Below are 72,089 nucleotides of genomic sequence, written 5' to 3'. Positions count from 1 at the left end.
TTGAGCTCTAGGCCAAAAGTTATGACCTCGACAAGTTGGAGTAATTAAATGCCTAATTTTTTAATAGTTATAGTTTAATATTGTTGTTTTTATTATAGCCACATACACAGTTAGAATTCTTGGCTATGGTGACTTTTGATATTCCATCATTGTATATATTCTTTCATTTTCAAATAATATGATGGTTTTTGGTTTGCATACAACTCTTTTCGAGTTTTTGTAAGTTTTCCATAAATTGAACATTGATATTGCAGGTATTTGATTCTCACTAGATATTGTGTTTTAGCCCATTTCTTAAAATTAGATCATCTATTTTTTGTTGATTTATTTATTTGAATTTACTATTAACATTTAAAGTTGTTATTTTATGAGAGATTGTGTTATAATAACAAATAAAAATTCAAACTGAGTTTTCATACCTAGACTCACAAACATAAAGGTGGCACAATCTTAAAATCATTTTCTAATACAACTTTAAAATCTAAGTTTTCCACATCAAGGCATTTTCTAAATACTTCTGGACAACTCAATTTTTTGCTCTCGTCACTACATAACCAAAGTTACTAGCACCCATTCTTGATAAACTCCTTCAAAGAAATTTCCCTTTGAGTACATTTTTCCTTGATTACAAAAGCAATGCATAATGTCATTAAAATCACACTTTTTCCACCTGATATAGTGTAACGATACATTAAAAATGATTAAACAGAACAAGAGAACCACAAAAATTCATAAACTACAAAAAACATATTTATAAACTACAAGGCATTATAATATTTGAAAAAAAAGGGCATTAACAATTCACTCACTCTCATTTTGGCCAGTAATAAAATTAACCCATTCACTGAACTCTATCTACAAGCTACTGTGGCACATGAAATTCTCCATGCAAATCCTCAAGATAGTAGCGGCACCTTCCCTTTAGCTGATGCTTACCAAAAATTCTTCAAGTATGTCCTCCATCACAAGCCAACGTGCATCAAAAATGAAATGAATACAAAAATGTTCCAAATATAAGGGTTTGGGCTTAGGTTTTCAATGCATAAAAGCCCAAACACCCTATTTCAAAAAATACAATAAAGCAATTTAGAGTTTCAAGAATAAAAAGAGAAAGAAATGAATATGAACTAAATGCATAGACTTTTCCCTTACATTTGGTTGTAGTATTATTGAAAACTAGCTAAATTTTCATTGTTTTATTGATTTTGTTCAGCTCGACTCATTGTTGTTTTTTTCAAAGGCATTGTGACAGTAGCGATGTCCAATGTTCTAAGTCATGGCAGGAATTGGACACTGATTGTGAAAAAGACTTTTACTCCAATTTGAGTAATATCATTAATTTAAGTTGTTTGTCAAAGATTATAAATTGTTAAGGGAAAGTACTTCTTACACAATACTACAATAATATAAAACAATAATCAGCTATGAAGGTTAAAATTATAAGTAATTAGACGGACATTACCCTAAAAAAGAGGGGAAAAACTTTATATATATTAAAATTATAAGTTTTTGTAAAATTTCTTGCAAACTCTACCCATTTTTCCTTGTCTACAATATTCTTGTGGAGGATCTTTGAGGTAATTGACTTAGTACATGTTGAGTGAGTTTTATTGTTTTATTATTTGGATTCTAGAATATGTATGTAGTTGGATCAATTTTTCTATTGTGCTAAGATGTAATAAGCACCTTTAAAAAAATCTCTAAATATACATGTTTAGAAGGAAATATAAAGAGATACCTATTTAGCAGGAAAAGAAACAAACATTTGCATAGCCCTTGAAGAAAATCACAAAGCTAGGGCACAACAACAAAATTGTAGAGCAAGGGCACAACACGAAAATGAAATCGCAGAGCAAGGGTACAACATGGCAAAAAAATCATAGAGCAAGGGCACAACAACGAAATTGTAGAGCAAGGGCACAAAAACTCAACCAAAAAGATCACAAGGGCATGGCAACAAAATTGCAAAGAAAAGGCATGACAATGAAATGTAGAGATCACAACAACGAAATGCACTAATCACAAGGGCATGATGATGTTCAAAGCTCTAGCTCCACCCTCATTCAAAACTCTCCACCTTTCATGTGCAACTCTCCACAATCAAAACAAATGGCAAATGATTTATGTCATGTTTTTTTGGTTTATACTCACACAAGCGTCACAATTATGACGCTAACATTTGTATTGTGATGATGTCGAGGATAATTGTAAAAAAAAATGAAAATCACCACAAATTACACCATTGTTGCAAATTGTCATACAATTTGACCCCAAATGTTATAGTGAATAAACGTTTCATGAGAAATACCTTGTTTGAAGCAGAGGCATTTTCATATAGTTTTGCTAGTGTTTGTATCAACTATTATGTCATCTTTTCTTTTGTAAGGTTAAATTTCATTGATTATGCCAGGCATAATATAATACTTCCAAGTTCCTTCCTATCCAAAATTTCTCACTCCTCATCTGTCAAAGTTCCCTGTTTCTTGGATTTTCCTTCTAATAGCCATCATAAATCTTTCTGATAAAGATAGTCCTCTATTTGCATTTTCCATACTTGAAAGTTCTACCTAATAAACTTCTCAACCTTTAGCTTACTCTCATTTTCCATCGCTCCCACTCAATTGTGAAACTTTCCTATAGAGGATAACTGAAAAAAAACCTCACTTTGATACCACTTGTTAGGAATAACCTTGAATAGAAATAATAGTTACATGCAAATATAACCAATATCAAAAATTAATAAATCACATAGAACATAACACAAGACATAGAGATTTAACGTGCTTCACCCAATCCTTGGGCTATGTTCACCAAATAGCGAGTCCAATATTTATATTATCCAGTAATTGCAATGTGATTACAATATGTAATCCCTTACAACTCAATACCACCACAAGAAGCAATTTTCACACCGCAGCTTATGAAATCCCTAACCCTAAGCCATTTTATATAAGTATTTTTGTCGCTTTAGGGTTAAAATTAGTTACAACATGTTGGCCCAAAAATGCTGATAAAGTAGCCCAAAAAAATAATTGTGACTACTTATATAGTAGCAAGTCCCACAAAACCACTAAGTGGTATTACATAAATCATGTGCTAACCAACCCATTGACCCCACACTCAATATTAGACATTTAATTCTTTTCCCAAATATTATCACAATGTTACAATACAACTCATCAAGTATATCCCATGGGAATCTCTACATGTTGCATGTCTATCTAGGTGCCCCTAAACCCTCGCTTCAGGCCTAATTAAGGAATTATGGAGTATGTACAATACTTCCCAGATCAGTCACCACAAACTATTAGTAGTCAAAGATACAAAATTAGCTCAAGGAAGAAATTTAACAAAGAGAAAAGATATCGATGAGGCTGAGTTGAGAGAATCTATAAAGAATCAAAGGAGAAAACTCATAATTTCAAAGGTTGATGATGATGAAGAAAGAACTAAGTCAGAGTACACAAATCAGTTTAGGGTTGCAGTACACAAGAAACCCTAGACAATTGGTGAGGTATGTAAAACCATTAGGGGAAGTGCAAGCTTATCTAGATTTCATTTTATAAAGTTTGACAAATTGAGCAAGGTTGATAAGAATAAAGCAAAAGAAGCATTAGTTGACATGATGACAAACTTTGAGTATATTGCATTAGAGATAGGAAATATGATAGCTAATGATATATATGGAAGAATGGATGAAAAATGGAAGTTTGTACTAATGACAGCAAGACAAATAAGGGAAGAAACACTTGCTCAAGTGATGTCAGAATTGAATAAGAAAAAATTTCAAAAGCTATGAAAGACTACAATGATAGATTTGATCCGAAGAGGAGAGCTTTCCAATTTTTGAAGAGAAAAATAGAAAATGGTGTAGAGGAAAGAAAGGTGATATGGAAGAAGATATATGATTAATTTATGACAATGATAAAAAATACAAGGAAGAAAAAGGTGAGGTTGAACATGTTGAATTAAACAACAAAGAAGATATATATGAAGACACTCAACAACTTGTGGACACAATTCATAACATGGTTAAACAAAGTGAAGGGTAGACATAAATAGTGGTGATAATGAACCAAAAATGAGCCCAAATTGGAATATGTTGAATGAGGAGAATGTTTTAATTGAGCCAGAGAGAAAGAGTGAGAGTCATATGCAGCGTGAGACAATACATATGTCAGCTTGTGAGGAATTGATGGATACAAATCATGTGACCGTGTTAGTTAAAAACTATCCTAAGGTTGGTGCACAAGAGTCCACTCAACAATTAGAATGCACACTTGTTAATTCTAATATTTCTATTAGTCAAGACCAAGTACAAGGTGAAGGAAATGATGATCATGCCGAGAAATAGAGTCTTTCAGCCAATGAAGGAGAAAATACACTAGTGCCTAAATAGAAAAATGATGCCACAAATGATAAAAACGATGTAAATAATGAAGGTGAAAAGGAAATGCATCAAGACCTCAGACTAAGGGAATTAAGGAGGTTGGACAATTGAGTTCCAGTAGTGAACTCATTATTGATGCAAACAAGGAGAAGAATCTTGAGTTTGTACATAAAATTTATGGTACAAAAGAGAATAATATTATTGATATTGAGGAGGCAAGAAACAATATGGAGCACAAATGAGCCAAGGAGACATCTAGACTAGTCTTAGAAATAAAAACTCAAGGTCTATAGCAGACAATGCTAAGCTCGAGCACCCCAAAATCCAAAGGAAAAAGATTGAAGAAGAAGATGAAGCAGACCCCACAAGGCATACAAGGTAAACCTATTACACATGATTAAAAAAGAATTGATTTCTAATTGGGACACAAAAAATTTAACTTATGATCATATAAAAATACTAAGTGATTTGCTAGTGAGAAAACCAAAGAGGAGTTAAGAAGAGAGCATCAACAAAAATAAGTATTTCATGAAATCAAAGTTTTTTTTTTGAAACTATTGATATAGAAGATTTGAATGAACATGTTCCTATCATTGAACAATTGATTTAAAAAATGTGGAGAAGTTAAATGACCCATATATAGATACAAGGGAAAACTTAATGTAGAGATCAAAAATAAATTTGAGAACTAGGTGATGGAGAAAGTTGCAACACAAATTGTAGTCAAACATATTAAGCTTTCTACTCTTGTAAATGATTTGGAAAAGTTAGTTCTGAATGTAAATACATTGTTTATGAAGTTATGTTAGGTCCCAATGTTTACAAAGAAGATAAGAGAACAAATGGACAAGATTGATGCTGACTTACAATAGAGTGGTAATACACTAACCTTGGATGTAAGTTCAAGTCTAGTACATTTTTCAAAGTTAAGGATTTTGCAAGGTAAATAGTTTGAAGATGCAAGAGGAATGTAAAAGAAGAGGAGATCACAACCATACAGGATTTGTTGATACCTCATTTGGAGGTAATGCAAAGACATTTGCAGACTACCAAATATCTCATAAAGAGCAATTATAATTTGTATATTGTAGACAATATGGTGAGTTTAGCTGCCTGATTGAAGATTGAAAGACATGTTCTTGGGACACTCAAGACAAATTGGGATAATACAATGCCACTCATTTTGAGGGTACATCAATCATTCTTTATCGAGTTTGGTATAGTCATCGGTCCCTAGCTTAATGTTACTATGAGGCGAGTGTGACAAAAACAAGGGGGAAATATTGTATAGAGAAACAAATGAGAGAAATTTTGATATGTTCTTATATACTGAGAAATAGAGAAATGTATATAGTTAGCAAGATAAGGAATGAAGCACACCCTAAGGGGGAGTTACACGTTTAAAATTTTGTTATGTGTGCATATTCTATCATGATAAGTGTTTTTTTCACTAATGCTAAAGGGGGAATTCTTGACCCTAGAGGCTATTGTCTATTAGTGCAAAACAATTAGTCATTTACTAGGTAGTGTTGGTTAGCCACAACTATGACTGAGCCACTATATAGGCCAAGCTACAAAGTGAAGAAGTAAACAAGTTTTCTTTGTGCCAAGGCAGATGTAGTTTTTGAGTGCACATAAGTGTTGTCGAGCGATCCAGTTGTTCCCAAGAAGTTTTGAGGGAAACACACAAGTCAAGTTATCTAGAAGGAAGGAATAATGAATACTAAGTTCTACATAAGGCGAGAAAAGTAGAGATAAACAATTTATGTTGATTTAAGTTCATGCCAAGGGACAACATGAAGAATAAGCAAAGTTGAGTGTCAGAAGCTATGTGTGTCAAGTTATATAGTTTTGTAGTTATGTTTGGAATGTCACTAAATCCTATGTAAACCATTTTTTTGCTGAGTTGGAAACATTTTTCTATGTTCTAGGAGAGAATAAAGTTTTGGAAAATACAATTGAAATAATTTTTATGTTGTCATTGATGTCAAATCTATTAGTGAGATAGTTTTATATCTAATATAAGTGTCATATCTATCTGATTGATGAAGAGGATTTGAGAAGCTTCTCATAACAAACGCACCTAGAGGAGAGGTTGAGTTATGAAAAGGAAACTACAAATGGACATTTGATTAGTTGGACTTTGACAAGATAAAGTAATTGTTTAAATCATGTTCCAAGAGGAGAAGGCAATAATGTTGAAGTCTTGAAAGTGTGAACAAAGATAGATCAAATGTATGTCATGCCCAAACTACGAGGGAAAAAACACACAATTTTTTTAATTTTTTTTTTAATATATATATAATGAGGTTCTCAAAAGGGTTAAGAGTTTGATTCGCAAGAATGCATCTACTATGTTCATATTAAATTTATAAACATGAGAGAAGATACATTGATACAGTTAATTTGTCGTTATTAAATTTGTAACAACAATTAGTTCATTATCACATTAAAATTTCAACAATATATTAAAATCATCTGAAGAACACTATAGATTAGTCTTAAATTTAACTATGAAGAACGAATCACATTATCCTAGTAGTCTAACTAATCTCGTTATGCTTACGACCATAATGATTAACTTTCTTAACATCTAAACTACATTTACATTTAAACTTAAAATTTTCTCTAACATCCTTATAGCAAGCCAATTTTATTATTCTATCATTTACACTTAGAATTGACGCTTAGAACTAATTCAAATAAATCTATAAGTAAATCTAATCTTTATTTGAAACTATATTAAAACTAGATAACTTAAACTATCTTAATTTAAAACAAAACTACTTAGAACATTAACTAGCTAACCCATGCTCATTACAACTAAATTTAATTCAATTAAATTAATACTAATCTAACTAAACTTCAATTAAAAACAATATCTTAAGCTAACTTGATAATAAATTAACTAAGCAACAAACTAAACTACAATTAATAAATTTAACTAAGAACAAAATAACTAAAACAAATACTGACTATCCCTATACTAACCTAAAATCTATCACCAACTAATTTAACTTAATCACAACTACTAAAAGTACTAACCTAACATGAAAATCCACTATCTAACACTAACATACTAACTTTTACTAAACATTCCCACCATACTAGCTAATCCCCACACCCCCTAACCTAGGCTAAGTGGCCGATCCCCAATGCGTGGGACCCTTCCCTGTGCACTAGCCAAAGTCTGCATTGCGCAGGCTTTGGTCCCCTCCTCGTCCCTGATGCGCGTCCTTCCATCATGGAGGTAGGCACAGACATGGGGAACTGGAGCAACGTCTAGGAGGAATTTTATATATATATATATATATAGAGGAAACCTTCTTGCTCCCCCTTCATGACATGATGTGTCATAAATGTGATGTGTGCGCTTTGCTGTCGGTTGGGTGGAATGTCATGCCTAGCCAAGAGGTGGGGTGAAATAAAATGATGGGAGGATGGGATAAGGAGATTTAGTGGGTGAGGCTTAGATTTAGCTTGAGTTAAAATTTAAAATGGACATAAAGTCCTATGCTAGCACCATGCCTTATAATTTCTAGGTAATTAATGCAAAAGTAATTTGGTTGGGGAATGTCAGTGAAATGTTCCTTTTAATATTATAATTTCAATGCATTCAACTCATATTCAATTTAAAGATTTAATATTAATTTAAGTTGCAGTCTATAAGAATGATACTGAGAATATTCTCGATGACTTGGTGAATTAAAATTTTCTTCCCATACATTTTCCAGAGAGGTTTTTCACTCCTGGAGTTGCACATTTGTATTTGGAAGTCAATAATTTTGATTAAGTAATTCCATGATATGAATTTATGGAAAAGGAACAACATAGGAATTTATCAATTCTATTGTCACATTGATTTCCTATCAACAAGCATATTAACAAAGGCACATAAGGATATCATTTCTTTTGACTTTCATCTCATAATTTATGTTGCTATCTATTTATCATACATCAAGATGCATGTTCTATCTATTTTGTATTCAATGAAATACCAAAATCTCTTAATCAAATTGATTTTTGATCTAAATGAACTTAACAAGGAATATGATCCTATATTCAGAATTTCAAAAGGTGATGGGTAGTTCTTAATCAAATTTAATTGTGTTTCTAATGGAACTTAACAATGAAAGAGATAACTTGGTGTTCTCAAGAAGGATTATTATTTCATGTCAATATTTCGAACATCGAATTGAAAACTCAACCCATCAATTGCCTTTCATTACCATGACTGAAAAACTTGCAAATTTTATAATTCAAGACATCATCTATCATCCTATTTTCTCACTTACATAACCCAAAGTTGAAATCACAAGAAGACATTGCAAGGTAGATTTCATAATCTCTTTTTTTTTCTTCTATATTATGCATCCTGGTTCAAGGCTCCATCGGGAAAGAACCAGTAAGAAAACCCGATGTCTTTGCCACTACATCAATTTCGATTACAATTTACATAATATTACAATTCATTGAATTTCCTTCAAGGATCCCATAAAAGAACTTTTATCAAAAAGCTTTATTTCGTCAAGGGTAACATGGAAGATACAAGAAACAATCATGGAGATAACAACACAAGGAAGTAATCAAAATGAACATACATTCCCACCCAGTTGCAAAATAGGTCCAACAATGAACCAATATAGGGGAAAAGTGGATTTTCTCAATAGGAGAAGTCTATCACCATACCTTCACTTAGCCCTTTCGGGGCTAAAAATTCAAGAATTTCCATTCTTTCACAAGGCCCTTTCGAGGCTATATCCACAAGGATTTTCATTCTTTACCACATTCAAGAATTCTCAATAACAACAAGGTATGGGATGACAAGTAGGGGCCCATACACCCTACCCTTTCTCCCTCCTCTCTCCATGAGAGGAGACTCTACACTATTGAGGTCCAATTGATGCCCTTTCCCCAAGCATGGCCACTTCTTCCCTATCCAAGGGTGAGTGTTGCCAAATACATTCCCATGGAAATCTTTCAAAAACAATCAACACTCCAAAAAAAACATATGAATATCATCCAAAAAGGAACAAGATAAAATCCTTCCCAATACCACCCTCAACACACAAGCAAGGAATGTATATCTACACAATGTCTCCCACATGATTCAACAAGATTCAAAACATGAACACACACAAGGAACACACACAAAGAACCATTCATGGAGTGAAGAACTCCTACCTTCATAAAAGAGTTATGGCAATGGTGGTTTGAGAAGAGCTTCCCTTTTCCTTCTTCAATCTTCAAGGCTTCCTCCAAACTAGAGGATTGGGTGACTCCCCTAAAAACTCCCCCAAAAGGCCTCTAAGTATGGTCCCTAACTCCACTAAGATTCCAGTAACTCAAGATGGAGGTTGGTTTTACTAACCCAAGTAAGGAACAACCCATTTTCGAAATCAGCCTATAATAGGGTTTTTAAGAGACCCTAAGAGTCAACCTAGGTGGCTAAAGGGTTGGAAAAGTACCCCCACCCATACCCTTACCCATAGGGGTACTTAAATTTAATGCTTCTAAGCCTTTAAAGGCTTATTAGGATTAATTAAAATTTAGTAGAATAGTAAGATCAAATTACAACCTTTAAAGAAATTACAATATAAGATTAGCACAACATTAACAAGAAATTTAACTCCGTTTCTTCCATTGGGTTATCTTGGCTGATTTTCTTGCACACTCATTGCACACATCAGTAGGTCCAAAAATCATGTGCATAATGTGAATAACATGCTAAAATAAATTATATATAATTTAAAACATCCACTTCTTAATAAATAGTTTCTTTATCTAATTCTACTCATATTTCTAGCCTTTCGACTTGCATACCCAAATGTGTTAGCGTTGCATACATTTTCTTTCATCATTATACATATTTATAAGCATTAAATGGAAAAATCAAATAACTAAAGTAAGCATCACACATCGCAAAATATCATAACAATGTTCAGTGTATCCAATAATGTTCTGACATGTCAGCATAAATATCAAAATAACAATGTATCATCGGTGCTAGGATGGGTCGGGGTGAGGCCTCATAATGTACAAGCTTGATCGAGTAACAAAGTAGAAGACTAAAGAATTTTGATGTCTATGTCGAGTGATGCTAGTTTCAACCAAGCCACGTAAGTGCTGAGAAAAGTTAGTGTTGATTGAACATCAGCGTTGATTGAGTGATAGTGTATGTATCGAGAAAGAAGTTTTATAGCGACTGAGTAATCCAATGATGACCGAGTTTTAGAACATAGTGTTGGCCAAGGAATAACATTTTAATTATTTATGAGGAATCATAATTTCCAGTCTACTAAGTTGATTTCTTGGGATATGGAAAGCATGTTGAAATAAGGATCAACAAATTGGATCATTTAAATCCAAGAGAGGATTAGGTAAATGACCTAAGAGATGGATTCCAAGAGAAGTTTCTAGAAAAGAAGAGATAAATATAATGTCAATCAGATTCATTAAATTTGATGGATCGAATCGTAAAGCCTAAGATGTATGTTAGTGTTTAAATGGAAAAAGATCATAACTATTTAAGGAGGTACAAAGGCAAAAAATTTGTGTATGCAGAGAGGCTATGAGTGTGTGGAGGAGTTCTAGAGATTTGGAGTTGTTACTGATGTTATTGACTGGCGAATATAAGCAGAAGGTTGAGTTGAGTTGCGAAGAAGTGAAGGGTGATTACTTGAAGGGTTGCCAAGTGAATCAGAGATTGAGATGACAATGGAGGACAAACAAGAAGTTTTATAGCGACTGAGTAATCCAGTGATGACCAAGTGTCATAACACAATGTTGGCCGAGGAACAACATTTTAATTGTTTGTCAGGAATCATAATTTCCATCTAACTAAGTTGATTTCTTGAGATATGGAAAGCATGTTGAAGATAAGGATTGACAAGTTGGATCATTTTATTCTAGGAGAGGATTAGGTAAATGACCTAAGAGATTAATTCCAAGAGAAGTTTCTAGAAAAGAAGAGATAAAAAAAATGGCAATCAAATTCATTGAATTTGATGGATTGAATTGTAAAGCCTAAGATCTACGGTTGTGTTTAAGAGGAAAGAGATCATAATTACCTATTTAAGGAGGTACATATGCAAACTTTCTATGTATGTAGAGAGGCTATGTGCTTGTGAAGAAGTTCTAGAGATTTGGAGTTGTTATTGATGTTATTGATTGGTGAATCTAAGCAGAAGGCTAAATTGAGTTAAGAAGAAGTAAAGGGTGATTGCTTGAAGGGTTTCCAAGACAATCAGAGATTGAGATGACAATGGAAGCCAGATAGTGGATCAATACATGAGAGCTGAACAAAGATCTATACATGCAAAGTGAGTTGTACTTAATACATCAAACGTGTTGTTACTTTCTAAACATTGTGAACAATTCCTTTAATCAAGGTTGACCTAACATTCATAATGACTTAACATTCTATGTAAATCCTCTAACATGGTGACATTCTAATGGAATTTTCTAAAGTCCTCCAACAAGGTCACTCCTAATAGAGTGACATTCTAATGGAATTTTCTAAAGTCCTTTAAGAAGGTCACTCTTAATAGGGTGATTAAATCCTTTTAACAAGGTCACATTTAACAGTGTGTAGTGTAACCTTTAACATGGTTGACTCCTAACATGGCTCACTTCAGAAGAGTGAAAATTGGTGACATGTTGGTGGTTTTTCCCAAATTGGGTTTCCACATTAAATCTTATGTCAAACTTGTGTGGATGTTATTATGATGTTGTATCGTCTTAAAATGGAAGAACTTCCATGTTAAGAGTGGTTATCCCTTTGATTAAGTGGTATGGGTCATGTCAAGCACCTTGAATAGGTCTTTGCATGGATATGGTTGTTTTCCCACTGTTCTGCTTCTTTCTCTCTATTTCTAGCCTATTTCTGATAACTTTCTCTGTGAAATTGAGGAATTTAACTTTCTAGGTCAAGGATGACCTTTTAGTTCAAGGTCGACCTCGATCTTGACCTAGGTCATGGACGACGTTGACCCTGACCTAGGCAGGGTCAACCTCATCCTTGACCCCAAGTCCAATTTTCAAGTTCCAAGAGTTTCAAGATATTAGGCTTCTAAAAGTTTCATTTTCCCACTTCCGAGTCAATTGTTTCAGGTTTTGGAACGGTACACTCTTAAATTACATTTAATCTAGGTCCATTTCTAGGAGTAAAGGTTAATTGGGATTTAATTCTCCAATGTTGGCCTTCTCTAGAATTGTGCCCTAGATCTCCATATAAGGAAGCCTTCTTCCCTCATTTTGACATCTATCTATTATCTACTTTTATGAGAGCATCCACTTTCTATGAATAATTATCTTGCGCATCCATTATTCTATGAAGTGAAGATCTACTATCTATCAAGCATTCAAGTGTTCAAGCATCCAATTCATCGAGGAGGTTCATTGTTAGCTTTTAAAAGATTCAATCTCTATGGAGCCCTCTTGTTGAAGATTTCTCCATCCAAATTTATCCAAGCCTTTTTCTATGCAAAGATCCATTCAAGATTGGTGTTGAAGATCTAATGTCATTGATTTGAGACATCCTACATACATTTCTACATTCATTTAGAGTATCCGTACTTATGGATTCAAGGATTCAAATCCTCCACAAGGATTTCAATATAAGCAAGGTGAATAGTTCCATTTACTTTGTTTATTTATATTGTAATTTCAATTAAATTTCAAGGTTGACTCCAAACTGGGGTTTGACCAAGGAAAACCCCCCATCCAAACAACAAAACCCTTTTTCTTGCAAATATAAGTATAGGACAACAAATTAAAGTGCAGATATGGATACCCTTTTTCACCGAACTTGCGAGATCTAAAAACAATTTTTTTGTTAGAGTTGTGCAGGTCAAGGTCAACTTTTCAGGGTACAATTGTGCCCTCTATCTAGGTCAAGGTCAACCTACATTCAAAAGGACAAAAGTTTTCTAGGTTTTCTCCATCTTGACATTTCCATTCTGGAACAAGTTGCAAAATTCTTCGAAGCTCTACATAGACATTAGAAATCAACATTTTCCAGATTTTCCCTATTTTGAGGTTGGTATTTGTCTTCTATTCATTTCATATTTCAAGTACATACTTTTCCATACCAAAGATTATAGAATCTCCTCCTTTCTCCCTATTCTCCATTGCTTGATCCATTTGTGCATTGATCACTTGGTTAATTAATTTGGATCATTCCTTTTGGGAATTTGTGTTGAGGATAGGTCTTATTTTCTCCCTATATATTCAACTGCTTTATAGAATAATGTTTACATTATGCAAGTCTTTTATTTTAGAATAGTGGACAACTAGCTAATGTTACTGAAAGTTTATAGTAGAGATCAAGAAATAGAATGATAAGATGTGAAGTTGTTTAAGTAGTTGTTTGTTCAATTGGTACATCTAGACCTTAGATAACTGATTCACCAACCCTCCCGCCCTCTTAGTTATTCTAAATATTCCAACATTAAAGAGACAATTACGCTTGTGATTATGCATCATTAATCCCTATGTGCTATGATCAACCAATCAAAAAAATTAAAAAAAGACTAATTGACAAAAAGGATGAATCCTAATAATTGATCAAGGCCTAGAAGCTTTGTGAGATGGTTATAAAAGAAGGGTTTCAAGTTAGAAAATATTATTGCAAGCGAGAGGAATACTTGTATACGAAGTTGAAGGTGAATCAAAGGTTGAAAGACTAAGGCGACTGAGAAATGAAGAGAGGAGATATTGCATATCAATTACATTGAAGTAATTACATATTGGAAAGAGAAGATCTGTCATCAACAATCAAGTGAAATTGAAGGGTCATGGTTTTTAATTACATTCTAACTAGTGTATTAGGTGAATCTTTTAATAGAGTGGTCCTAATAGGCCTATTGTAAATCTCCTAACATAGTGCTCACTTTATTGTGACATATAAATCATTTAATCAAGGTAGAATCAATAGTCTTGTAAACTTTTAACAAAGTAGACCCCTCACATGGTAGATCATCAGAAGTGATCAAAATTGTAGCCCTAACATGCACACTTTATTGCTACGGTAGTGAAGATTTTGTGGGTGCCATCCCCACTGCAATTTTACCTTCTCATTGGATTATTTTTGCATTACCAAATATTGTGTTATGTGTTGATTACATGTTTATGTGTGATATTCATGTTATTAGATGCTAGATTTGATGTTACATATTGTTATATGATGGTGCATGGTTAAGGTTAAGGTTGAGATATGTGGTGAATTAAGTTTGAACATGGTTTATGTTTGAAGTGGTAAAAGTTTTGGAAATCCTAATTCACCCCCTCTCAGTATCTCACTTTTCCATTAGATTTCTTACAACTTCATCTCATTTTGCATTTCAGATCTGCTTTGGCAACCCTTCAAGCAATCGCTGCCAACTCTTCACTTTTCCTCAGCTACTCTATTCTTCATAGGTTCTTAACAAATTCCCCATTCAACAACAACATAAAACATCTCATATGCCCCCTAAATAGGTAGCTTTAAGCTTTTGTCGCTTACACATAACCATAGATCTTAGGGTTTGATCATATCTATTGAATTTGTCCATCATTTTATCCTTCTACCCCTTCCTTGAAACATTTGGAAACTTCTCATTAAATCATTTCCACATAACAAACTCAATTCATGCATTAAATACCCTAACTCATCAATCTTTATCATTTATGTGTTTTGATTGATTCGTAAATTCAACTATGTCGGCCTCAAATCTTGATTCTTTCACAAACTGTTAACTTGCTAACACTCAGTCATCACTATGTTCTTTAGCTCGATCATCTCTCCATAGCTCGATCTCTATTGTTATGTCTCTCTCAGTCTTCTTTGCGCTCGGTCACTACTGTCACTTGACTGATACTGTTCTACTCGATTGTTTCTTAAGTTTCTTAATCTTCTGATTCAATTTCTTCATTGATCTTGTAAAACTATTACTTAGTCAAGCTTAGTGTTTTACTCTCCTTCTTGTTCAATCAACTTAAAGCTGAAAGGATTTTGCTTTTGTTAATTAGCAAAACCCCAATAAGGCCTCTGGTCAGTCTACCTCTACTGGTGGGAATTATTGAGGTAAGGAGGGTAGACTCTCATTTTGTTTGAGAAAGACCTAGGACCCTTGTTATGTTGTTGCACCAGATTCTAAGGTGTTAGCTGTCAGGTTGGGGGTTTCAATGACCATTTGTTGAAAGGCCATATGTTTATGTAGGAGCCATTGTAGTTGTGGTTAGCATGAGGCACAAAGGAACTTCCATGACGACAATTGGAGGCCATCAAATTACGTAGCTAAAAGAGTTTTTTTTTATGTATTACTAATTTAATTTAATATAGTTGATATATTAAAAGAAGCAAAAAATAAAATAAAATAAAGTACTAGTAAATTAAAAATATGACAATCAATTTTTTCCTAAAATAAAAAAAACAATCAAATCTTAATATAAAAAATGATATGACCGTCAAATTCCACGCCACCTCTCAAGATCAAATTTAATGTAAAACGGAAAAATCAACAATAATCAAAAGTCAAAAAAATCCCTCGTGTCAAAGATCAAAGCAAATGATTTCAAATATAAAGCTAGGTCGGCAGGTAAGTGATAATTTTGACGCTTTTTCTCTTCACCTCAAGACTCCTATTTTAGCTCTACTTTTTCGTTGGAGCCATTCTGCCGCCTCAGGATACTGTTGGCAGCTAAAATTTTATATATATTTTTCAGAGAATGCAAGTTTTCGGAAGGTACGTTATGGATTTTATTTATTATTTTGTGATATGTGTGAATTTAGTATGGCTTCGCATCTAAAGGCAACTCTTATTTGAATGTTCTCTCAGATTAAGATTTTTTCCAAAATCTTCCAGATTTTAATCTTGTTAATCATAAATTTCAAAGAACACTATTATTGATCTTGGAAAATTGCCAACCCTAAATCGTCAAACCTCAAACTAGAAAATCTTCGACATAACCAGATGTATGGCGTAAGTTCCAACAGTTGACGTGGTGTTTTTAGGATATGTGCTACCTTTTCTGTAAATCTAAACAGAAAATCTGTAGGGATTGAACAAATGCATTGCAATGAAGGTGCAGACCTATATAATTTTCCATGGAGAATATTGCTGCTGAGAAACATATCTGGAACTGAGATTTTAAGGACTACTGCTTGTGAAACTAAAAAGGTAAAGGTGATTTTAGGGCTTTACTGAGGAGACACCTCTTGTCAAAGACAATGATTTTTTTCATTTACTTAGACGTTTTTCAAACATTGGCACTCTTCATTTTTTTGCCTGCTGACAAAGCTCAATGGTAAACTTGAATTTTGGCCTCGTGAGTAATCTCAGAGGTAAACCTTAATTTTGGGCTTGTGAACAATCTCAGGGTGAGCTTGAGTTTTGGCCACGTAACCAAGGTTAGCGGTGAACTTGAACTTTCCGATCTGCTTATGGCCTAAATGGTTGCACTCCCAGAATAAAAACTTTTGTTGCCTCTCAGACCAAAAAAGCTCCCTGGATAGTAAATTTGGTGCCACCAAGTTCCAGCTTTCATTCTTTAGTGTCAGTGAAAAAGCTTTAGTAAAGAAAATTGCCTCTCATAAAATTAATGGAAATAATGTATTCTTCTGTTTCCTGGTCTAGTGTGTCATATGTGTGATGGGCTATATCTTACAGGAAAACTGGGAGCATCTCTTTCCCTGCATTGAAATGGACTCCTACTGCATAGACTTATTGCAGGTTATGAATCAAACATCAAATACCCTTGTTGTAATGTTGCTGTACCCATCTCTCATGAGAATGAATGGAACACTTAGCAATACTCATGAAACATGGGCCAATGAGTTTGACTCATAAAACTACACTGTTGAATCCTGATAGTAATATCATAATTTGACTTGCTGTGGAAAATGTCTCCTACTTATCAATTGAATATCCTACGTATAGGTGGCTAATCTGTAACTTTGGGACTGTTAGCTGGTGTTGAACCCCAATTTTGAGCTTGGAATTTCAGTTTTCCTAACAATTCTCCTCTGATCAATATTGAAAAGTGCTTTGCGAAGTCATGTTTTATGAAGGCAATGTTCAGATTAATTGTCATAACAGCGAACCAAAGGACTCATGTGCCAAAGTGCAAGATCAAGCAAATAGTTTCAAATGGTACGAAGTGTTGTTTTTGAAACACTTTGTACCTGTTAAACTAATTACAAGTGGTTCAAAAGTTCAGTGGGTCTGCTTCAAACCAAGTTGCAAAAGACTTCAGAACTATGCGGGACCCATTCTGGAGGCTCAGTTTTAATGATTCAGAAGTTCAGAGGTTCACCTTGTCAAGTTTGTAATGCAGTTCAGTGCTTCAAGGATTCAGGTTTATATTGATTCCATCATTGATTAAGGTCTTGAAGTTCATATGTTCAGAGGTGCACACCAATGTTCAGTTCCCAGGTTCACATGGTTCGAGGTTCAGATTTTGAGTTCAAGTTCAAAGTTCGAGTTTGCAGATCCAAAAGTCAAGCTGCAGATGTCCACCATTGTCAGGTTTGAAATATCGGTTTCAGAAGAGATGCAGATTCAGAAGTTCAAGTCAACCGTTCAGGAAATTCAAAAAGTGCAGTTTCAATTTCAAAGAGTAATCCATGAACTCATAGAATGTCAAACTCACCAGTTTCATTTTTCTGCCTCTTGATTGGTCTTATGAAAGAAAACTCACAAATTAGTCTCACCAATGGAGATTCTATTATCTTCCAAGGGGGAGTTATAAGGTTCATAAGTGATAGATGACAGACTGGGCCTCATAAATATTTCCAAATATCTCCAAAGGCTTTGAGTCAGTGTGCTAATCAGATGCTTACACCATCACAAAGATTTTTGAAATCACCCAAATGATGACAAACTCTGTCATTCCCAACAAAATCAAAATGGAAGCATATAGGGATGAACAGATAGGATGATGTGGAGCAGTTATGTGTGATGGTAAAATTCCCGTGCCCCTACGGCTAGATGAAGATCCTTTCATTCTCTTAGAATGTAATCTGATGAACAACGTTTGAAGACCAATTCTTGAAAGCTCTGATGTCATCCAAATGTTCTTAACATCATACAATTACATCATGGATGTAACCCGATCCTTATTAACATATTTATCTTGCCTTATCTCACATGTGGGATTTGTGATCTTTCCATTACCATCAGTAATCATAGTCCCATGATTCAAAAGGATTAGGCACATACCACGCCCGCTAAGTGATCCATAAGGTCATCGGTAGAAATCTGCTTTGCGGAGTTGATACAAGACAATGGTGCAATCAATACCATTAGATAATCTGCATTGGGTTTTGATTTCGAATCCCCACATCAAGGTTATGAATGGAGGAGCACTTCATAATGGTTGGTAGATTCAAGAGCAAATAGAGCAACAACAAAAACCGCTCTGTGGTACTAGCCAAACACGCTTAATGATCTTGTTGCAGAATTGTAAAGTGCAGATAAATTGAAATGTGGAAGTCTGGACAATGCATGCCAAGTGTTCGACTTAAGGCCAAGCACCGCATACACAAGCATTGCACGAGGACCCGTGTGCAAGTTATGGATCAAATTGTCTCTTGATATGGCCTTGATCTTAACATCAATAGCCACTGCATCATTGGGAAAAGTTCGTTTCCAGGTGGTAAGCAAGAAGTATGTTCACAATTTCAGATGGAAACTATCTCGATAGGTGGCTAATTTTACAAATAGAGCAACATTCTCTTGGCATGGAGGATGAAACACCAACGGCTCATATTATCATCATCGGGTGTTCATTGACCGGGCAGGGACTGTTTGACGGAATGCCTGATAGGTTAAAGGTTAATTCCCTGCACTCTGTGAATTCATTCTGAGTCCAAATGAGCAAACATTGTCACGTGAAGGTGCCAAGAGTGCATGTGAACTGTTTGATGGAATGCTCAACTGTGGTTTTCTCCAATCAGTAAAATGATGGACTGAATACCGAAGATGAATCCCAATTCATTCTTATTGAACCATCAACATCAGATGTGAGTAGGCCACATTGATTCAGATGAGTCCATGCGCCCAAGAAATTGAAGATGTTGAATTTAACTTCATATACATCAGGTTCCCGTACATGATGCAGTCAACCGTCCTTTGAGGATGAAAAGAACATATATGAGCACACATGGATCATTGTCAATTGTTTCTCAGGTAGAGGCGATGGCATAAACAAGAAATTTGTTTTCTATTGACAAGTGCCCTTTTGGAAATACTCAAACAAGGATTTGGGAGGCAAACATGTTACAAATAATATGTATAGTGTTCTTTCTCCAAAAGACACTTGTCAATTAGTTATTCCGCCTGTCCAAATTGTCATTTTATTACTAAAAGTTGGCTTTAGTGTTTATTAAAATTGAAGTCTTATAGCACTAAAGGGGAAAATCTTGAAAAGACAATAAAGAATCAGTTATTCAAACTGAAGGTGATTATCGGGAAACGAAAGGATAGATGTCCAACTGAAAGCAGGAGGAAGGGGTTCTTTTTTGGAAAGAGGCAGACTGTGTGCTGCATATGAGAGGAAATGTAGAATGTATGGGGATGAGCAGTTTTTTATTGTGATCGGAGCTGATAGTTTTAATTTAGATGTCTTTTTTGGTTCTCTGCAAGTATTTTGAATGTTCAGCAGTGTAACTTGTTCAAATGAATTTTGGATGAATGAAAAGCTCCATATCTTATTCGAAGGTTGCATACTTAGAATCCTTTTCTGTGGTTTATATTTGAATCAAGATTGGATTATGGGGTCATCTTGTATTGCTGTGTCTGTATATTGGGCAGATTTCTTGTTCGTTTAGTCGTTTCTTGACCTTTCTGAAAGCATATGCGGGTGGAGGGACTGTGTGTTTCCATTGTCGTATATGCGGGTTCCTTTTCATTTATGTTATAGTTATTTGCCCCCTATCTAGGAATAGTGAGGGTAGCCTTCGTTTTCAGGTTAAAAGCATTTCTTAATCTCATTCTTTGTATATCTAATCGGGGAGCTGTACCCTGTAAAATTCAGAGGGCACTTGCACAATTCAATGGCAAAGCGACCCAACTGTTGGTAGCTTTTTGTGTCTTCATTGTTGGGCAATAAGGGTTATTTTAGAAGTTTTGTGTGAAGATGAATCTGTTTACCAACAGGGACGTTAAAGCTGAAATTTTAGGGGGAATGGAGTTTTTCCTTAAACAATTAGAATCTCTTATATTGCAGGTCCTTTCTATCTTGTTTCATAGCATTCTATATTGGTTACGGAGAATGTCTTCATTAAAAATGTCAACCCTAAGAACAAGTAACTCTAATCCGTTCCTGCTTAAATAGGAGCAAGAGTTTTTAACTAAAAGTCTTCTTTGTGACGTGAATCATTTTGTACTTGACAGTTGACTTTTTAAAGTGGCTCAACAATATAAATGACGTCCTACCCTGTACATTTTATGTACTGTGATTTCTTCTCAAGTGAGGCTCATTGTGGGCCTCATCTCAACTTTGAATTCTTGGAAAGTGATTCCATGACTTGGCTTTGACTTTTCAGGCATTGCATCTTTAGATCTATTCTCCACTGCTTATTTTTGTTCTATCTTAGTTTCTATCTCTTTAGAAGATGCATTAGGTACTTCCACTGTGTTATTTTTTGGAACATGTACACAATTCAGTCTCGTCAAATTTATGGCCACAAGTGGACAGTCCTATCTACATTAGTCTGATTTAAATTATGCTATATTCCTTCTCTTTTTGTCATTTTATTTATATTAAGCTTGCCTTGGTCTGATATGTCAGTATTTTATTTGCAAACAGGTTGTGATGGCGAAAGTAGACATGCAAATTGAAGGAAATGAGGAATTGATCTTTTTGAAGGAGAGGGCCCAGAAGCTAATAGAGCGCATTGAGGATAGGTGTGCTGTTCAAGACGAGCTTGTCTATGCACTCGATAATCTTGTACCTAATCTTGCAAGTAATTTGGACCTTTCTCTAAAGGTAATTTCTGCCTTTAAGGGAGAAGATCAAAATAAGAGGGTGCGGCCACGTAAGCGCCATCATGTAGGTTCTGGCTCACATTCAAGAGATTCATCTAGTGCTAAAGCTTTATTTACAGTTGGAGGTCCCTCTCATTCTGATGACAGGAATGGTTTCTCAAGAATGGATCTTGTGAGTGGTAGTGATGAAGCAGATATTAGATCTCGTCTGCTTAGGTTGGATGATAAAATTGATGGTGAGAAGGGAGGAGATTCATTCAGAGAAGGAGGCAATGAGGGCAATGCTTTGCATCCTAGAGCTCTTAATTTTGTTAAAGTCATGGTTGCTGCAATTTTACTTGAGCGCACACCATTTGTGCCCCTTGATTCTGCTGCAATCCTCAGGAAATTGGAAAATGGATATTGCACTCCTGCTGAGAAAAATACCCTGATTGAACTGGGGGGAGAATTTGGGGCTATTGCAGCCGTGGAAAAGGCTTTAAAAGCATTCGCAGATGAAAATATAGGAGTAGAGTTGGAAGATTTTGCAGTTAGTGGTAGAAATAGGATAATGATATTGGGAGTTGACCAAAACCGACTGGCGAAAGAATTCCCTGAAGCACCACAGCTTCTAAATACTAAAAGTATTGATATTGCGAATAGCATGGGTATTGTTCCAGCACCTGGAACTTCTGGAGGAATGGATATAGGAAGAGTACAGCCTGGTATGAGTCCAGGTATTCCAAGGCCAGATATGTGGCCGGGATCCGGGGAACCTCACCCACAAGGTGTTCCTGGCATGCCAGTTGCAGGACCGCCAATGTTTCCAGGGGGCAATCCTATGTCAATGATGGGGCCAAGAGGTGGACCTAGACCGATGGGTATGATGGGATTGCCTGGGCCTGCTGGAATGCCTGTACAAGGGATGGGATTTAGTGGTCTTCCTCCTATTCAGAAGCCACACATGGCACAATCACCTGGTTTAGCCCCTCCCTCTTCATCAAAACAGAGGACAGAGGAAGATGACTTGAAGGATATCGAAGCATTGCTTAAGAAGAAGTCATTCAGGGAGATGCAAAAATCAAAAACTGGGGAAGAACTTTATGATCTTATTCATCGTCCAACTGCAAGAGAAACTGCCCTTGCTGCGAAGGTCAGCTTCTCTTTTTCCTTGTACCAGTAAATAAAAGAGAAGCTAGATGTAAACCTTGACATTGTATTGTTGCATTTTCAAGATTTTCTTTCTGGTTTGATACATTTGCTCATTACTTCATACTGTCTTTGTACATCTGGGCCTTTTGTTTTACAGTTCAAATCAAAAGGAGGCACACAGCTGAAGGAGTACTGTAAGGCTTTAACAAAGGAAGACTGTAGAAGACAAAGATGCTCCATTATTGCATGTGAGAAGGTTGTTTATAGGTACACTTATCCATATATTGGAATCTTGTATCACTTGTGCACATGAGAGGCTTGTCTAATGTATGCATTTTGCCTTGTTTCCATAGGTTCACTTCAGGCGGATTATTGCCTTACACACTGATATTAGTTTGGGCGATTGCTCATTTCTGGACACTTGTCGACACATGAAAGTAAGAGATTTTGTTTTGTTAATTTGATTATTATCTCTATTGTAGATACAGTGACATAATTTTGACTATTTAGATCTTTGACACCTCTTTACATAATTGTAGACATGCAAGTATGTGCACTATGAGCTGGATCCAACTCCAGATGCTGGTATTATGATGGGTATTACTAGTATTCAATCACAAAAACCATTACGTGCAGAATATTGTTCAGAAGTTGAACTTGGGGAACCACAGTGGATCAACTGTGATATACGCAATTTCAGAATGGATATTCTGGGCCAGTTTGGAGTTATTATGGCGGATCCACCATGGGATATTCACATGGAGTTACCATATGGTACTATGGCTGATGATGAGATGAGAAATTTGAATGTGCCTAGCTTGCAGACTGATGGTCTTATTTTCCTCTGGGTCACTGGACGCGCAATGGAACTTGGACGAGATTGGTATGTCTCTTTCTTCTGTTAACTGAAAACCATATGTTCATGCATGCTAGTTCATGTGAATTGGTTGTTTTGGGTCCTGAAATTTTAAGAAAAAGAGAACAATTAGAAGCATGTATGCTATCACAGTTCATTTCTTTGTTTGAAAGGTCTAAATGGTTTGATCCTCTATTTTGATATTGATGATCTAGTCTTGAGCTATGGGGTTATCGTCGGGTTGAAGAGATCATTTGGGTAAAGACGAATCAACTTCAGAGAATCATTAGAACAGGAAGAACTGGCCACTGGTTGAATCATAGTAAAGAACATTGTCTTGTTGGTATCAAGGGAAATCCAGAAGTGAACCGTAATATTGACACAGATGTTATTGTTTCAGAGGTTCGCGAAACAAGCCGAAAGCCAGATGAGGTAATTACTAATACTTGCACCTACTGGGGTTCAAGATGTAGGTTGATAGGAAAGTAAAGGTAAAATTCATATATATTTTTATTTTTAACATTATAGAATTAATTATTCAAGAATACAAATGTTTATAAAATCATTTTGGAGCAAAAGCTGTGTATTAAATTATTGAAAACATCATACTTCTGTCACATCTGCAATAGCTTCTAATATGCATGTCACAAACTTCAATTTATGTAGAGATGATATATTTATTCTAAAATTAGTCTTCTACATTGTTTTGTTACAAGAAGTGAATACTACAATGGTACCATGGTAGAAACAGAAAGAATTGCATGAATAAATTCACGTTACAAAAGTTTTTTTTTTCAAGTATACTTTGAATTTGCTTGTCTAGAGGCTTTTCTCACTATTGGACTGTAATGCCCCCTTTTTGGAATTGTCCTAATTTTTTTCCTAGAATTACAAATTCTATTAAAATAAGATTTGTAAGATGGTCAGAGATATATCTTTACCATCTAAACTGCCTGTTAACCAGGTAAATCCTGAGTTAGGTCCTGCAATCACCAAATAAGGGACAAGTGCATATATTTATGTAAACTGATTATATTGTCAATGTGATGTAATCCATCTTAAACTTTACAAATAAAAAGACACATACAATCCTAGTCCAGAGATTATGTAGCAATATATGATGCATATGAAAGAAGCCCACTTATAGCATTAAACATCCATACGGACTATCCCTCACAAATAGTGCCCTTGTATGATGTAACCCATGCTCATTCCACCACAGGCCTTATCTAGTGCTTTTGTATGATGTAGCCTATGCCCTTTTCACCGCAGGCCTTACCTAGTGCCTTTGTATGATGTAGCATGGTACATTCCACTGCAGGACCCACCCATGTTGTGAGGTAATAATAACATCATGTTCTAAGTCACACAGTCTCACATGACTAGTTCTTGCAGACTGACGAAACATTTGAATATATTTGTGAGGCCTTGTTAAGGTGACCTTTTTTTTTGTATGACATAATTATAGTCCTAGAATCAGTTTGTAATTAGTAATATAGTATGATAAATTGTATATTTCAGGAGATACTTGTATATTTCATATTAATAAATTTGTATCAGATAGTATGACGTATTTGTCTGGATGTTTTAGTAATATCCAGACATATACAATCAGAAGTCCACATAAAATGGCATATACACAAATCAGAAACACATTAGTTTAGTGCTATACAGGCATATGTGTTTGTGTTTGTATCAAATGACATCTTTTTAATTCAACTGTGGTTCAGAAGTTAATTGTCTCCCTTTCTCTATCTGATTGATTCTTTTATAGAATTCTGACTTTTCCTTGTTGGCTATACCTCTGTCAACGTCCTCTGCTTATAACTCAAGATTTTATTGGCTATTGGATACCTTTACTGTGCAGAGCCCTCTTCTCTTATTTGGCAATTTCATATCTATTACTGTTGCTAGCTGGACAGGAGTCTGGTATGCTTCCCTGCTTTTCTATTTTCCTTGCGACCTGCTGTTCATTTGATGCACTGAACTGAAGGATGGCTGATTGTGTAAACTATCAATTGCTGACTTTATATTGAAAATTCTGATTGTATGCCCTTCCTGTCTGACATTTTCATCCTACTTCTATCTGCACGTGGGGAAAAGAAAGTGACCCCTTCCTTCAAAGATTGTATCTTTGATTATTGTCTCATGAGCCGTGTTTAAGCTTTTGTTTAGGCATTTGATATAGTTATGATATTGCCATCAGGATTCAACTGTATAGTTTTTGAGTCAGATTTGTCTATGCATGTTTCTTGTGTCGTGGTTCACAAGTGTCAAGAACCCATCTCTCATGAGAATGAATGGAACACTTGGCCCTCGTTCCATCTAGGTGATGCTCACAGAGGTGAAGCACTGAGACTTCCCAGGAGGTCACCTATCCCAGTAGTACTCCATCCAAAAGGTGCAGTATATGTGTTGAAATGAAATCTACATATGATTTTTGACTAAGCAGCTGAAGAAGACAAGCAAGAAGCTCGAGCAGACAGCCAGGCAGCTTAAGCACAATTAAGTAACCAAGCAGCTCAATCAAACAACTAAGCAGCTCAAGCAGACAACTAGGCAACTCATCTTAAAATTTAATAATTTGAATAATCCTCTGAGATTTATATGACCTTGATTATTGACGTTTGTCATCAATGACAACGTACTTAACAAGATCTTTATCCTTCAATCCAAATGATCAATCTCTTTTCATCAATTTCTGTCAGTTTAGGAATCACAGTCCACTACACACATGAAATGATAGGCATTTCTTGAATTCTGTTTCTTGTTGCTGCTTTGTATTAGATGACAAGTTTCATTTTGTTGTTCTATATTGCATAGCCTTTGCTTTAAAGATTTTGAGACAAGTCATTGACAAAAAGAATTCAGTTAAGTGGCTTTTTTAATGTATGTGAAAAACAATTGGGGGTTTTGATAATGTTAAGTCAGATCCTTTGATGTATACTAGTATACACCTTTTGCATGTCTCTCCATGATGTAACCAGAACCTTTCCCAAATGGAAACTTCACTGGGTGACCTGAATCTCCTTTTGACTAGCATTGTGAACTTGAATTTTTTACATCCCACTTTTTGTGAGGATTGTACTGGGCCTTGATTAAGAGTGACTAAAAGGAGCTTATAGTGTGATAATATTTTGTGATTTTTATTACGTATCCATTTATTTGGATGTATTGATGTTTGACATTTATAATCTCTGACAGTTACAAATATATGCAAATTACCATACACGAGTGATGCTTTTATTTTAGCATATTTCCGTTAAGATTTGACCTTTGGTATTTCACATTGAAAGAGTTGAATGTTCCTTCGAACATAATGGTGTGCCTGTAATGATCTAGTTGTCACTTGAGCCTCTACTGTTTTCTGAATATCCATGGGGGAGCATATAGTCGGCATAGATACCTATTGTTGTGTTTGATAAATATTGGTTATGGTCACTTGAGCCTCTATTGTTTTTTGAATATCCATGGTGAAGCATGTAGTCGACATAAAATGCCTATTGTTGTGTTTGATAAATATTGGTTATGGTCACTTGAGCCTCTATTATTTTCTGAATATCCATGGTGGAGCATGTAGTCAGCATCAAATGCCTATTGTTGTGTTTGATAAATATTGGTTATCTGTCAGTGTATTAATTGTCATTGGTTGTTACTCTCAGGTGGTTGTGTCAGTTATGTTCCTCTTGGCAACCATCGGGTCCTTTAAAATGTTGTGTCCGCCAAGGAAGGGGGTATGGTATTGTTGGGTAAATTGTAACCCTTGGCCAAACATTTCAGATCTTCTTCTTTGTAATAAGTCATGAGCAATTAAAGAAATAACTTTAGGATATAGTTGGCTCGTGTATCTGGAAAACACTATCATCTGTATTTATGTATGTAATTTACCAGGTATAGCAGTAAACACAACATAGCCACTATTAATATTTACTATAATCCTAGGTGCTGACAAGGTTGGCTGTTACTCCTAGTTGATATATCATCTATTTTAGTTAAGCACTTTTGTGACTTAGCACACCTGATGACACACAAAACTGCAAAAACCATTGTATTTGAGATCTTTTTAGGTTGAAATTTCCTTCGCACAATATTACGTACATCTTTATCATTTTTTTGTTCGATGCTTCATTATGGGGCCAACATACTTCATGGATTGCTTCAAGCCTTCATATACCAAGGAAACAATCATCACTGCCGTTGCAAATGAGATATAGTTGGTTATTTCTTGTCCTGGTCACTGAAATAGCTTTACAACTGTTACATAATTTGACAGAGCTAGAAGTTTAATGTTATTGATGAAAATAAATTTTATTCTTATACTTAGAGTCTTCAAGGTTCTGCTAATGGTGTCTTTTTTGGCAGATGTATCCAATGCTAGAAAGAATAAGTCCTCGTACTCGAAAGCTTGAGCTGTTTGCACGGATGCATAACACTCATGCAGGGTATGTTACTCTGCCAAGATTTCATACATCACTATATTTTGAAGTGCCGTTTTTTTGTTTTGTAAATGGTAATTATGGATCACTGTTTTTTCCGTGTTTCTGTTTTTATTACGTTTGAACCATTTTAACCCGTCTAATTGTATTATTAAATCTGTGGGGATTAGGTGGATGTCCCTTGGTAATCAATTGAATGGTGTGAGGTTAGTTGATGAAGGATTGAGAGCAAGATTTAAAGCCGCATATCCTGATGTGGACGTGCAACCTCTATCTCCTCCGAGGGCTGCTGTCTCTGATGGAGAGGCAAGTGCCCAAACAAAGAACCGGTTTACTGATGCAAAGGTTGCACCAGAAGACATGCCTATGGCAAGTGTGGAAAATTATGCATCCGAGGAAAAACTTGTAGCTAAAGATATTGAAATGACAACTTGAAAATATTTAACTACCCTAGGATTGACAAGAATTATCTTCAGGAAGAAACATGATATCTCCACTTCATATTCGTGAATTGAGAATGCTTCGGGGTACTTCTCTTCTAGTGGCGAGGGGCACATGGAACACTACAATTGTGGTTCCTTTCCACAGATCTAGAACCTAATGCCACACTGAGGAAAGGTTTGCCGTGGTGGCTAGCGAATGACTACTTACAATTTAGAAATAATGGTGACTGGAAATTGTATCTGTTATATTAATATCATTAACTTCTTCAAATAAACTGTTGACAGACGTAAATATCTGTGAATCAACGCAGTAGGTCCAAAAAGGTCGTGAAACCTACATCATATGATATGCACATCAAGATAAATTAAAATTTGGATTTTGTACTGTTTTAAATAAATGGTGATGGTTGATAAACATTGTTTATTAGGGGGTACAGAAAATGAATATACTTTTGAAATAATAAAACATTAAATATACTTGGGCACTAAAAAGGAGGTGCAATGGTTATGGTTATGTCACTAGAGATATACAATTGACATTTTATTGAATCATAGAGACAATGAAATAGTAAGATTGAAGATGTTCATGTTTTATTTTCAGTTTAAAATGCATATTAAGTAACATTTGCACAACACTTAACTGTGCCATCTTCCCTTTTTTCTCTTTTTTTTCAGTTTTCTGGTTCTTTTCTCCATCCTTCCACTTCATCGCACATTCTCTATCCATTTCCTAGATGGTGGACCCATTGAGGATGCTCTCACAAAAAGAGGGAAAAGTGGTGGAGAATTATGCAAGGAAATCTGAACCATTTTCTTCCGTTGCAAGTGGCATTTTGAACAATTATAGGGTTAGATTTAGTATAATGTATGCATTTAATGCAACAGTGAGAACGGGGTGCTTTCCCTTCAAGGTATGAGAGACTTTGTTTCATGCATTGTGGCTGATCATCCTATTTTGCAACTAAATTTGAACAAATTGTCGGTTGCAAAATATCCACCCAACAAGTGTAACAACATTATTTTAATCCATCATTTTAAAATTTATACACATTTTTAAAAATTTATATGTTAAATAATTTTGATAAAATGATGATTTAACATTATACATGTAATATTCAAATATATATCTTTTATTCTTTTTTTTATTTTTTACTATTACTAAATCGAACATATAATAGCCAACAAAATTATTACTAAGTTACTTTAATGCTTTAGTTATTAGAATGTCTCTTCACCTTACATATGTGATTGCTTAACACTTCCCTTGGTCCAAGTTTAAGGAAAATAAAAAATTAATATATGTTTCATCCTAATATATCTTTTATTCTTTTTTTTATTTTTTACTATTACTAAATCGAACATATAATAGCCAACAAAATTATTACTAAGTTACTTTAATGCTTTAGTTATTAGAATGTCTCTTCACCTTACATATGTGATTGCTTAACACTTCCCTTGGTCCAAGTTTAAGGAAAATAAAAAATTAATATATGTTTCCTCTAATTAGGATGAACAAGAAGAAAAATAACTATATTATGCAAAATTAAAATAACCTAAATTTTTATTTACTATTGACATGTTGTGTGCATCCATCAAGCACACATCAAGCATGCCAACTCCTTTTCCACTTTGATATTTTATACTCAAGGAAGTTTAATTTTTTTTCTCTTCTCACATATGTGATATCTTGTTATAAAATGTTATAAAGTGGCATAGATTGTTCACGAAGAACAAAATGGAAGAACTTTGATGAAAGAGGATAAATATGTTCATTTTATAACTCTTAATATCAAGTGTCTTTTGTAAACACTTAGGGCCCATTTGTTTGTCGGCATAGGAATAGAAAACTAGAATATAATGGAAATGTGGAATGGGAATGGAAAAGAGCAATCTCATTCTTGTTTGGTTAACTTGGTATTTGATTGAGAATATGTTACTCCCTTGTTTGGTTAACCTGGTATTTGATTGAGAATATGTTACTCTCTTGTTTGGTTGTACAAAAATGGAATTAGAGTAAGGTTAACTTTTGTATTTTTAAAAATATTTCTTTTGAATTTTTTTGTTTTAATTTATTATTTTTTAGTTAATTTTTTCAATAATGGTAAAAAGGTTAATTTATTTTCATTTTTATTTTACTCATTGAAGTTAATGAGAAATATAATTTATTTCATTTTTTTTAAACAAATAGATATAATAAAAAAAAGTTTTTAAAAAATAAAATGTTAGAAAAAAAATTATTAATAAATTATTAATTTTTAAATTTTAAAAAAAATTTAACAAAAAAAAAATTGAAAAAAAAAATCAGATTGGGAATAGGAATGGCCCATTTCAATAACAACTATTTTTTGGAATAGACATATGCTCATTTTAGAGACAAAATTGGAATATGTTTGCTTATTCCCTAGTCTAATTTGGGATACCAAATAGAGAATACATTTCTTATTCCAATTTTTCTATTCCTATTCCAGCAAACAAACGGGCCCTTAACTATGACCTTCTCTTCCCTAAAATAAACCACAAGCACCATCTCTCTTCCCACCCTGTGACGTGCTCCACACATCCCTCACATCACCACATGGCATAGATTTACATTTGTCACTTGTTCTTTAATTCAAATGTAATTCACGATTTAAATGGTTAGGCATTGCGAAAAATCTTTTTTTCGCTTTGTTAGAGTTTCATGCAATCTTTGAGTTTCCTTGCGTATGGCTTTCTATCTAATCTTTCCTTCTATGTTTTCCATCTGTCAAATCACATTTACTGCGAGAGTTTTTAAGCTAGTTTATAATGGCCTCGGTCAGTGGTGACCCAGTTGTTGATACTGTTGTTCATGTTGCTGCTTCAGAAAGTCATGGTGCCTCCATTGAACAAACGTCCTCACAAGTTTGTCCTGAAGGTTTTTCACGTGGTAATCCTAATATTATCCTTCCTTTGCAAGAATTTGAAGTTGCCTGTGATTGGTTAAAACAACATACCTTAATAGGGTATTTTGTGGGTAGGACTCTTCCTAAAGCTATGCTCTGAGAATGGGTTAACAAGAGCTGGACTCCTCATGGAGTTCGCCTTGACACTGTGCAAAACCTTACCGAAGTGTTTTTTTTAAATTTCGCTTTACCAACTTGTCATAGGCAGACGTGGTTTTTAGCAATGGTCCTTGGTTTGTGTATTCTTCCTTGCTTGTTTTTCAAAGATGGTCAAAAAATTTCACTATCTCTGATGACAAAAAGCTTAGGGTTCCTGTGTGGGTAGAGTTACCGAGTTTACCCTTGCCATGTTGGTCTTTTATTGAGTCCATTACCAATACTCTTGGCAAAGTTATTACAAAGGAACATGAAATTTTTTTCAATGCTCATCCTTAAAAACATGTTTACATTGAGGTTGATCTCTCCAAGGATCTCAAGGATTTTGTGGAGATACAAATTGGTTCCCAAATCTTCTCTCAGAAGATGCTTTATTTGAACCTGTCTAACAACTGTTATAGGTGCCAGTCAGTGGAACATAAGATTAGGGATTTCCCTTTGGCTGTGCCTAGGGTTAAACCCCTGCCTAAAGAGGTTCCTGTCAAACCAGCAGAAGGGAAGCAAAAAGAAGAATGGACTACTATTGGGCACTAGGGCAAGGCTCCCTTGGCTCCTAAACAATCATATGCGACTGTCGTTTCGGTTCCTCCTATCTTAACAGGAGCGCAAACCCTAGCCATTGTAGGGATGCAAGCAATTTTTTTGGAACCAAACTTTGGTTCACAAGGGATTAAGGCGGCCACCAGGGCTAACACCTCAGTTGTGATTTGCACCTCTCTTGTTGCTTCTTCCATAGTGACTCAAAATGTGCAGCATTCTGACAGTCCTCCCGGACATGTTGAGAAACCAGAGGATTTTCCTTCTGGCTTTAACCCAGTTTCAACTTTCTTGTAGAATAGCTACTCCTCTCTCGAGGACAAGGAAGATATGGAAGAATTTTCATGAAATTTTTTTATCATGGAATATGCAAGGTCTTACAAACCTCTCCAGAAAGTACTATGTCAAGGATACCCGTCATAGACTTGGTAATTTATATTTTTTCTGTATGCAAGAAGTTAAAATCTCTGGTTTCATGTTGTTATCTGCATGTTGTGTCATTTGGCCGGATGGCATTATGTTTTCCTCTCATCATGATTCTGGCAAAAGTGGTGTAGTTACTCTTCTGTCACCTCATTTTCATTCTGCTATTATTTCGCACGGTTCTGACCCCATGCACAAAATCATTGGGCTTTTACTTTCTATTAACAATCATTCTTTTGGAGTCATTAATGTTTATGCTCCCAATGATGCTATGGAAAGATCTCAATTGTGGGGCTGGCTGGCTAACAACTTGCCTCCAGCTACTTGGGTTATGTGTGGTGACTTCAATATGGTTGATCTAGCCTTTGACAAAGATGGCATTTTGCCTTTTCGCTAGACAGCTAGGGAAAGGGAAGCCTGGTACTACATGCGTAATAAATTGGGCCTTTTTTATCTCAATACTAACCACCACCAACATAGTGGGGTTTGGCACACTTGGTCCAACTTTCGAGTTGGCTCTGGTCGCATTTTAAAATGTCTCAATCGTGTCATGATTACTACACAATCTTTTTTCTCCTTTTCTTAGGATCAAGATTTACCTGTCATTCCCTTGCCAGATGTGACGTTATCAGATCACTATCCCATTTATTTTGCTATCTTGTGGCACACAGCTGTCCAACGAGTTGTTAGGACTCAATTTTTCCTCAACACGTCAGTGTTGATGCATGCTTCCACTATTGCTCATATCTTGGGTGTCTGAAATTTGGAACCACATCTGCATTCCCAGATAGGGTGTATTTAGTGGTGGAATGATGCCATTACTAATACCACTTGCTTTTTGCACATCTATAGGTGACAGTTGGCAGTTTTCAGAAGGTGGTCTTATGAATCCACTACCACTGCTCTCAAGAAAGCTTTTGAGGCTCTCACCCTTAACCCTTTTGATGTTCATTTGTAAATTCAACTTGCCAAACTGCGCCATGAAAAACAAGTTGCAGATAATTATGCTACTTGAGGGGCACAAATCAAAGCTCGCCTCTGTTGGTTGGAGGTTGGTGATAAAGCTTCGAAGGAATTCTTTCAGGCTCTTTAAGCCCGTCATACCAATTTTGGGATTAAAAAAATCAAACAAAACACTTCTGTTCTCTCCAGTCTCCCTGACATCCTGAAAGCTTTTGTTCATCAATATGAAAACGTGTTTTCTTTGCAAGGAAATTCAGTTGCTAGGAAGAAGCCCTCAAAAAGTGTATTTATGTTACTCCAAAGCGCCTAGCAGTTGAGCAATGTTCTTTCTATGAGCAACTTATTACCCTCCAAGACCTTAAAGAGGCGGTTTTCTCCATGGCTGATGACAAGTCCCCTGGGTGTGATGGGTTTCCTTGTGAATTTTACAAACACCTCTGTGAGTATATTGGTCCCGATCTACACAAAGTTTATCTTGAAGCCTATCATTCTAAAAGCCTAGGAGCTATTATCAACAAATGAAACATCAAATTCATACCTAAAGTTGGAGATCCTGAGGATATTTGTAATTTGCGGCCCATTACCCTTCTTAATGTGTCTTACAAGATTATTGCTAAGGCAATTTCTATTAAAATTTGCCATGTCTTTCTTTTAATTGTGCAGCCCGAGCAAACTGGCTTTATCAAATCCATATATATTCTTGACAACACCATTGCTGCCTGGGAAGGTATGGATTGGGCTCGCAAGTCCAATCAACCGTCTGTTTATTTGAAAATAGATTTTACTGAAGCCTATGACCAGATTGAATGGCCTTTCATTTTGGCTATGCTCCAGGCTCTTGGTTTTGGTCCCAATTTTCTACAGTCTGTGGTGATGCTCTTTGGAGATGCTAATGCTTGCATTACTATCAATAACTCCCAATCTAATGCCTTTGGGCTTTTTCGTTCCACTAGGCAGGGTTGCCCTCTAGCTCCGGCATTATATGTTCTTGCTGCTGACAGATTTGGCTACTTGCTAGCCGGCTCTGTGTCTTAAAGTTTGGTTCGTGGCATTTCTTTACCAGAATCCTCTTCTCAGTTGGTCAATGGTCATTTTGTTGATGGTTTTTTTCTCACTCTTTTGGAGGATGAAGAAAACATCAATAATACCTTGAATTGCCTTGACACTTATTGTCAAGCCTCTGGCTCTGCTATTCAATGGCATAAAATGCTCTTTTATCGCCAGTCTTTTTTGCCAGCTCCACCTTGGCTTAACCAGTTTGAATGGAAATGGGTCACACACGGGGAGACTTTCCACTTTTTAGGCATTCCTTTTGCTTTTCAAGCATCGCCAGTGGATCTATGGAATGTTGTGCTTGCCAAGATTACAAAGAAGTTGGACTATTGGCTTACGAAACCGCTCTCTCTTGCAAGAAAATTTTAGATTTTCTCTAAAGTTCTTGCAGCTACGCATGTCTATTATTCTTCTTGTTGGGCTCCTTCAAAAGTCTCTTATAAAAAATTAGAGCAATTGCTCCATGATTTTTTTTGGCTTCTAGTTCTGACCATCATGGCTTTTACAGAGTTGCTTGGAATTTTTGTTGTCTCCCCAAAGAGTCTAGAGGCCTTGGCCTTCTCTCCACACAAAAGCAAGGCCTTGCTTTGTGTGCCAAATGGATTATTCATGCCATCACTGTAGATGAAGCTTGGAAGATTTTGGTTCGGCATTGCATTTCCTCTGAGTTTCCTGTTAACAGACCTACATGGAAGGGGATTGGCTTTCAAACTCTTCTCATCATGTGAGAACCTATGCACATACAGGGCTCTTTTGTTATCAAGAGCATATGGAAAGCTTGGGAAGCTGTTAAGCCCTGGCTTCACTGGTTTGGTGATGAGTTCTGTGATGGGCTCTCTTTGAACCAAACAGAACATTTTGTGGTCTCCTCTATTTTCCATCTAGGGTATTCCCCTAGGCAAGACTCAAGGTGCTAATGTTTTTCATTTTTTCAAACGAGGCATCCCTAAAGATATTTTCTCTAGGGTGTCCATGAGTCTCAGATTTTGGGAAGATATGCAAGTCCAGTACCGTCTTGCCTGTTCAGATAGACAGACTTTTGACTTGTTGCTTTTTGCAATTCCAGGCCACTTAATTCATAAAGTGGGTATCCAATTTGTTCGACCTTGGTGGACTGACTAGAAGTGGTATCCTGTTGCTCCTTTCACCAGCTACAACCCAAGTTTGGGATATAGATGGCTTTCTCCCCATCTTCCTATGGTGGATACGCTCAATTAGAGATGGCATTCAAATCTTCCCTTTCTCAATGGAGAAAGCACTTTGACACTATTTGGAGTGCCATTACAAAACCCAAGATTGCTTATTTTGCTTGGTGCCTAGCTTTTCAAGGTCTTCCCCTTGGGCCTCAACTTAAGCATATTGGAGTTTCAGATCCTAGGTGTCCATTTTGTGGCTAGCTAGAGTCTTTCCTACATATTTTCTGGTTTTGTAGACATGCTCAAAATTATTGGCACTAGATTCATGATTTTTTTAAGCCATTTTGGCCTGAACCCTTTTCTTGGTATATGGCTATTTTGGGTGATTCCCCCAAGATCCCTAGAAAATTTATCTAGATGTGGCATACCTTCAAGATGGAGATTTTGTTCACTCTGTGGAAAGATAGAAATATTGTTCTTTTCACTCACAGTTTTCTTGTTGCAAATATTGCTATGTACACTAAAGCGTGCATTTGTAATAATGTAATCATGTAGATTCAAGTGCAAGCAAACAAGGTGGCCGTGGAGGTGGCCAACCTTCAAGAGCTTCTCAATCACTAGGGCAATGCCCCTTGTATTGTGCCAAAGTACCTCCAGATACCTCGGTTGATACCACACCGCCCAGAGGCCGCCGCTAGGGGCACAATTCTTCAAGCTACTGCTTGCACAGGCCGCGTTCGCAGGCTTATTGCCACTGCTCTCGTAGCGATGGCAATGGTGGTTGGCAGCACCACTCGGTTTCCTCGCCTTGTGGTGGCACAGGTTGGTCCCCAACTCCTCCTCCTGATCCTTAGCGTGTGGTTTCTAGAAAGTGGCTTTTTTTCCTGGAATTGGCCATCTCACCTCCGCGGCCTAATACAAAGGATGTTGACCAGGTCCCTGATGATGCTATTGACGGCTGAACTGTTCCCAGCCCAATTTCCAATCCCAAGGATGACTGGGGATTTCATGATCGGGATGAACCGCCCCCATCAGCTGGCACTGCTTTAGCTGCCTGAGGGTTGCTTCTTATATGTTTTCTTTTTTTATGAATAGTTGTTGATTCCAACTTCGGCTGTGTGAACTCTCACGGGGTGATCTTGTATCCCTCAACCCTCTTTTGTGAATTGTAATCTTAGTATATTATTTATTAATAGAAATGGACTATTCATTAAAAAAAATGTAATTCATGTATTTATAAATAGCGAAAAAATTTAAACACACAGTGACTAATAACTTTATGCATCATATCAAACCCAGTAATGTTCTTTACTAGGCAAAGCACCCACTTAGGAGGTCTCTACATATCCCTCCCATGTTTGCATATCTTACCATGCCTCATCTACCATCAAATCTAAATTTTAGTTGCCAAGGAAAAATAGTGCCACAATGTTGGGGGAAAAAACTTGCATTTAAACAAGCACAAAACATGTTCATTTTTATATGAAGGCACAATAATTGGCACACTTCTCAATCCATTCGTTGCAAAAAAAGAAGTTAAAATGTCTATAACGCCTTCCAAATACTCTATCCACTTTCTCTACAAGGTGTGCCTAGATCTGCATGCACAATTTTCACATCTGAGCGCCCCCCGCTTTTATCTCATTGAAAACGTTTGAAAGCTCTACTAATAGGCTACGCAACAGAACAGTTTGAATTTTCTGTAAGGCACAAGTAACTCCTTTTGTCATCGCATCTATAATTTTTCCACTGTATGATGAACAAATGAGTGTGTGGGATGTGGGAAAATTTATAGGAGGAATTTATAAAAGAGAACTGAGTTCAATGTTGAAATTGAAAGACCTTGTTTGTGTAGATTAAAAAGGAACTAAGTTCAATCCTAGAATTGAAAGACCTTGTTTGTGTAATCAACATTGATAACAAACTGTAGACACCTAAAAACCTTTAGAAAATAAAGTATTTTTATTTTTTGAAAAATTCCTGATGACATCATCATTTATTAATTAATTAATTATTTAATTAATTTATTTATTTTTATGCCATTAAATCCCTTTATCTTAATTTAAAATATTTAATTAAGGAATCCCTCCCAAAAATGTTTAAATCTTATTTAAACATTATTTCCTTATTTATTAATCATTTAATTAATAAATTGACCAAAAAACCCAAAATAAATAAAAAAATTATTTTTTGCCCAAAACTTGGCCAATTTCCTTAAGACCACTAACCTCTTCCAAAATCTTCTAATCCTTCTTTAATTTTGATTAAAGGCTAATCCCATCATTTCCTACCCCTAATCCCAACTCAAAATATTTAATTAAGATTAAATATTAATCCTCATGTTTATTAAAAAAGTTTTAATAAATATCTCCTCAACCCAAACCCTTGAAATAAATAAAACTTTATTTATTTCCTAAAAATCTAATTTATCCTCATCCTAAGAAGTTCTAGACTCTTCTAGAAAGTCTTCATCCTCATCCTAGGAAATTCTAGACTATTCTAGAAAGTCTTTATCCTCATCCAAAGTCTAGACTCTTCTAGAAGATGTCTTTAAACCTAATCCTAATCCCCTCCTAACCTTGTCACATTCCCTAAACATGGGTTAAGACTTACTAGCCCAAGCCAAAGTTAACAAATATCTCCTCCTTCACCCACCCTCATTAAATGCCATCCACTTGCTTATCCCTAAGCTAATCATAAACCATCCTAATCTATCCTCTAATCATTTGCACAAGCCTAAGCAAGCTTAAAACCTTCCTAATCAAGCCCAAGTCGAAATTGCTCTCATCTCCCTCAAATATCTCAACCATAAAACTTTATGAAGCCCACAAGGTCATAAATGACTCTTCCAAGCCCTTTTATTGCTCTTACAAGCCATTATGAGGGTCTTTATGAAGATTTTATCCCTTGAGCCTCCTTTGTTGACTCATCCTTCCCCTTTCCTCCATCCTCTCACCCTGTGACATGTGTCACTCCCTGATTGGCTGTAAGGAAGCACAATCCATGTGCTCTCCTCTCATGCAATCTAAGCCCTCCATGAGCTTTTTCCCATCCTTGCATCTTAGCCCTCAATCCCTCAAGCCTCTTGCCTATAAATTGGATCCTTCCCCTTTGCAAAACAACACAATCCATGAAGTAAAGTCATAATGCCATTTTAAGAAGCCATTTTACATCAAAACCATACACTCACACCCAAATTCCAACTCCATTTGAAGCCCTTTTTGAAGCATAAGCTTGAGCATACATCCTATCTATTTAGACAAAGCCACTCAATAAGAGAGCTTCTCATTGAGAGAGTCCATTAATGGCTCATATTCTCAATTGGGAGTTCATCTTAGTCTATCTTGAAGTTTATGAATTTTGTTTAGTTTGTAGAAGCTTTATTTAAATTTGGTTTCTATTAGCATAATAACATTGCTCATATACACAAACAAGTGTCACAAGGAATTGGTTGACCAAAATGTGAATGAGTTGGAATTTATACGTGCCCAAAATCATATGCACGTTCTATTGTGCAAAGTTGAAGTCATTAGTGTGGGGTCATTTTTAGCAATTCTATCTTTGATATTTAATGCATACAAATTTGCAAAAACCCTATGCTTCTTTTTTATTCGCAGTATGGGCACTTTGGTGATTGCCCGTGATGTCATGAGGCTTGTATTCCCTTTTTACCAAGGGAAACATTGTTAGCGCCTGATTCAAAGGGGCATTTTAAAATTAAGTGGGATGATCCATATTCTTGGTGCCCTTATCCTAATTGAGTTTTTCCTCTACCTGTTTTGAGCCTTTCTAGAAAGCACCCTCTCCCATTCTTTCATGGTCATTAGAAAAATTACGTATGAGATAGGAGAAAATGGCAAACCCATAAAGAAACCAACAGCTGCACAAATTTTGTGGCAAATGGTTTTCAAAGGAATTGCCCACAATTATGATATTGCTATCAGGATTTAATTGTGTGATTTTGAGTCAAACTCATTGACCCATGTTTCATGAGTAGTGATTCAACATGAATCTATCTCATGAGAATAAATGGAACACTTAGCACTCATTGGATCTAGGTGATGCTCACAAGAGTGAAGCACCAGGACTTCTTGGGAGGTCACCCATCCCAATACTACTCCAACCTGAGCACGCTTAACTACGAAGTTTCCTCAATTGTTAAACTCAAAGCTTGCAACCCCATTTGCAAAACCTTCACCAAGTGTTGTGCCTTATGAACCATTCATTAGAAAGCCCCTTAAGCTCACCAATTGATAAGTAGGAGATAATTTCCACAGCAAGTCAAATTGTGATATTGCTATGAGGATTTAATTGTGTGATTTTGAGTCAAACTCATTGACCCATGTCAAATCAAAAATATATGAGAATGGGTGCCTAAATTTTAGGGTAGTAATGCAGTGAGAATGTTGTCGAAAAGAGTCAATTTTGTTAAAATTCAAAGTTGATCGACCTCTGCTGGAATGAGGCCTATAATTTGATTCCTCACACTAACTCACACTATTTCTCCATAATTACATCAGCATGTCAAGAAAAACCAGTCACTCCTTCCAATCGTATGTGCCATAGTAAATAAATTTACATCATGTGAATATTTTTTTGGCAAAGTTGCATGGTCAGTTTTTCAATTTCTGATCAAACTGCCGCATATAATAGCCTATGTACTAACAAGCATATGGAGTAGATGATTGCTTTGAATTTGTAGTCTGATTGAATATTATCAGATTTTTGCAATTTATTTGAAATAAATCTTTTATAATTTTAGATTAATTGTGAATGTTATTTTTAGTATCCATGTTTTGGATCATATTCCATTATCTATCGTCGAGATGAGAGAATACAAGAATACAATAGCGTAATATGCAAACTAAGAATCACTAAGGAGAAATATAAAGATAAAGAGAAGAGAAGTTTGGAAAACAATGCGAAGATAAAAATAAAGCAAAAGAACAAAAAGAAAAATCAAAAAGCACAAGGAGAAGAAATAACACAAGATCCAAGCTATAAAAGTTGCATAGAAAATGAAAAGGAACACCCAAAAAATATGAAATCAATTATAGCTATCAGATTTCCACAATCCATTAGTATTGCTATTTTGTTTTCTAGATATGTAAACAATTTTTATCATCAATGTTTCAGATTACACTATGTGATCCATCATCAAGGTGTTCATGCAAAAGAAGAGAGGAGAAAATCCCCATGATGGATCACGTAGTATGATCCAAAATGTTGATGATAAAAATTCTTTACACAATCAAATCTAGAAAATAGAATAGCAATATGAAATCAACTAATAAATGCACACCAATGAGACAAAATAGTGCAAAAACTCTTGTAAAAAAAAACTTCAATAGAATAAATATAAAAATAAAAAGAATAAGTAAATAAAAGCTAAGAAATATATATAAATGTATATGAGTATCTACATATAACTAAAATAACTAACACACACACATATATATAAAAGTAAGATCCATAAATTCTCTTTAGCAGAGCACTTCTTTTCTACTAAACACCATATCTATTTGGAGAGCACCAAAATCCTATCTAAGGAGGACAATTGTTTCAAGAGGAAGCTCAAGGAGGCTATTCAAATCAACTACCATCACATTAACCTCAATCGAGATGATGGATGGTCCTAGAGCTTGTCTTGGCAGCCTCTATTAGGCATGCTTGCCAACCATTGTCATCTTAGATGCTTCCTTGGAACCTTTAGTTGCTCGTTTGCCTTGGTTGTGTTCCTCTATTAAGCACCCTCAACTAGTGCCTTCATTCCTTTTTGCTTCTTCTTGGACTTTTGTTTCTTTTTCTTTGCTTTAGTCTTTCCTACCATCCTCTTTTGTTGTTTGCTTCATTTATGTTAGGAGACCTTCCTTTTTGGTTATCTTTTAGCCTAGGTTTTCTTCAACCTATTCTTTGATTCTTGGTTCTCTCTCTTCTATTTTCCCCCCTTCCTCCACTCCCTGCCCCCTCCTTTCCTCTTGCCTCTCTTTTGGGCTTCCCACTTGTTTTATTTTCTTTCTCGTTCTCTTTGTTCGCCTCTCTTGTTGTCACTTTCATTTAGGTACTCCCTTTTGCTAATGCTCTTGTTTTGTCCTTTTATGCTGGTTTATTTTCTTGCCCCTTCTTTTTGGCTTTTTGGGTTTGTTGGCTTGTATTTATTTTTGGACTTATTCGTTGATGTGTCTATGTGGGTGTATTCTTAATTTCATCTTATTTTCTTCTTTGTTCTCTTCTTGTTTTTCTTTCTTCAATTTTCTTTTTTCTCCCTTTATTGTATGTCTATTTAGTTTCTCATTTTATGTTGCTAGTATTGTTGACATGTGGCTTTTTATTAGTAAGATTTTTTTTATAAATGTGATTGTTAGATTTTAATATATATTTATAGACTCATATATTAATTCTCTTGTGTGTGTGTGTGTGTGTGTGTGTGTGTGTGTGTGTGTGTGTGTGTGTGTGTGTGTGTGTGTGTGTGTGTGTGTGTGTGTGTGTGTGTGTGTGTGTGTGTGTGTGTGTGTGTGTGTGTGTGTGTGTGTGAGTTTTGTTTGTTATTTTAGTTATATATAGATTCTCAAATTCATTTATATTTATATTTTTTTTTATTTACGTTTTATTTGCTTATATATTTTATTGTAGTGCTTCTTTTGGTTTCTAAGCTTTTTATAGCTTTTTTTTTTGTCTCACTTGTATTTATTAGTTGAATTTGCATTTTTATGTAACTTTTTAGCTCGGTTCTAGTGTTCTTTCTTCTCTTTCCTTGTGTGTTTTTAGATTTCTTTGTTTTCTCCTTTTACTTCACTTTTATCTTCTCTTCATTATTTTGCATACTTTCTTCTCCTCCTTCTCCTCATCTATCTTATACTTGGTTTGCATATTTTGTTATTCCATTCTTTCTTTCTCTCATCTCGTGTCTAATTTGTCGTACAATTTTTTTTTGCAAGGGAGCTTACTCACTTCCTGGGGTGCATGTACACATGCTCATATGTGTATACTTTCACCATTTCTTCAATTGGGTATGTAAATGAAGATCATCAAACATAGTCCTCTAGGAATGGATTTCGCTAGTTCCTTTATCACTGGAAAACTTTTGTGTTGGACAGGTTTCAATCTTGTAATGATTGCAGCAAAATCTTGATAAGGCATTGCAGAAGCTTTCTGTGTGCTACCAATTTAACGATGAATCTCCAATAGATCGGCTACAATGCTAACGATTTCTACTATATAGGATTGAACTTGGTGCAAACACAAGATAAATCAGCCAAATATCCTTTGAAATCATTGTAAATGCAATCACCTCTTCATTCAAGGGTCAGTATTGTTGTAGTACTAACTTCCACGGTAGCACCACAGCCATTGGGAAGGTTAGTGGTGGAGATAAGGGACTTCGCAAGAAATGGTGCTAAGGTTTTTCTCAGGATGTACTTGAGGAGAATCTCACGTACCATCAAGAATTTATTTATTTTTATTTGGTCCTTTATTTTGTATTTTCCTATTTTTAATTTTTTAATTTTATTGTATTTGCTTAGCTTTATTTTAGGTAATTTTTGTGCTCAATTTATCCATTAAGTAGATTCATTTTTCTTATTATTTTCCTTCCCTATCCCCTTTCTTTTTTATTGACTTCATGGATATGTTGATGTAAAAATTGGTTACACAATATAATCTAAAAACAAAATACACAACACACATGAGTTGTCAAAATCTATATTTTTAGTTGATAAAATATTACATTAAAGATGTCAAGGATATTTCAAGTAATAGTATTAATACTAAAATAATTATAATTATAATTATAATAGTTTAATTGTGATTTTATTTATAGTTTTATATTTTAAAATAATAATATATAATTAATTTTACAGTCTACAAAAGTTATTAGTTGTCTAAAATAAATATACAATTTCAATAGAAAATGTATACTTTAAATGAATAGGTAAAATACCACTTTAATCTACAAAGATATGTTGTAATAATAGTATGAAATTTATTTTATGTTCCTTAATGAAATTTACTATCAAATTTAGTTTGAAAGCCAAGTTTTCTTGTACAACTAAGAAGAGTTGAGTATTCATTTGACTATAGCATAATTCAAATAGATATATAATTCTAACTACAATTCCAACTTGTATAACTAATTATAGGGGCCAACCAACAACTCTTTGGCATTCGTGGTGCAACTTTTGCAAAAAGTGCACTTTGCAACTTTTTTGCAATATGTGCATTTTTGAAACAAATGTTATTGGTCACTCGTGTTAACTTCCTAAATGCCTTAATATGGATACTTTGTGACATCTTACATGCTTATTGCCCTTCCATGGGTCATTTTGCAACATTTTACTATATGGACATTCAAGGACCTAGTCGACAACTTGAGTAATCTTCCCACAACTTTGACCAAAATAGCTCATGGCCAAACATATGGATCAAGATACATTTGACTGATTAAATTATAATGAAAATATTGGAACCTTATTGTGACTTTTTTCTCCTTGACATGACTAGGTGCTCTTGCACCAATGAGCCATGATTTTCTTTGTCCTTCTCTTTGTTTGCCTCAATTTTCTAATGAGTAGCTTCAACTTTTTACTCGACACATGAGACTTTTTTAGCATCCTCTTTGTAACAATGTATATTTCATCTACTATCTTTCTATCATAGCTCAACAATTAGAATAAAAATTGAAATTCTTGCACATCTTTCCATTTTTTTAAATGATAGGCATCAAAAGCTCTGTATAATTATATTATTATGAAAACTCTTATATTTTTACTTTAATTTTAAAATAATATATTCTAATATTATAAAATAGAAATCATATATATTTTATTTTAATTTTAAATTAATTCAATTTAATTTTTGATCAATTAATAATTACAAATGTTAGTTTATCTTTTTTTCAAGTTTTAAACAATTAAAATAGTTTGAATTTTATATTTGGAATAATTAATTATAATCTAGGGTTTTATACAATATATTAATTTTGTCTTAAACATTTTAAACATTTGGTTTTTTTAAGCTAGGGTAGTTTTGCGATGGGTATTGACCTCCCATAGATTCTCACTTCTTTGTAGGCTTGGTGAGCATCGTCACCTATATCCAATGTCTAGTGCTAATTAACTGATGTTCATTCATTCATTAATTCTCATGAATATGAGATTGAATGGGTCCAATATGTGAACCACAACTCATGAAACACATTATACAAGTCAATAAGTTTAATGAAAATTATATGTTGAGATTATAAAATACATAATTGATTATACATGTTTTTGATATGCAGAGATTGACTTGGAGCTTTCTTTTGAGTGAATGTAGGGTTTTTATTTAATTCTTTAGGAGTTCGTAGATAAATTTTCAGGAGTTTGAGTGTAGATTGGGGTGATATTGAGCTCATTTCTGGTTCAATATTAATTGAGAGGACATTAAAGGTAGTTAATTGCTAAAGATGTATTTATAGGACAAAAACTTCATCAGTGAGTAATAAAAATTATAAAAATTTAAAGAATGTATTAATATGATAAAAAAAAGTCATTAACATTCATTTAGTCATTTGTTGGGTGACTAATTATTAGTGAGCAATTGTTTATTCATTTATTTAGTTACTTACACTCATAAATTACAAAACATTACTAGAATTTAATCAATTTTAGTCACATGGTCATTTATTTGCCAAAATTCTACTAGTGATATGAGAAGATGAGACTTACGATATACTGCATGCTTTCCATGATGAACCTTATGGTGGAGATTTTGTAGCCAAAAGAACATCCCTAAACATTCTTAACACATGTTATTATTGCCTTACTTTGCATAAAGATGCAACTAAGTACACTAAAAGGTATGACCAATCTTAAAGAGTGGGGAGGCATACCAAATTGAATGAGTTGCCCCTTTTCCCTTAGGTAGTGGAGACCCCATTTGATGAATGGGGACTAGATTTTGTGGGACCAATTGACCTATCATCAAATGGAAAGTCATACATATTGGTGTGTACGGATTATGTTACCAAATGGATGAAAGCTAGCCCTATGAAGCATACAAGGGATAATAAGCGAGATGGGTTTCTCTTTGAGGAAATATTCAAATATATGTGTTTCTTATAGAGATAGTGACAAATCAGGGGGTACAATTCACATCAACAGTTATTGATGCCCTAGTGAATGAGTACAAAATCAAACATGGGAATTCATCCACATATCATCGTAAAATCTATTAGTTTGTGGTGACTGATCAGGGAAGTACCGTACATACTTCATAAATTCTTTGGGTTCTAAAAAAAATTTGGGCTACTATTCGCCAGTTGGCTAATATTCATCAATTGGCTATTATTTATTTTCTAATTTATGGCTTACATGTAACTAATTTTAAAACTAAAGCAACAAAAATACTTGTATAAAAGGGCTTAGGGTTAGGGTTGTTTCATAAGGTGTGATGCAAAAATTGGTCCCTACAACGATATTGAGCAGTACGGGATTACAGATTGTAATCAGGTTGTAATCACTGGATCGTAATAATATTAGACTTGTTGTTTGGTGGATGTAGCCTAGGGATTGGGTGAAGCATGTTAAATCTTGGTGTCTTGTGTTTTTTTTCCTATGTGATCTATTATTTTCTGATATTGTTTTTATTTACATGTAATTGTTATTTCTATCTGAGGTTTAATCCTAACAAGTGGTATCAGAGCCTAGTTGTTTTTCAGTTATCCTCTACAAGAAAGTCTCACATTTGAGTGGGAGTGATGGAAGACGAGGGTAAGTTGAGCGTTGACAAGTTTAATGGGCAAAACTTTCAATTATGGAAGATGCAAATGGAGGACTATCTCTATCAGAAGGATTTATGGAAGTCATTTGAAGGAAAAACTAAAAACCAAGAAACTATGACAAATGAAGAATGGGAGATTTTAGACAAAAAGGCACTTGGAAGCATTTGTTTATTCCTGACACTATTAGTGACATTTAACATTACAAAAGTGAAGATGATAGAAGAGTTGATGGAAACCTTAGCGAAATTGTATGAAAAGCCCTCTGCTTCAAATAAGGTATTTCTCATGAAGCATTTATTTAATATAAAAATGGCAGAAAGTGGATCTGTTGCAGATCATTTAAATGAGTTTAATGTTATTACTAGTTAGTTATATTCTATGGGTATTAATTTTGATGAAGAAATTAGGGCTCTCTTGATTTTGTGTTCTTTGCCTAAAAGTTGGAATGGCTATAAGTAGTTCTATTTCCAGATCTAATACCCTAAAATATGATGATGTGATCGATGTTATTTTGAGCGGAGAAACTTGTACGAAATCCTTAAGTGGATCTACATCAAGAAGTGCTTTGAATGCATAAAGCAAAGGTAGAGCGATTGAGAGAGGAAACAATTCTTAAAATCGTGGGAAACCAAGAGGAAAATCAGAGGGGAAGAGGTCTCAATCAAGAGGACTAAACAACAACTGGTACTATGGAAAACCAAGGCATAAAAAAAAAGATTGTTGGACTCGAAAGAAAAATGAAGAAGAATAGAAAGATGGAGACAAGGAGGCAAATGTGGTAAGTAACAAATCCGAAGAGGATGCTTTGCTTCTTTCTTTAGAAAGTGTTGATGATTGTGTTGCTTCATTTCATACTACACCTCATAGAGGTTATTTTATTGATTATGTCCAAGGGGATTGTGGGCTTGTTGATTTGGGGAATAATGAACCTTGTCAGATTGTTGGAAAATGAAAAATTAAGATTAAATTGTAGAATGGGAATCATTGGCTACTACATGAGGTAAGACATGTTCCAAGGCTGAGTAGGGATTTAATTTCAGCAAGGCAACTTAGTGGTGAGGGTTGTGTAGTTACTTTTAATGATAAAAATTGGAAGGTGTAACGCCCTGCCAAGGGATCCAAAAGAATTAACCTAAAGTTTTACTAGGTTTGTTAAACATTTTTTTTTTTTAAACAAGAAAGTATAACGTACACATCAAACACATAGTAGCGGAAGCAATAACATGTAATCATCAACAAACATACATAACAGGTTACGTTCCTTAAGGATCCCAAGACGTTGAGTCACATTTAAATTTAATTAATTCTAAGTCTAACAACTACCACATCCACATGAAAGAATAATAAGAAAGTCCAATGTCCATTTAATATACATTTGTTTCCGAATGCCTCTTGGCAAATTAATTCGGAATGCTCAATCATCCACTATACATGTCACAGGGTATGGGAGGCTAAAAGAATATATATGTAATGATACACCATCATCCTCGAAACCTTGATGCAAAGTACAATAAAGTAAATGAATCTAATAACATACATGATACATCCAACCATCATAAAAGATATAAACATCCAATCATGAAATACAACTATCCATCTATCATAACACAACTAATCTAAGTACGTGGTTCCTCCCAACCATCAATAGCATCATTAGACCATCGTGGGTCCTAGCCATCCCCCACGCGTAACATCCCAAGTCACCGATAAGATCGTCGGTACTATAATAAAAGGGACATTACTCCTAAAACATGCTACAACATAATCATAAAGAAATCTAACGTGCTAATCATCCATATAAATAAATGCATCAGTAAATAACATCACCTAATCATGATAAAAAAGCATCCCAAGAAGCTCCAGCCACGGTAGCAACAAACGAATGGATCTCAAATGGTAAGAGTGAAAAGCACTACCACCCGACCGCGTGGAACCTAAATGGTCCACTCCCACCGCGCTGAGGAGATAGTCTCAAGTCCCAAATAGGATAACAAACCTATAATCATAAATACTCTCTAAGTCTAGGAAATCCTATAAGTATGCTAGCTCAAGGTTTCCTATAAAGATCGACATCTAAAACCCAGAGGTACCACAAGACACGTAGGAAACCTAATATGCAAGCGGGAAAGTGTCATCGTAAAAGTCACGTAGAAGTTACCCAAGCAATCCCTTAGGAATCTCAGGTCCCTACTGATCCCTGCGGCCACTAGTATCCTCTTGTACTGATGAGGCATACTATGGAATGCAAGGTCATAACCAAGCGTTCTCTCTACCCCATCCTAGTCTGTACTAGCACTCAAGGCATGGGAAAGAACATAAAATTATCTTGTTAGGTTCATTTTCTCCCATTTAGTGTAAATGTTTTCACTTATTAAATTAACTTACAATGGGTTACTCCAGGCAGCCTCTTAGGGCCCCGATCCCCATTGCAAGCCACTTCCTGACACTACACATAGATAACCTACCCTAGGCTCATGAAATCATAAATCAAAGAATCATAATAAAACCACCTCAGTCCTATACAAGCAACTGAAAAACATCATAAAAGATAAGCCACAAAATTACATCAGTTCTTCATGAGCAACAGATAAGCATCCAATAATAATCATATGATCACGACAGTTCTCTATCAGCAATTGAAGGCATCAATGATAAATCACAAAATCCAATGGTTCTCCAATGAGCAACCAGAAAGTATCCCAATAGTAAATTACACTACTGATCGAAGACTCCAAAATGGTCAAGTTAAAACATGACATCATCAAGAACATAACAAACACTTCAGTCCTCTCAAGCAACTGAAAAGCAATCCAAGTATAACTGATCGAGACTCAAAAATGGTTATCAAATATAACTGATCGAGACTCAAAAATGGTTAAGTCAGGTATCTTAAATACATACCTCTCAGCTTCACACAAGGAAACTGGAAAGCAATAACAAACAGTAAATACAATCATGTCATAGAGCACTTCATCACATTACCATGGTTGGGTTAAGAAAGATTGAGACCAAATCATCATGACATCACATTCACAACCCCGAGCCTCTGGTAACAACCTAAACTGGTCAATACTAGAACAACCCCAAAACACAGAGAACACATAGAAAACATCAAAGTCTCAGAGATTGGATTTGAAAGTCTATTATTGAGTTAAGGTAAGGTTTATGTTCAACATGTGTTTTGAAGTAAATAAGATTTTCAGAACTACCCTTATAATTTAACCCATTCTTACATACCTATAGATTGCACAATAACCTCTATTCGTTTTTAAGTTAATTCTTTCAAAATAATCAAAAGTAATTATTTATTCAATTTATAATGTTTATTGATCTTAGAAATAGAAGCCTATAATTTTATTAAAATCGATATTAATAAAATTAAATACATTTAGAACTTAAATTAAATGTCCTTCATTATTAATTAATCTTAATTAAATCATATTTAATTAATAATTATATAACATATTCATATTATTGCACAACTTACAATTTTAGTTTATTTTAATAATAACTTAATTAAGTGTTCTAATTAAATATTATTAATTTACAATATTCAATTTTACTCCCAAAAATATTTTGATAATAATTAATTAATGCTTTTTAATTAATTATCATTGTCTCCTTTAATAACTTATTTTGAAATTATTTAATAAAATAACTAATATTTTATTAATAAATAATAGAGATATAATATCCATTCAATTAATCGTTTATAACTATGTATTAATAATAATTCTTGTAAATCATTTATCAAATATTAATATTTTACCATATACCTATATTAATAAATATATAAATGGGATAAAAAAAAAAAAAAAACAAATCTTTTAATTAACTCAAACTAACTTAAATTAAATTTTTACTAAATTAAACGTAATACAATTCTAAAACTCTTAAAAGAAAACTATGTTAAGTTCTTTATTAAATTAAAAATTAAATACAAAATTTATAATATTAAACAAAACTTTTATCACATAACCCAAAAAAAGCAAATTCCAACTTATATTATATCAAAAAGGGGCATGTAATAAAGTTTTCATTTAAATACGTTTTAAAGCGATTTTCATATCGCTGTTTGCAAGTTGATAAAGTTTTTTATTAAAAAAAAACAAAACTTAATAAAGTTTTTGTTTTATTAAAATCAAAACTTAATAAAGTTTTTAATTAAACTTTCGGCACCCATTAAAAAAGTCGTGCGATGACATTATTGTTGCCTGCGGTTATGGCAGGTAATCACATGTGGCCACCAATGGGAATAGGTAAGTGGAGTGGAGTAAAGTTTTATATATATATATATATATATATATATATATATATATATATATATATATATATATATATATATATATATATATATATATATATATATATATATATATATATATATATATATAATTATTTTTAAATCTTTTTTTTAAAAAGAATCCACGCCTTCTCTTATATATATATATATATAATCAATTTTAATTAAATGTATTTTATTAAATTTTATCAATTATAAAAGTTTAAACAAAATAAATCTTCAATAATCAATATATGTAATTTTATTTATTTATTTATTTTTAAGTGATTGCAATTGTAATCTAATAGGAAAATTAAGATGAACTAATCGATTTTCGATCTAGGGTTTTCATCTCCAAAATTTAAACCCTTTCCAAATTTAAATTTTTCAATTTCGTTTTAATTCAAACCCTAAACTCGATTTAATTCTAATTTTTTTTATTTTTATTTTTGATGAAGAACAAGGTGTTTCCTAAATAGTTTTTCAAACTAGATTTACGGATGAAATCATTTAGCATAAGATTCATGCATCAAGATTTGAGAAAACAATGTCCTACAAGCACGAAGTAGACATAACATATTGAATTTCATGAATCAATTAGTGGTTAAAACACAAGACCCTACCTGATCCTGATGCTAATATGCAACCACCCAAAAATTGTAGGAAAGTTCGCTTCCAAATTTGTTCCCAGAATTTCGTCAGAGCTCACACCCAAATTACTCTCTTGAAATTCATGTCTCCAAAATTCATGTCTAAAACTCGTGTCCAAAGATTCATGTCATCAAAATGAACCTTCCATTGTTAATAAGGAGTTCTCTTTCCTTAAATCGGGAAACTAACTGTGAGTTCACCTGAGAGAACTCTGTGCTAACAAGACTCAACTTTAAAATTAGCTTTTATTAATCTTTGTTTAATCTTTTCATGCACATTAAGTTGAATTATAAAATAACTTTATTTAATAATCCACTTGACTTCTATTTTTAATCTTTATTACTTTTAATCCCATGCACACTTTATTAATAAAAAATATCTTTATTATTTTCACTTATTTTATCTTTTTAATTAATTTCTTTTATTTTAAACTCATGCACCCATCATGCAATGTAGAATCTTTTTAATAATTTAATATATTTTCCACTTCTTAATTCATTTTAGAAACTTAATTGATAAAATATTTATTAATTCAATTAATAATAATATTTAGCATTTATTTAAAAATGAACTCTAAATATTTTATTATTAAATTAAATAAATATTATCACGTTCTAAATTTAAACTTTTAACTTTTATCTCCAAATTTAATTATTTTTATTTAATTAATTTCTCAATTAATTAAATATTAAAATGTCATAATAATTTTTCCATTAAATTAAATCATTAATTAATCTTTTAATTAGACTTAATTAATAAAAATTACACCAAAGACTCATAAAGCAACATACGAAAACCCATCATTGCAAAACACATACTAAATCAAACAAAATGGTTATAATCACGAAATTACATCTTTTGATGCATTCAGAGGGTACTGACTCAAATACTTGTCCTAATTTTCAATTAGGACAAATGGCTTAAAGGTATGGAATTTGGACTTAAGAACTTATCTCCCCTCTCTTACCATTGAGATAATGCGATAGGGTACGCTCATCCTGGCAATTCAGGGAAGTCAATACCCGGTACCTGCAACCTGCATAAAATCCACGCATGTACAAACACAATATTCTAAGCTAAACAGACAATGGCAGGAAGTGGTGCATCGTGTAGATCCCGACTAGCAGGTGACTACGACTCCCTTCCTTAACCACATCAGAAACACCATACATAAATAAAATAAACACGCACACCATACACATGCAGTATGGGGTAAGTATCCATAAGAAAGCACATGGAATAATAAACCATCTAACTAATCATCATCGATAACTGAAACCATTGAATAATCATCATACATGCATGAAATATAGAGTACCAAGTAATCCCATCATATAATAAACTGAGTGTAAAACAATATCTGATAATCTCTAAAATAATAATACTAATCATCAAACATAAATTGGCCTAAAAGAGTTTGGCAATGATAACAGAAATGCGACTTAGGGGATTGTGGGCTTGTTGATTTGGGGGATAATGAACCTTGTCAGATTGTTGAAAAATGAAAAATTAAGATTAAATTGTAGAATGGGAATCATTGGCTACTACATGAGGTAAGACATGTTCCAAGGCTGAGTAGGGATTTAATTTCAGCAAGGCAACTTAGTGGTGAGGGTTGTGTAGTTACTTTTAATGATAAAAATTGGAAGGTTTCAAAAGGTTCCCTTGTAGTTGTTAGTGTAGTTTTTTATTTTTCCTATTTTGATAGGTTTTTCCTACACTTTTAATAATCTCGCTTAGGTTAATAAAGCATGTCTTATTAGGTGAATGGTTGTGAGGTGTCACCTTCCTACATGTGAGCATCCATTAGCTATCTTGAGAAGATACTTTGCTATCTTTAGTCCAATAGATGGTTGCTCCTCATTGGTTGGTGTTGCCACCTCCTCCCTCTTCCTATCCTATATAAGCATGCTACCTGGCTTGTATTTGTATCTCTTATTTTTTGCGTCCTCTTAATGCTATTTTGCTTCTAGCATTTGCATTACTCTCTTGGAGACTAACTCTATGATGCTATTTTGATTTTGTATCATTTGCATTCATAGTTTAGATATTTACTCTTTGCACTAATTTTCTGGGTTATTAATCTTTTCAGATTCTAACAGTAGTAGCAAGAGGTGTGAAAGAAGGCACTTTATTTCTTTGTACAGGTCATATTGTTCCTCTACTTTGATTGTTTCAGAGAAAAACGAATGTTCAAGAACAATTGCTGCAGTTGAGCAGGGAGAACAAATAGTTGTTGTAGATTCTGATATAATGTTGTGGCACAATAGACTTGGGCACATGAGTGGGAAAGGTATGAAAGTACTTCATTCAAAGAAAATTTTACCAGGTCTAAAATGTGTTAATATGGATTTTTGTGAAAGTTGTGTGTATGGAAAACAAAAGAGTGAGTTTTTTGAAGACTGGGAAGGAAAATAAAAGTGAAAAATTAGAGCTTGTGCATACATATGTATGGGGACCAACTCAGGTATCTTCCCTTGGTGGCTCTCATTATTATGTTATATTTATTGATGATATAACTAGAAAAGTATGGGTTTATTTCCTTAGACATAAATCTGATGTATTTCAAACTTTTAAGAAATGGAAATGCTTGGTTGAAAATGAGACTGGTAAGAAATTAAAATGTCTCAGATTTGATAATGGTGGTGAGTATTACAATAATGAATTTGAAGATTATTGCTCCACTAATGGTATTCATAGACATAAAACTATTCCAAGGACTCCAAAAGAAAATGGAGTGGCTGAATGCATGAACGAGACTATAATGGAGCGTGCAAGGAGCATGAGGTTGCATGTTGGGTTTCTCTTACACATATGGGAGGATGTTGTCAATACTACTATATATTTGATTAATAGAGGTCCCTCTACTCCTTTGGGTTGTGGTATTCTAGAGGAAGCATGGATTGGTAAGAAGGTGAGTTATTCTTTTTTCAAAACCTTCGGTTGTGAAGTATTTGCTCATATAGATTCTGAAAATAGAACCAAGCTAGAAGCTAAGTCAAAGAAATGTGTATTTTTTGGATATGGAATTAATGAATTTGGTTATAGGCTTTGGGATTTTGAAAATCGTAAAATTGTAAGAAGTATGGATGTCATATTCAATGAGAACGTGTTGTACAAAGATCTATTGCAGCAACAGGAGAAGAAAGAAGATGATTATGTAGTGTTGGATGATGTTCCAACAATTCCTCATGATGTGCAACAACAAATACCACACACCCCAGTGAATGTTAGATAGTCAACATGGCTAAGTAGACCTCTAGAAAGATTTTTACCTTCCTTGTATTCTATTTTAATTACTGATGCTAGTGAACCTGAATTTTATGATGAAGCTATGCAGGTGGATACAAAGATTCAGTGAGAGTCTGCAATGAAAGAAGAAATGGACTTTTTATTAAAAAATAAGATATGAGATTTATGCAAGCTACCTGCAGGTAAAAGGGCTTTCAGAATAAATGGGTTTACAGGTTAAAAGAAAAGGATGGAAGTAAGAAGAGATTTGAAGCTAGGTTAGTTGTAAATGGATTTTCACAGAAAAAAAGGCATTGATTTTGATGAGATATTTTCTCCTATTGTTAAAATGACTTCTATTCACAGTGTTTTAAGTATTGTGGCTACTAAAGATTTGCATTTGGAGTAGCTTGATGTTAAAACAACCTTCCTTCATGGTGATTTGGATGAAGAGATATATATGGCATAGCCATAGGGATTTGATGTCAAAGGCAAGGAGAATTTAGTGTGCAGATTGAAGAAAAGTTTATATGGCTTGAAGCAAGTACCTCGGCAATGGTACCTAAAATTTGATAGGTTTATGCATGAGCACAGATACAATAGGTGTCATTCAAATCATTGTGTTTACTTTAAGAGGTTGGATGATGACAACTACATTATTTTATGTTTATATGTTGATGATATGCTTGTAGCTTGGTCTAACATGGATCATATTAAGGGGCTGAAATGCTAGTTAACACGTGCATTTTCCATGAAGGATTTGGGGGCAGCAAAAAAAATCATTGGTCTAAAGATTTGTAGAGATAGCAAGAACAGGAAATTGACTTTATCTTAGGCTAATTATATTGAGAAGGTGTTGCAACGTTTCTCTATGGAGAACGCTAAAGCTATCAGCACACCTTTACTTGGTCATTTGAAGTTGACTAAGGAGATGTGTCCAAAGACACAAGAAGAGGAGGATAAGATGTCCAAGGTACCCTATGCTTCAACTGTAGGAAGCTTGATGCATGCTATGGTATGTACTAGGCCAAATATTGCACATGCAGTGGGAGTCATTAGCAGGTATATGAGTTATCCAAGAATTGAGCATTGGAATGGAGTAAAATGGATTCTCAGGTATTTGAGAGGAACATCCAATAAGTGTTTACATTTTGGGGGCTCCACTACTAATTTATAGGGATATGTTGACTCAAATTTGGCAGGGGATATTGATACCGGGTGAAGTACTATAGGTTATGTATTTACTATCGATAGGGCAGTTGTGAGCTAGGTTTCCAGGTTACAGAAGGTTAATGCTTTATTCACTACAGAGGCAGAGTATGTTGCTGCTACATAGGAAGCCAAGGAGATGATATAGCTTCTGTTATTCTTGGAAGAATTGGGACACCCTCAGAGGGATAATTATTTGTTTATAGATATAAAAAGTTCCATTTATCTTGCAAAGAATTCAGCTCTACATTCAAAGACAAAACACATTCAGTTATGGTACCATTTCATTTTGTCAGTTTTGGATGATGGACAATTAAATCTAGACAAGATACATATAGATGACAGTCCAACAGATATGTTTACAAAGGTAGTGACAAGGGAGAATTTGAATTCCTCTTCAACTTCAGTTGGTCTTTTAGACTAAATAGAATAAAAGAACAATAGAGTCTACGATGGTTTGATCTAGTGGGAGCCCCATGTGGTAGTGGTATTGCTACAAGATCAGTCTCCAAGTGGGAGATTGTTGTCTAGTGTGGAGTCTGATCAGTCCCCAAGTGAGAGATTGTTAGTTTGTGGTGACTGATCAGGGAAGTACTATACATATTTCATAAAAAAAATTGGGATAGTATTCACCAAGTGGCTAATATTCGCCAATTGGCTATTATTTATTCACTAATTTATGGCCAACGTGTTGTAACTAATTTTAACCCTATAGCGGCAAAAAATACTTGTATAAAAGGGCTTAGGGTTAGGGGTTGTTTCATAAGGTGTGATGCAAAAATTGGTTCTTTTGGTGGTATTGAGCTATAAGGGATTATAGATTCTAATTAGGTTGTAATCACTGGACCGTAATAATATTGGATTTGTTGTTTAGTGGATGTAGCCGAGGGATTGGGTGAACCATGTTAAATCTTGGTGTCTTGTGTTTTTTTTTTCTGTGTGATCTATTATTTTATGATATTGTTTGTATTTGCATGTAATTGTTATTTCTATTTGAGGTTTAATCCTAACAAAGTCAATAGAAAAGCTGAAACTAACAATGGAGAGAGAGTCAATATTGAAAAAATAGTAGCTATTCAGAAGAAGGATTAAGAAAATAGGCTACAAGAAGTTGTATGGTCCTATCACACCACATTGAAGATAACTAAAGGTTTTACAACATTTGAGTTGGTGTATGAGAAATATATTGTGACACCCATTGAATTTGAACACAAAACATTAAGGATAAAACTTCACCTAAATATTGATTTATCTTAGGCACAAAGGGAGAGAATAATGCAATTCAATTCATTAGATGAGTATAGTAAATTAACATTGTTAGAAACAATAGTCTACCAAGATAATTGAGGGGGGGGGGGGGGGGGGGGGGGGAGATGAATCAGTTATCCAATGATGAAAACATTTATCTTCCTTAAATAAACTTAACCATTCAACCAAAGTAAACATAAACCATACAAAGATGCACATAGAGAATTACACCAGTTATGTTAACTAGGGAAACCCTTGATCAAAGGGAAAATCCTGGTGGGAATGATGCCCACAAGATGATGTACTAATATAAATATTTCTTGTTAGAGGATGGACCTTGTTAGGAGTCTATTACAACATTTATTACATATGAGTCCTTGTTAGGAGAATTTGAATCCATGTTAGGAGATTCTGACCCTGTTAGGAGTTGTGGTACAAAGTATACAAGAAGAGCCCACTGCCCAAACATGCAATTTCAATTACAAGAAGAGCTCACTGCCCAAACAAGTAATTTACTAGTATGTTCCTCTTTCCTCTATTCTATCAACTGAACCAATCACTATCATACCTTGTAGACGAGGTCACAAAACCTTGGATCCAAATATTAAACCTCAAATCACACAATAGAACCTTGGCACAAAAGTTTCCTTCACTTTCACTCTACTCTGCTCAAGTTTCTCATTCTGCTCTCTCTGCTACTTATAATCACTTTGCATCAATTCCATACCACATGATAAAGAAAAATGTCCTTCCTTTATACCACTAGGGTTTTCCCTTTGCCAGGGTTTTCCTACTTAAACAAATATGGTGTTATGAGTTCTCTTATTTTATGGTTATGTTTACTATTCAACATTGTTAGTTTACTTTGTTATGCAAGTTATAAGATAATTAATAATATCTAGTTTTGGGTGAAAGTTTGTAGAATATTGATTCACACTACCCTCTTAGTATTCCCTATTTCTAACAATTAGTATCAGAGAATAGTTACTCAGAAGAGGCTTAATAACTTGAGTAAAATCCCTATGGATATGGAACAGTTGCAAAAGAATCTTGAAAAAGCTCTTGAGAAGATTGATCTTCTTACTGAAGAAAGAGATAACCTGAAAGAGAGATATGAAGATGCAAAAGACTACATTGGGAAATTGAAAGATAAGATTGATCATCTCAAATCCATAAAGGAACCTATAGATCAAACAAAAGATAGTGATGAAGTATTAAAATTGAAGAAATAAAATGAGATTCTGAAACATAAGTTGAAGATTATTGAACTAAAGCTAAGCTTGAAGAAAGATGATAGCAAGGTTGAATCAAATCTAAAATCTAAAAATGCATATCTAAGATGTCATCTTACTAAAATAACATTTGAACTTGAATCCATCAAATTAGAGCATGCAAAACTTGAGAAGTACAATGCTATTATGAAAAGAGAGTTAGCACAAACCAAGCAACAATTAGAAAACTTGTATTCCAATAGTGAGAAAATTGATGAGAAACTATATTTTTAGACACCTTCCTATGAGAAGATTGGTCTTGAATATTTCATTGGAGAAAAATCAGCAAAGAAATCTGAAGCAAAAAAGGAGAAACATCCAATTGTTGAAACCCTTGAACACAAGAAGGATGATCAAAATAAGATTGAATTAAGTCAATCCAAAGATGTACCAAAAGAAGTTAAGCAAGCAAGTCAACTTGAGAAGAGTGATGAACCTAAGCAAACTGAGTAAGTTGAATCATCTAAGTAGGTAAGATATAAATTTAAAGGTAGATGCTTTATATGTAATGAATTTAGTCATATAAAGAGAGACTTTATAGGTAAGTCATTCAAACCTATTACTAATTTTTATTGTTATAATTATCATGGTCTCGGTCATAAAATAGTTGATTGTAAGAAATCTAGATTTGACAGTAATAATAGCAATAGTAGAATGTTTAGAGATACTAAACCTATAGGTAATGAAAGAAGAAGATCTAGTGAAAGGAAATCCAATAAAGGAGAAAGATCTATGGAACAAGGAGTAAAATTGTGTGTTACAAGTTTAACAACTTTGGACACATTGCTAGAAATTGTAAAGCACCAGTTGACTAGTCTGGACCTAATCAAAGAAGAAATATGCCAATATGTCAGCTATGAAACAATTTTGGTCAAATAGAAATATTTTTCAGATAGGACATGAGAAACATCAACTAGAACCCAAATTTCCAGAAGGAACAATAACAAAAACACCAGAAGGACTGATAGCAGCAATAACAATTAGAAAGATTAATTGAGAGAACATGTGGAAGAATTCAAAGAGGTATTTTTCAAAGAAAAAGATCCATCAAGTTTACATGTAGTATTAGAAGAATAGTATTTTGATGCACCTATTGAAATATTGAAGTCAACTTTTGTGTGTGATTCATCCTATTTGAATTAAGCACCTATTTATTAAAGATTGAGTACCAAAGAGATGAAACTATAGTTAGATATTGAGTTAAGAGTTTTGAAGTTAATATGAGGTAGAAGATGATGTGGAGAAATTATGGTAAAGTGCACAGATGAATTGGAGATTGCATAAAGTTAAACAAAAGAAAACAAGTCGACTAGTAAATAGAAACAACTTTTTACAGATTGAATAGTTGCACAATCAATGTGAAGATCATTTTGATGAGATATAAGCCATGTGAGCAAGATTTTACGTACCATTTGATTGTGTGAAGAGTTAAGGAGTACTAAAGTGTGAAGTAAATATGATTTTAAAGCTATTTCAAGTAAATTTACAGTGTGAAGATCAAAAAGCCCTAGTTACATGAAATCCAGGTATTTTTTGAAATTATAGTTGTGTCACAAAGCATTGAATCAGTAGAAATGGAGAATCCCATAGTTTGCGATGTGAGTGAGAGGCCTGGATATAAATTCAAGAAGCATCCTTATGTATCTTTGGAGGATGACCCTCTAGGAGCGTTCTTACAAGTTCCACATAATGTATTACAAATAGAAGACATTAGAGCATATACACATTACAAGTTTGAGAGCATTGGAGACAATGATGTACATAAAGACCTAAACCTACTATGTAATGGTGACCTATTAGTGAAATAATAATTTTCACATTTGGATGATTTGAACATTGTTAAGAACATGTTTTACATGGACTTTGACAATCATGGATGGATCAAAATCATTTTGAGAAGAATTCATGAAGGAATGTTTTGGGTAGAAGATATCCCTATAATGATAGACAATGATATGACCCATAAAATCATTGGTTTGAGTAATGAAGGTAGTAATCCAATAAATGAGAAGAATGTAAAGAAGTTGGCTGAATCTAACCTAAAAACAAAGTCTGGTGGAAGAAATTTGAGGATTGACCTGATAACAGAAACTGATGTTAGGGTTATCAATAAAATTATTGGATACAAAATAAACGATAGTTCTAGAGTAAACTCAGTACTTGTTGGATTTATCCATACAACATATTTGATGGTAGTAAAGAAGGAAAGAGCTAATATGTGAGAGATTTTCAAGCATTAGTTACTTGATAACATTGAAAATTTGAAGAAGACAAAGAATGTTGTGTTTAGATTTGAATTCTTACTAACACACCTATTCTTCCAAGTGGTTAGACAATTCCCTGGTATGCCAGACCAAGAATGGGACAATGATCAATGCTCAATGAAATTGACAACTCATTATTACAAGAAGTCAAAGGAAAAGATAACATTAGACATTTCAAGAATGATGAAAATTTTCCAATCTAAAATGAAGCATAGGTTCATAATTCCACCTACTCTAGTGGAGAAGTATAAAAATGACATATGTTTCGTGTTTGAAACAAATGTCACATGTATGGAAGCAATATAACCTAGAGTGAAGTTTATAGACCTAATGGGCTATGAAATGAGTGAAGAAATAATTGAGGGTTATGTGAAGATTATATTGGAGTCAGGAAAAGATAAGGAATGTCATAGACGGGGGACATATGAAGAAAATTTCAAAGAATTTTATAGTGAACTTCACAGCAAGGACATCAAGAAGAAAGTTGAGAAGAAAATTGATACAATCTTTAAGGAGACATGCATGACGAGAGAAGAATATAGAGAGGCAATGGGTATAGCTATGGAAATGAGAGAAAGTGTATAGACTAAGGTTTTAGTAGCTACCCCTTTGGTAGTCGCAGGAGTGGAAGATGGAGTCATAGTAGAAGGACCTTCCACTCATATACCAAGTGCACCTTATGTTGTAGTAGCACAAGTACAACCTACTATTGTACAACCTAATTAGAAGGAGAAGGATGAAGAGAAGGTGAGGATAATAGGAGAATAGACAATCACCCCTCCCAGCACAAGGAAATTAGAAAGATTCACCAAAGTGAAACAAGAATCAACAGAGTCATCTTCCAAAAAGAGAACAATGCAATTATCCGATGGTCCAGGAAAAAGAAGGAAAACATTGTAGATGATTGAGTTAGATGAATTTGAGGAAGAATTAGAGGATAGACCTATTGAGAAGGTTGTGACTGAAACAAAGACAACATCTAGAAAGAAGCCCTGGAAACCAAAAGTTAAAAATTTGAATGTTTAGATTATTGATAACAACAGTTTTGTACAGTTAAATAAGTTTTACCATCTATATTAATATGGACATAATGAAATTATAAATGTAGTAGTTAGACATATAATTTTGACAAAGAAGAAATTTGAAGATATTTAGAAAGACATACCATGAGACTTGTATAATAGGTTGATTAATAGAAAAAGAAGAGTGACAGATGAGGATAAAGGAGTAAGAGAAAATCAAATAAGGAAACTCTGTGAGATGAATAGTGATGAAGACATGGAAATAATAATGAAGGGTATTGAACCCATGTTGAGAAATAAAAGAAGAACAATTTTTTTGATGAGTGGCAACTATGAAGAGGTGAACAATGAAACTGAATTGGCTATTGTCAGATTTATGACCTCTACACACACTATTGCAAAGAAAAGCAAGGACTTAGGCGGAGAAAATCCTATGAAATAGGAGAAGAGTATACTAGCTGAGTGTACAATAACTGAAGATAAGGCTACTAAGAATTTAGCAGTAGATACATTAGTGACAAAGTCAACAAAAGAAACTTCAATGACATAATCAACAATGCATATAATGATTGGTACTAATACCATGTAAGTGGACAGTACACATATAATGATTCATGATAAGGCAAATCCTTTTAAGGATTATGGCACAAACATTGTTGACAATTTGGCCAACTGCACCAGCTCTAATAATGGGAAAGAAAAGGATGAGGCAAAGAAGGAGAAAGAAAAGAATGAGAATGAGAAAAGGAGAAAAGAAGAAGAAGATAGAAAGGAAGAAAAAGAAAAGAAGAGGAAGAGGAAAGGAAAAAAAAGGAGGAATAATAGGAACAAAAAAATAAAGAATAAGAGGAGAAAAGAAAGATAGAAGAGGAGAAAAAGGAGGACAAGAAAAGAAAGAAAGAAGGAAGAAGAAAGGAAGAGAAAAGAAGATGAAGAGAAAAAGGAGGAAGAAGAGAAAACAGAGAAGGAAGAAGAAAGGAAGAGAAGAGAAGAAGAAGAAGAAGAAGGAAGAAGGAATAACAAGAAGAAAAGAAAAAGAAAGAAGAAGAAGAAAAGAGAAGGAAGAGGAAGAGAAGAAAAGAAAAGAAGTTGAGGAGAAGAACAAAAGAAGAAGGTCAGCGTACCTAACTTGTCTAGTACACTTCTAACTCTTGCAACCCTTACAAGATGAGATGATGATGATTAGACTAAGCCGGTCTCATCAAAAACATCCTTACAGTAAGGTTGATTGATCTAGATTCAGAGGATAGAGAAAAGGTTGTAATTTTAAGCTTTTGACGTTAAATTCACTAGCTTATCTAATATGATAGGAGTACAAGATCAAATAAGGCATGATTCTCAAATGTTTGATACTTTATGTCAGTATCAAAAATGATCTAGGAGCTCTTGATTCTTGCATCAAGGAGCTAAGAAGGTGTGAACAAGAAGGAAAGGCATTGTATGCCAAGTGTGCAGTATCATTAAGTTCACCAAGGATTTAAATGATGAGCTAAAGAAAAAGCATGAATATTTGCAGGCATTAGTAGATCACCTTCAACAGCCTGATAGAAAAATTTAAGATATTGAGTCTCAAATAAGGAATACTTATGATGAGATAAGTCTTATAGAGATGAACATAGAAAGAATAGCAAGGAGGTTTTCACTTTTGAGAGAGCACTTATCTTTGAAAATTAGCACACTTGAGCAAAAATTGGAAGAATGTATGAAAGCAAGGACATATTTTGAAAATTTTGTTTATGCATATTTGAATGTTGTGGAAATAACATCCTATGGGTTGTGCGCTCTACTTAGTATCTCAGAGGGAGTTAAGGACACATGGGAGAAGAACCTAAAGAATCTAAAGGAAGGTTTTGATGACTACATTTCACATCTATCTACCTGAATGCAGAGGTAACGATTCATAATTTTGATTGTATATATATTTTTACACCTTTTTCATTGATGTTAGAGGGGGATTAATATAAGAAAATTGTATAAAGTATAATGAAAGCGGAGTAACAAAATAGTTGAATAAGAGTGTGATGTATATAAAAAGGAGGAGAAATACTTATGTGGATTATTATAATAGGAGATATAAGGAAAGATGGTTATAAATGTAATGATCCACAAATTTTGAAGTTTTGTAGATTTTGCAAAGGCCAAGTTTTGAAGAAGTTTTTGAACAACATTTTGGGACTTAGCCAATTTTCCCATATGTTGCCATCAATGCCAAAGGGGGAGATTGTTGGAAATTTTTCTAAGTAGGATAAGTTGGAATGGTGTTAGTTTTTTCATTTATGGCAACATATACTTTGTGAAAGAAGATACTATGTACAAATGAAGATTCCACAGTTAGACATGGAAAATTTTCTAAGTATTATTTAGCTATCCATTAGAACAGAGATAGTTTTGATGTGTATGGATGATAGAGACATTATATAAATGTGTGCAATTGGATATGGATAGTACACAGTGTCAAGATGATGTATCTAAGTGCGCAAGGCAGTATGAATAGTACATAAAGAGTTATGACAATTTTACCAGCTACGACAGTAAACAAATAGAACAAAGCATAACAAAGAAGTGTGAATTATGGGTTAAGGAATTATTATGTTTAAAAAATATTTACTTAACTAATTAGGTATGACATCCTAGATGTTGACCCTAAGAGAGAAAGAATTAATTATGTATTTTGTCAAGAGTGTTAAAGCTTGAAGGCCAACTAGACAGTTTTGTAAAATGTAAAGTTATAAAGGAAAGATGATGATATGTGAAGTTGTGTGCAGGATGAAAGTAATATGTGAACTTATGTGAAAGTCATATGTATGATATGTAAACTATATGTGATGTGAATTTTGATGTATGATCAAAGGTATGCGAAGAGCATCAAAGGAAAGATCAAATATTGAAGATATCAGCATTGTAAAGATTTTTTTGTATCTATCTCTTTTGTATCAAGGTACTACATTGTATATTGCATATTTGGGAAGTGGTATCATCTTGCATACATTTTTTAATTGTATATATAAAATCCTAATAGTGTTAAGGCTTTTAACTGGTGAATAGGATGAAAAAGGGAAGCTTTAACAATGCATCTAACATTCCATACTATTCATTTGTACTTTTGAATTGAAATTGAATAAGTAATGTAAATATGGAAATGCTTGAAATTTGACAAGATAAGATACATACCTCATGATGGAATTAATCTAGAAATATTTTTTTTCTGATGTATATGCACAGTTTTAGGGAATTCTACAACCTGCTCCAGATTGGCAATGTTGAGACAAAGAAAACCTAGAAAACTTTTGTCTTTCTAAAAGTAGGTTGACCTTGACCCAGATAGTGGGGCATAATCTTACCCTAGGGCACAATTGTACCCCTCACTGAAGGTCGTCCTTGACCCCAAAAAGTCAACCTTGACTTGCACTTCTCTGATGAAAATTATGTTCGTGGATCTCAGAAGTTTTCCGAAAAGGGTATTCAGATTTGTACTTTGATTTTTGAAACAAAAATTGTATATATATCTAAAAATGATGTTTTGGGGTGGCTATATAGGATTTTTCCTTAATCAAACCCCCATTCTGGTGATCTCCACCTCCACAAATAACTAGTTGTAATAGAATATATGTGTATTGTGTAATGCCAAGATCTAATCCTCTAGATTGAAACCCTAACATGAGTATGTATGAGAAAAAAAATGCATAGATTTGAATAAGATAAGAAATCATACCAAGCCCCCAAGGCTAAAGTACCCCAACCAAACTCATAATCTGTAAGTGCTACCCCATGATTGCATCTTTGAATACTTGAATAATTGATAATGGTGGATCAAGGAAGATAGGACCTCCCTTGCTCCAAATAGATGTTCACAATGGTGTGTTCACAAAAAATGCTTGATATCAACAATGGTTTGATCTTCTATATCATCCTCTTCCAATCTTGCACCTTCATTTCACCATTGCTCGTGTGCTTCTCATGACTTCTTGTTGTAAATGAATGTAAAATGAGAGTCTTTATATAGAGGTTTCAAGGTGAGGCTCCAAGAGTAATGTGAGGACCCATAAATCAAATTTAACCTCGAATTATGCTCCAATAACAAGAACCAAGGAGGGAAAATAAATAAATGAAATTCAAATTAATACCCTTTCGCATTTGGATCTAAAAGCCCAACACTGATTTTGGGGCCCTCTGAGACCAAAAATTGAAAAGAGGGATCAAATCTTGAAGGAGGTCAAGGATGACCTCAAACCTCAACCTAGACCCAGGGTTCTAGATCAAGCCAAACTAGAAAATAAGAGGTCCCAGGGATCCCCAGAGACCTAGAAATGATATTAGAACAAGGAAAAGTGTTAGAAATAGGCACAAAATCCTATGATGAATATGATGAAAGCCAGGAGGACCTATTCCTAAGTCCTACCTAGAAAATAGATCCATAGAGAAGGGAAATTAAGGAGAATGCTTGAGATCCTAACCCAAATTTCACTTAGAATTAAAGAATCAAATGTAGGATGCATCCTAAATGCAAGTCGATCATGATAAATGCACTAAAGAGGGTGCTAAACCTATCAAGATAGAAGTGCTTCCATTTTAAGATGGTAAATTTAGCCCCCACTTTAGCTTAGATATGACACTACGTGAATATGCAAGCTAAAGTAAGAAAACATCATAGTAAATAAAAATTATATAGCCAAGTTGTCGATGTAGAGATCTTGCAAAAATTTGTTAGAACTTGCAACAAAAAAGGTTAATGAAAATCCATAAATCACCTAAAGCTTATTAAATTAAATTTGAGAAGTGTGTAAAGCCCCTTATGCCCCCCTTGTTTCAGCTTTCTACTTCTGAAGGGTGAAACAGGGTGATAAGGATAACTCTATATGTTGGATATGCAATTTGTTGAAAATTTATTTCCCAAACCAATTAGAAGGATTCCTATCCTTTCAAAATTGATTCAAGGAGTTAGGTATCTAAATCACGATTCCAACTCCACTGACAACACTAAAAATTGAGTTACCAAACTCAAGATATGATGAAAAGAGTGAATTTCTATCTAAATGCATAAAAGGGGAATCTAAGTTTACCATAAGTAAACCCTAAAAGAAACCATAATTCTAGCTATAAATAAGGAAAAAGAAAGCACACTTACTTATTCTTACCACTTTTAGATTTGAAAAGAGGAAGAAAGATGCCAAGGAGAGAAGAATTTTGAGTGACATGCATGCAACTTTTGAGAGAGTGCTTGGCTACCAGATGATCACTTCGTCAGGTGAGTTTGTTGTTGTCTATTCCTATACTTTCCAAATTCATGATTTTTATAGGCAAGGTTGACCCTAGGCCTTAAAGGTCAACCCTGACCCAACAATGTTGACCTTGACCCAAGAAGGTCGACATGGACTGGAAGGTCTCCATCTATTCTAGGATGAGGTCAACCTTCACCCAAAAAGTTTGACCCTAACCCAAGAAAGTTGACCTTGACCTAGGAAGGTCAACCCTAACCTAAGTGTGTTAAAACTTGACCTATTCAAGTTAGATTTATAGATTTGATGATGCAGAATATTGATATGATAATTATTTTTTCTTATAGTACATGGTCTGTCTATGAGAGAATCTCTTTGGAGAGTTGCTAGTGATGACAAGAGAGAGACTGTCTAAGCTCAATGAAGATGAGATACAATTACTGAGAGATGTAGGACTATATTGGGTAGCAATCCTAACATAGATCAAGCTACACTGAGCCATGATATTGGCTCTGATAGAGAAGTGGGATGAGGATACATGCTCCTTCCATGTTCCCTCAAGAGAGATTACAATGACATTGGAGGATATCGACAATATCTTGTAGCTTCTAGTTTGAGGTGAGATTGTCAGACCTAGAGAACAATGAATTTGTGAGAAGATCCTTGTAGATAAAGAGTATTACTTGGGATGAGTTCCACATATGTAAACTCGATCAGATCAGGTCCTTTTATCATCTATATTGTTAGGCTCTACACCCTTGGTACGGAGAGTGAGGTATAGTATCCTTGGTTGTGTTACCCAACTCAAAGGGTATCATATTTTTGACACCTCTTACCCATCTTATACAAAGGATGGAGAGCGAGAGGATCATGTTCTTATGAGGTTGCAACACATTAGCCCAACTATACCATGAGCTATGTCAGCTAGTGAGATACTAGAGAGACCCTATCGACATGCACATTCTTCTAGATTTGGTTGTTTGAGAATTTCACATGTACATGTCCATAGGGTGTTCTAGTGATGGTATATGCGAGTACACCAAAATTATTTGCTTATCCTCTAAGAAATGTCTGGTAGTTTGGAGATATCCTCTATTGGAGGGTATTTCTAGACCGCATTAAGAACACATATGTGATATGGAGGCCCTACTACTAGATGATAGAGTGGCCAAATACACAATTCTATATGAGATACTCATATCAGAAAAAGCTACTAGAAGGTCATCAGAATCATATAGTGATGTCATACTATTATGATTAGTTGATGTGATAGTTTGGCTTGTTATAGGGAGTCCCTAGAGTAGTGTCTCATTATGTACATCTGACGAGGTACTATCAGAGACCCGATGCCATATGTTGACCATCGATAGTAGACATAGGGAATAGTGATGCAGATGAGGCAGAGGCTATAAAGGTACCATTAGATTTGACCTATTTAGGCATGAACCAAGATTACATCAAATACTAGAGTCTATAGGGAACCTGCCCCATCTTCCTTGATGATTATCCTACAGGTGATCTAGGGCTTTTGGAGAGGACACACTAGGATATTGGTACAATAGAGGAGGATGAGGATGCCAAAGATGAGGAGGAGCACATCTTCTAGGGAGATCCCATGGAAGAGGAGAGAGTGGAAGAGAGAGAAGCGGAGACAGCATAGGAGATGCCCCCAGTTGGTGATACTGGTGTTGATGTACACATTTTCCATGTATCACCTCTGAGATCATGATGTCCTCCACACGCCCACTAGAGACACCACTAGCGAGGCCTAGACATAGCGAGCATGGAGAGAGTAGTCACTCCCCCCACCATCCAAACCTTCTAGTGACGTCCAGGAGGGAGACCCAGGTATGAAATATGAGATTGTATTAAATATGTAATATGATGTGAAAAAGTACTAAATTAATAAATGTAATTTTCATTCTACAGCTAGCATAGTGGAGTGGAGGAGCTTTGTATCCAAGATTCTAAAGGATACATGCATATCCTACCAACTAATAGTGAGCAAGCGAGAAACATCTCTTGGCTATAGAGATCCTGACAGGCATGTTGATATCTTTTCATGTGTCCAATGAGAGCTAAGGATGTGTAGAGAAAGGGAGGAGAAGTTGATAGCTAAGTTACAGAGTGCCCAAGAGTGTTCGCATGGCATGAGCATATTGAGGAGCCACACATGGACACACAGATCTACATCTTCCTATTATAGGTTAGAGAGATTCAGAAGCCATTAGCCATCAGAGCACAATGATAGATGTAGTGATAAATAGGGCCATTGGCCACATATGTATCAAAACTTGAAATATATTTGATGAATGAAAAAATTTCTCTGCTCAATAGTTGTATGTTTTATGAATATAAAACTTAATAGAAATAAAGAAGGTGCATAAATATATTCAACATGTAATTTTTCTAGAACTACATAACTTATAAAACAAATTTTATAAGGAATACATAAATGCACAAGAAATAAAGAATGAACTTAAGGATAATAACATTTGAGATGCATAATATTAATAGGTTCCTTAAAGGAAATACCATCCATATCAGCAAGTTTATAAGCACCTAAATCAAAGTCATCAATGGCAACAAATGGTCCAAGCCAATTAGGGCTAAACTTTCCCTTTTCACCAGGTAAAGCATTCACATTTTGCTGATTATCATATAGGACTAAATCAACCACCGAATTTTTTTGTTCAATTAACTTATGATTATATTGTTTCTATAGAGATTTATGATAAGCTTTTATATGTTCTAACACATGTATTCGTTGTTCATCCAACATTTCTAACTCTTGTAAATGTTGTTCCTGAAAAGTATCTTTATCAATTATGCCATGAAATGAAACACATAAAGAAGGTATTTCTAATTCCAAAGGCATAATAGCATTAGTACCATAGACAATATTGTAAGGAGAAGTACCTATGGCAGTATGAACACTTGTCCTATAAGCCCACAAAGCATAGGTTAGTTGAGTATGTCAATCTTTTGCATGTTTGTTAACTATTTATCTTAGAATTTGTTCAATGATTTTATTTGATGCTTCAACTTGACCATTAGATTGAGGATAATAAGGAATTGAAAATCTATGTTGAATTCAATATTTCTTGAAGAATTTCATAACTTTTTTTTTAAAAAAAAGAGGTACCATTATCCAAAACTATTGTTGAAGGTATACCAAATCATGTTATTATATTATTAAGGATGAAATCGTAAATAACATCTACAATTGTTGAACAAAGAGGGACAACTTCAACCCACTTTGTGAAGTAATCCATAGTAGTCAGAATGTAAGTATGTCCTTGAGAAGAGGTTGGTGAAATTTTTCCAATAAGGTCAAAACTCCAAATACTAAAAGGCCATGGAGAAACTTGATTACGAAGCTTACAAGTAGGAGCATGAATTAAATTATTATGTTGTTGACATTGAGGACATTTCTTAACAAACATGAAAGAATCTTGCTCCATCATTTTCCAATAATATACCATTGTAAGTAATTTATTAACCAGAGATTTTCCACCAAAATGCCTGCCACAAGAACCAAAATGAGCTTCTACCAAAGCTACCGGGATTTCTGTTCTATTGAGATATCTTAATAATAATCCTTCATAAGAGCATTTGTAAAGTGTATCTCCTAAAATAATGTAATGCATTGCAAGCTTCCTAATACAACTACACGTGTTTCATGTTGTTGATTCAGGAAAAGTACCATCTTTCAAAAAATGAAAAATATGAGAATACCATTCATTCAAATGTAAATTGAAATAATCAAAGTTAATATGTTTAGAAATTGCAGGGATTTTAAGAGTTTGTATAATAAATTGAAATTTTTCAGAATTATTCTCAAGATTCACCAAAGAAGTTGTGCATGCCATGGCATTCGCATGTCGATTATCTTTCCTAGGTAAGATTTGAATTGTATAAGAAAAGAATTCTACAAGCACATCAAGAGCCAAATCTCTATATTGTGTCATTTTATCATTCTTAGTCTAATAAACTCCTTTTATTTTTTCAACAATCAATTTCAAATCTCCATATATTTGCAAGTGTTTAATATTAAGGGATAAAGATGCACATAGGCCAACTATAAGAGCTTCATACTCCATAGTGTTATTAGTACAAGGAAAGGTTAATTTGTATGATAAAGGGATTTTTCTTTTTCGTAGGAGGAATTAAAATAATATCATCACCAGAACCTATCTTACATTTAGATCTATCAAAATACAATTCCCAAATATTATCTTGTTGAATAGCTAAAATATCATCATCAAGAAATTCTATTGATGTAGAACATGTATCCGAATGAGGACAAGGAGCTTCAGCCAAATAATCTGTTAAAGATTGTCCCTTATTAGACTTCTGAGAAATGATTTTAAGATCAAATTATGTAATTAACGTCACTCACTTTTCCAAACGGCCAAAAAGATCAATTTGTGAGAAAAGATGTTTCAAAGGATCAAACTTGACAATCACATTGACTTAAACATTTATAAGATAATGCCTGAGTTTCTAACATGCATAAACTACAACTAGACATTGTCTTTCCAAATCTATGTATCTTGTTTCATAATCAAGTAAAGTTCGACTAATGTAATACATAGGTCTTTCCTTACCATTATTATCATTTTGAGCTAACAAAGCACTAAGAGCCTTCAAAGTTGTTGAAGTATACAAATGAAATGGCTTATCAAATTTAGCTAGCTACAAAATAGGAAGATTTGCAAGGTACCCCTTAAATTTCTCAAAGGTATGTTTATATTCATCATTCCAAGAGAAAGTAGTATCCTTTCTAAGCAAGGAAGTAAAAGGAATAGTTCGATCAGCCAAATTAGAAACAAAGCGATGAATAGCTTGTATTTTTCCTTGTAAATTTTGTAGCTGAGAAATATTCTTAGGAGGAGGTATATTAACAATAGCTTCAAACTTTTCAATATCTACTTCTATGCCTCTCTTAGAGATTATAAATCCCAATAATTTACTAGAATCAACTCCAAAAATACAATTCTTAGGATTCAATCTCATGTTGTAACTTCTAATCCTTTCAAATATTTGTCATAAAATAGTAACATGATCTTCTCTTTGTATAGATTTTGCTAAAATGTCATCCACATAATCTTCAAGAATCTTGTGAATGTAATCATGAAAAATCAAAGTCTAGCTCATTGATAAGTTGCTCCTTTTTTAACAAAAGGCATCATGACCCAAAAAAAATTTCCCCAAGGTGTTATAAATGAAGTTTTAAATGAATTTCTAGGATGAATAAAGATTTAATTATATCCAAAAACCATCCATAAAAAATAACAAGGCATGACTCATTGTTGAATCCACAATCCTATCAATATTGGGTAATAGGAAATCATCCTTGAAGGATGCCTTGTTTAAATCTTTGAAATTAGTACACATCCTTATCTTATTTTCTCCTTTTGAAATAGGCACAATGTTTGAAATCTAATCAAAGTAATCAATAGAGCAGATAAATCTAGAATCCAATAATTTTTCAATTTCATTTTTAACTAACAAA

The 72,089-nt window shown here is 34.3% G+C and overlaps 1 protein-coding gene across 3 annotated transcripts; it reads left to right on the top strand.

The window, feature by feature from the left end:
- Nucleotides 1-15,957: 15,957 nt before the first annotated feature.
- Nucleotides 15,958-28,624, top strand: LOC149559763 (N(6)-adenosine-methyltransferase MT-A70-like). Of its 3 annotated transcripts, none has more exons than XM_089824275.1 (8): nt 15,958-16,116; nt 21,182-22,492; nt 22,649-22,747; nt 22,845-22,928; nt 23,031-23,374; nt 23,563-23,779; nt 27,710-27,789; nt 27,954-28,624. In XM_089824275.1, the coding sequence occupies exons 2-8, from the start codon at nt 21,188-21,190 to the stop codon at nt 28,216-28,218; spliced, it is 2,394 nt and encodes a 797-aa protein (XP_089680401.1). In that variant the 5' UTR covers nt 15,958-16,116; nt 21,182-21,187; the 3' UTR covers nt 28,219-28,624. The 3 variants fall into 3 exon arrangements, with proteins under 3 accessions (XP_089680401.1, XP_089680402.1, XP_089680403.1); XM_089824276.1 differs by lacking the exon at nt 15,958-16,116 and adding an exon at nt 16,388-16,551; XM_089824277.1 differs by lacking the exon at nt 15,958-16,116 and adding an exon at nt 17,050-19,560.
- The last annotated feature ends 43,465 nt before the right edge of the window (nt 28,625-72,089 follow it).

The sequence above is a fragment of the Cupressus sempervirens genome, chromosome 4 (assembly GCF_028749045.1).
Source record: "Cupressus sempervirens isolate cs-2001-9-10 chromosome 4, ASM2874904v1, whole genome shotgun sequence".
NCBI lineage: Eukaryota > Viridiplantae > Streptophyta > Pinopsida > Cupressales > Cupressaceae > Cupressus > Cupressus sempervirens.
The sequence above is the reverse complement of the archived record's forward strand: the minus strand, read 5'-3'. Positions and strand labels throughout refer to the sequence as shown.

Excerpts from the sequence above, each read along its gene's own strand:
- LOC149559763 (XM_089824276.1), top strand. The coding sequence starts at position 16,441 with ATGCATTGCAATGAAGGTGCAGACCTATATAATTTTCCATGGAGAATA. Across the intron at positions 16,552-21,181 it reads CTGCTTGTGAAACTAAAAAG|GTTGTGATGGCGAAAGTAGA; the intron begins GTAAAGGTGATT and ends ATTTGCAAACAG. Across the intron at positions 23,375-23,562 it reads ATGGAACTTGGACGAGATTG|TCTTGAGCTATGGGGTTATC; the intron begins GTATGTCTCTTT and ends TTGATGATCTAG.